We start from the raw sequence: 60,948 nt of genomic DNA, 5'->3' as shown, positions 1-60,948 counted from the left end.
ACAGACACCTTCCAAATGAGGTCTTTCAGAGACGACTTTGGGATACATTTGACAGACAGACTAGTTGAGGAATCCGTGGTGCACTGTGACACCAGCACATCAGCTTCTTCCCTGTCTTTGAACCGGGCCGCCTGCGCAAGGAATGCGAATGCGGTAATGCTTTTCGTGGAAGGATCAGAAGGGGGTAACTACACTCTCAAACAGAATGGCATATGATCAGAACCAGGTTGGAGAAAAACTTTACAATGCTTTTGCACAGTAATTAAACGGAGCGGCATTGCATTGCACTACGAGCGACGATTTATTCGAGCAAACTCGAAGGCAGGTTTGCACATGGGAAAGCAAGCAAGAAAGCTCCGTTCTTGTCGATGTCAAAGGCAGCAGTTGAAGAGCAAAGCAGTTTCTGCCCAGTTTCGAACTGGGGACCTTTCGCGTGTAAGGCGAACGTGATGACCACTACACTACAGAAACAAGCCTCGGTCGTCCCCGCTGCAGCTCAGTGGCATCCAGCACTGAAAGTTGAAGCCATTCGACCTTTCACCTTTCTGTTTCCGTTAGCTCGTTGTTTAATGGGACTTGTTTAATTTTGGCTATGTGGTGAGCATGGACGAGATACACCGAAGTATCTGTTTCCACGCGGTGTACCCCAATAACGTTGTGTCGCTTACACCTGCTTTAAAGAATTACGTTTTTGCGGAGCTTACCGTCGCAGTCTGTGGCAAAATCTTTTCGTCTGTTCGACTGCTCACGGGAAAGGTAGCATTGTGAAACACTGCAGAAACGAACGACTTCCTTACTTTTGCTCCGACTGACCATACTCCGTGAAAATTTCCCAGATTCTCAGTTGAGGATTTTTGCAGCTGGAAGTTACCTCAGAAACCCTGTTAATTCGTAATGTATTGAGCGAATCGCAAAACAGAAAGCATTTAACACGGAACACAAACAAAACGGGAAAACCAAATGCATTTTCAGACACAGCGAGCATGAATGCTAAATGTGAGACAGTCAGGGGGCATGAGCCATAACGTAATCACACAACTAACAACAGGGCAATTCCAAACTACTCTTTCAAACATACTGGAGCCTGAGTGCACCACCACTTCCCAGAAAATGCTGCAAAGAGACAAAAAAAGAACATAATAAGAATGGGCCATAAAAAGTGAATTTCACCAATCACAGTCTCGATTAGATTACCTTTCCCTTCCGATGACTCCAGGACTGAAATGAAGGAAGTGGGAGAAATTCAATAACATATGACATCGAAATACATTGGAACGATTTTCTCATTGGCCAGAAAACCAAATAACGACGAGTCGAGTCACCGTAGGACTCTGTTTCGCAACAACGATGAAATAGCAGTCTCTATTCGGTTCCAGTAAAAGCTCAACTTGCCTGGAACAGAAAGCAACAGGAGAGCCGCTGGCGATTTTCCACGCGGGAGGCGAACACGATCATGACAGCACAGACACTTTGGAAAATTCGGCACTTTGCAACACCACAATCAATTCCCCGGGAAGCAAACTCATTTTGCTTCTGTTTTAAACAGAAATGCCGCAGGGGATCGAAACAGCATTTAAACTAGCTGCTCCGCAGAAATGGCAGCGGTGGGATTCGAACTCACGCCTCTGCCGAGGCTGGAGCCTTAATCCAGCGCCTTAGACCGCTCGGCCACACTACCAACACGCCCACCTCTCCATTTTCTTGCACTTCCAATTGTGTTCCTGCATAACAACAGATCCCTCTCCGACTCGCACAGCTGCTGGGATGTGCCCGTCTACAATATCAATTTCTCAGCAGTTAACGATAGCCCATCAATCCAGACAAAAATCACTGGTAAACTGAGTCTATCTTCTCAGACTCGATTCAGCTACAGATATATCTGTGAGTGCGTGAGAATATATGATCGGTTATGATTGGGTCAAATTACCATGAGCTACTTGACATTACTGCAATTTCGATTCTTGCTTTGCTCAATGATTTCACCCATTGCTCGAAACAGGACAACTTTCACGTTTACACGGAACATGAAACACACCGGACTACAGGGGAAATGCACAAAGCTGAGCAGGCCGTGTCCCAAATCATACCGTGCAGCATAGTTTCAGTCACTGTGTCTGTTTTGCAGAATAAGGTTCCCAAAGAATGTTCCACCCTAAAACCGGAGGTAGCATTACAATCCGAGAAGGACAGATTACATTGTGAGGAAGGTCTGACCTCGGGGCCGGTTCGAGATGCCACTTTCCTTGCCTTTTACCTAACCGTGCAATTTGCTGCAGATTGCACCTGGACATGAGCCTCATGGATACCAACTGAGTTGGAAACCTGTGTGGGAATCGATGAGAAAAAGCGACTCAATAAAGTTTCACAAGTTCCATGGTGCTTTTTAGAAATGCAGTTTCTCTTCACCTCAATCCAAAAGGCAGTTTCCGAACATAGTAACAGAAGTCAAAAGGTAATTACCTCACCCCACCCCCACTCCGGAAGAGGTGCTAACTGCCCTTGATTGCTTTTTGTTCACGATGTGAAGAGCTCTCACGCCTGAGTCACCGTCACGTCTCTGGTTGCTGAGTGAATCACAACGAAGGACTTTCTCCAGAGCTGCAACTGCCTCACTTCCCCACTCGCCCTCCCCGTTTACATTTTCCTGCTCGTCAGTGATTTAATGAAAACCAAATGGATGCGATGTCATTCTGTAGCCTCTCTGTCGATTCCTCCGTTTCCGTTCCAACCTGGCTTAGATCTCGGGGCGCACCTTAATACTAGCGACGCTATGAAAGCAAAGGTTCAGTGGTTCCTCTGAGAGTGGAATTTCTTTCATTGCTGTTGCTGATTGAATGAGCCACTAAGGTGCGAACTGCTCCAAAACATGATTCAGGACCTCTGGTGCCAATTCTCACACGTTGAATAACAACAGACACCTTCCAAATGAGGTCTTTCAGAGACGACTTTGGGATACATTTGACAGACAGACTAGTTGAGGAATCCGTGGTGCACTGTGACACCAGCACATCAGCTTCTTCCCTGTCTTTGAACCGGGCCGCCTGCGCAAGGAATGCGAATGCGGTAATGCTTTTCGTGGAAGGATCAGAAGGGGGTAACTACACTCTCAAACAGAATGGCATATGATCAGAACCAGGTTGGAGAAAAACTTTACAATGCTTTTGCACAGTAATTAAACGGAGCGGCATTGCATTGCACTACGAGCGACGATTTATTCGAGCAAACTCGAAGGCAGGTTTGCACATGGGAAAGCAAGCAAGAAAGCTCCGTTCTTGTCGATGTCAAAGGCTGCAGTTGAAGAGCAAATCAGTTTCTGCCCAGTTTCGAACTGGGGACCTTTCGCGTGTAAGGCGAACGTGATGACCACTACACTACAGAAACAAGCCTCGGTCGTCCCCGCTGCAGCTCAGTGGCATCCAGCACTGAAAGTTGAAGCCATTCGACCTTTCACCTTTCTGTTTCCGTTAGCTCGTTGTTTAATGGGACTTGTTTAATTTTGGCTATGTGGTGAGCATGGACGAGATACACCGAAGTATCTGTTTCCACGCGGTGTACCCCAATAACGTTGTGTCGCTTACACCTGCTTTAAAGAATTACGTTTTTGCGGAGCTTACCGTCGCAGTCTGTGGCAAAATCTTTTCGTCTGTTCGACTGCTCACGGGAAAGGTAGCATTGTGAAACACTGCAGAAACGAACGACTTCCTTACTTTTGCTCCGACTGACCATACTCCGTGAAAATTTCCCAGATTCTCAGTTGAGGATTTTTGCAGCTGGAAGTTACCTCAGAAACCCTGTTAATTCGTAATGTATTGAGCGAATCGCAAAACAGAAAGCATTTAACACGGAACACAAACAAAACGGGAAAACCAAATGCATTTTCAGACACAGCGAGCATGAATGCTAAATGTGAGACAGTCAGGGGGCATGAGCCATAACGTAATCACACAACTAACAACAGGGCAATTCCAAACTACTCTTTCAAACATACTGGAGCCTGAGTGCACCACCACTTCCCAGAAAATGCTGCAAAGAGACAAAAAAAGAACATAATAAGAATGGGCCATAAAAAGTGAATTTCACCAATCACAGTCTCGATTAGATTACCTTTCCCTTCCGATGACTCCAGGACTGAAATGAAGGAAGTGGGAGAAATTCAATAACATATGACATCGAAATACATTGGAACGATTTTCTCATTGGCCAGAAAACCAAATAACGACGAGTCGAGTCACCGTAGGACTCTGTTTCGCAACAACGATGAAATAGCAGTCTCTATTCGGTTCCAGTAAAAGCTCAACTTGCCTGGAACAGAAAGCAACAGGAGAGCCGCTGGCGATTTTCCACGCGGGAGGCGAACACGATCATGACAGCACAGACACTTTGGAAAATTCGGCACTTTGCAACACCACAATCAATTCCCCGGGAAGCAAACTCATTTTGCTTCTGTTTTAAACAGAAATGCCGCAGGGGATCGAAACAGCATTTAAACTAGCTGCTCCGCAGAAATGGCAGCGGTGGGATTCGAACTCACGCCTCTGCCGAGGCTGGAGCCTTAATCCAGCGCCTTAGACCGCTCGGCCACACTACCAACACGCCCACCTCTCCATTTTCTTGCACTTCCAATTGTGTTCCTGCATAACAACAGATCCCTCTCCGACTCGCACAGCTGCTGGGATGTGCCCGTCTACAATATCAATTTCTCAGCAGTTAACGATAGCCCATCAATCCAGACAAAAATCACTGGTAAACTGAGTCTATCTTCTCAGACTCGATTCAGCTACAGATATATCTGTGAGTGCGTGAGAATATATGATCGGTTATGATTGGGTCAAATTACCATGAGCTACTTGACATTACTGCAATTTCGATTCTTGCTTTGCTCAATGATTTCACCCATTGCTCGAAACAGGACAACTTTCACGTTTACACGGAACATGAAACACACCGGACTACAGGGGAAATGCACAAAGCTGAGCAGGCCGTGTCCCAAATCATACCGTGCAGCATAGTTTCAGTCACTGTGTCTGTTTTGCAGAATAAGGTTCCCAAAGAATGTTCCACCCTAAAACCGGAGGTAGCATTACAATCCGAGAAGGACAGATTACATTGTGAGGAAGGTCTGACCTCGGGGCCGGTTCGAGATGCCACTTTCCTTGCCTTTTACCTAACCGTGCAATTTGCTGCAGATTGCACCTGGACATGAGCCTCATGGATACCAACTGAGTTGGAAACCTGTGTGGGAATCGATGAGAAAAAGCGACTCAATAAAGTTTCACAAGTTCCATGGTGCTTTTTAGAAATGCAGTTTCTCTTCACCTCAATCCAAAAGGCAGTTTCCGAACATAGTAACAGAAGTCAAAAGGTAATTACCTCACCCCACCCCCACTCCGGAAGAGGTGCTAACTGCCCTTGATTGCTTTTTGTTCACGATGTGAAGAGCTCTCACGCCTGAGTCACCGTCACGTCTCTGGTTGCTGAGTGAATCACAACGAAGGACTTTCTCCAGAGCTGCAACTGCCTCACTTCCCCACTCGCCCTCCCCGTTTACATTTTCCTGCTCGTCAGTGATTTAATGAAAACCAAATGGATGCGATGTCATTCTGTAGCCTCTCTGTCGATTCCTCCGTTTCCGTTCCAACCTGGCTTAGATCTCGGGGCGCACCTTAATACTAGCGACGCTATGAAAGCAAAGGTTCAGTGGTTCCTCTGAGAGTGGAATTTCTTTCATTGCTGTTGCTGATTGAATGAGCCACTAAGGTGCGAACTGCTCCAAAACATGATTCAGGACCTCTGGTGCCAATTCTCACACGTTGAATAACAACAGACACCTTCCAAATGAGGTCTTTCAGAGACGACTTTGGGATACATTTGACAGACAGACTAGTTGAGGAATCCGTGGTGCACTGTGACACCAGCACATCAGCTTCTTCCCTGTCTTTGAACCGGGCCGCCTGCGCAAGGAATGCGAATGCGGTAATGCTTTTCGTGGAAGGATCAGAAGGGGGTAACTACACTCTCAAACAGAATGGCATATGATCAGAACCAGGTTGGAGAAAAACTTTACAATGCTTTTGCACAGTAATTAAACGGAGCGGCATTGCATTGCACTACGAGCGACGATTTATTCGAGCAAACTCGAAGGCAGGTTTGCACATGGGAAAGCAAGCAAGAAAGCTCCGTTCTTGTCGATGTCAAAGGCTGCAGTTGAAGAGCAAATCAGTTTCTGCCCAGTTTCGAACTGGGGACCTTTCGCGTGTAAGGCGAACGTGATGACCACTACACTACAGAAACAAGCCTCGGTCGTCCCCGCTGCAGCTCAGTGGCATCCAGCACTGAAAGTTGAAGCCATTCGACCTTTCACCTTTCTGTTTCCGTTAGCTCGTTGTTTAATGGGACTTGTTTAATTTTGGCTATGTGGTGAGCATGGACGAGATACACCGAAGTATCTGTTTCCACGCGGTGTACCCCAATAACGTTGTGTCGCTTACACCTGCTTTAAAGAATTACGTTTTTGCGGAGCTTACCGTCGCAGTCTGTGGCAAAATCTTTTCGTCTGTTCGACTGCTCACGGGAAAGGTAGCATTGTGAAACACTGCAGAAACGAACGACTTCCTTACTTTTGCTCCGACTGACCATACTCCGTGAAAATTTCCCAGATTCTCAGTTGAGGATTTTTGCAGCTGGAAGTTACCTCAGAAACCCTGTTAATTCGTAATGTATTGAGCGAATCGCAAAACAGAAAGCATTTAACACGGAACACAAACAAAACGGGAAAACCAAATGCATTTTCAGACACAGCGAGCATGAATGCTAAATGTGAGACAGTCAGGGGGCATGAGCCATAACGTAATCACACAACTAACAACAGGGCAATTCCAAACTACTCTTTCAAACATACTGGAGCCTGAGTGCACCACCACTTCCCAGACAATGCTGCAAAGAGACAAAAAAAGAACATAATAAGAATGGGCCATAAAAAGTGAATTTCACCAATCACAGTCTCGATTAGATTACCTTTCCCTTCCGATGACTCCAGGACTGAAATGAAGGAAGTGGGAGAAATTCAATAACATATGACATCGAAATACATTGGAACGATTTTCTCATTGGCCAGAAAACCAAATAACGACGAGTCGAGTCACCGTAGGACTCTGTTTCGCAACAACGATGAAATAGCAGTCTCCATTCGGTTCCAATAAAAGCTCAACTTGCCTGGAACAGAAAGCAACAGGAGAGCCGCTGGCGATTTTCCACGCGGGAGGCGAACACGATCATGACAGCACAGACACTTTGGAAAATTCGGCACTTTCCAACACCACAATCAATTCCCCGGGAAGCAAACTCATTTTGCTTCTGTTTTAAACAGAAATGCCGCAGGGGATCGAAACAGCATTTAAACTAGCTGCTCCGCAGAAATGGCAGCGGTGGGATTCGAACTCAGGCTTCTGCCGAGGCTGGAGCCTTAATCCAGCGCCTTAGACCGCTCGGCCACACTACCAACACGCCCACATCTCCATTTTCTTGCACTTCCAATTGTGTTCCTGCATAACAACAGATCCCTCTCCGACTCGCACAGCTGCTGGGATGTGCCCGTCGACAATATCAATTTCTCAGCAGTTAACGATAGCCCATCAATCCAGACAAAAATCACTGGTAAACTGAGTCTATCTTCTCAGACTCGATTCAGCTACAGATGTATCTGTGAGTGCGTGAGAATATATGATCGGTTATGATTGGGTCAAATTACCATGAGCTACTTGACATTACTGCAATTTCGATTCTTGCTTTGCTCAATGATTTCACCCATTGCTCGAAACAGGACAACTTTCACGTTTACACGGAACATGAAACACACCGGACTACAGGGGAAATGCACAAAGCTGAGCAGGCCGTGTCCCAAATCATACCGTGCAGCATAGTTTCAGTCACTGTGTCTGTTTTGCAGAATAAGGTTCCCAAAGAATGTTCCACCCTAAAACCGGAGGTAGCATTACAATCCGAGAAGGACAGATTACATTGTGAGGAAGGTCTGACCTCGGGGCCGGTTCGAGATGCCACTTTCCTTGCCTTTTACCTAACCGTGCAATTTGCTGCAGATTGCACCTGGACATGAGCCTCATGGATACCAACTGAGTTGGAAACCTGTGTGGGAATCGATGAGAAAAAGCGACTCAATAAAGTTTCACAAGTTCCATGGTGCTTTTTAGAAATGCAGTTTCTCTTCACCTCAATCCAAAAGGCAGTTTCCGAACATAGTAACAGAAGTCAAAAGGTAATTACCTCACCCCACCCCCACTCCGGAAGAGGTGCTAACTGCCCTTGATTGCTTTTTGTTCACGATGTGAAGAGCTCTCACGCCTGAGTCACCGTCACGTCTCTGGTTGCTGAGTGAATCACAACGAAGGACTTTCTCCAGAGCTGCAACTGCCTCACTTCCCCACTCGCCCTCCCCGTTTACATTTTCCTGCTCGTCAGTGATTTAATGAAAACCAAATGGATGCGATGTCATTCTGTAGCCTCTCTGTCGATTCCTCCGTTTCCGTTCCAACCTGGCTTAGATCTCGGGGCGCACCTTAATACTAGCGACGCTATGAAAGCAAAGGTTCAGTGGTTCCTCTGAGAGTGGAATTTCTTTCATTGCTGTTGCTGATTGAATGAGCCACTAACGTGCGAACTGCTCCAAAACATGATTCAGGACCTCTGGTGCCAATTCTCACACGTTGAATAACGACAGACACCTTCCAAATGAGGTCTTTCAGAGACGACTTTGGGATACATTTGACAGACAGACTAGTTGAGGAATCCGTGGTGCACTGTGACACCAGCACATCAGCTTCTTCCCTGTCTTTGAACCGGGCCGCCTGCGCAAGGAATGCGAATGCGGTAATGCTTTTCGTGGAAGGATCAGAAGGGGGTAACTACACTCTCAAACAGAATGGCATATGATCAGAACCAGGTTGGAGAAAAACTTTACAATGCTTTTGCACAGTAATTAAACGGAGCGGCATTGCATTGCACTACGAGCGACGATTTATTCGAGCAAACTCGAAGGCAGGTTTGCACATGGGAAAGCAAGCAAGAAAGCTCCGTTCTTGTCGATGTCAAAGGCTGCAGTTGAAGAGCAAATCAGTTTCTGCCCAGTTTCGAACTGGGGATCTTTCGCGTGTAAGGCGAACGTGATGACCACTACACTACAGAAACAAGCCTCGGTCGTCCCCGCTGCAGCTCAGTGGCATCCAGCACTGAAAGTTGAAGCCATTCGATCTTTCACCTTTCTGTTTCCGTTAGCTCGTTGTTTAATGGGACTTGTTTAATTTTGGCTATGTGGTGAGCATGGACGAGATACACCGAAGTATCTGTTTCCACGCGGTGTACCCCAATAACGTTGTGTCGCTTACACCTGCTTTAAAGAATTACGTTTTTGCGGAGCTTACCGTCGCAGTCTGTGGCAAAATCTTTTCGTCTGTTCGACTGCTCACGGGAAAGGTAGCATTGTGAAACACTGCAGAAACGAACGACTTCCTTACTTTTGCTCCGACTGACCATACTCCGTGAAAATTTCCCAGATTCTCAGTTGAGGATTTTTGCAGCTGGAAGTTACCTCAGAAACCCTGTTAATTCGTAATGTATTGAGCGAATCGCAAAACAGAAAGCATTTAACACGGAACACAAACAAAACGGGAAAACCAAATGCATTTTCAGACACAGCGAGCATGAATGCTAAATGTGAGACAGTCAGGGGGCATGAGCCATAACGTAATCACACAACTAACAACAGGGCAATTCCAAACTACTCTTTCAAACATACTGGAGCCTGAGTGCACCACCACTTCCCAGACAATGCTGCAAAGAGACAAAAAAAGAACATAATAAGAATGGGCCATAAAAAGTGAATTTCACCAATCACAGTCTCGATTAGATTACCTTTCCCTTCCGATGACTCCAGGACTGAAATGAAGGAAGTGGGAGAAATTCAATAACATATGACATCGAAATACATTGGAACGATTTTCTCATTGGCCAGAAAACCAAATAACGACGAGTCGAGTCACCGTAGGACTCTGTTTCGCAACAACGATGAAATAGCAGTCTCCATTCGGTTCCAGTAAAAGCTCAACTTGCCTGGAACAGAAAGCAACAGGAGAGCCGCTGGCGATTTTCCACGCGGGAGGCGAACACGATCATGACAGCACAGACACTTTGGAAAATTCGGCACTTTCCAACACCACAATCAATTCCCCGGGAAGCAAACTCATTTTGCTTCTGTTTTAAACAGAAATGCCGCAGGGGATCGAAACAGCATTTAAACTAGCTGCTCCGCAGAAATGGCAGCGGTGGGATTCGAACTCACGCCTCTGCCGAGGCTGGAAGCCTTAATCCAGCGCCTTAGACCGCCCGGCCACTCTACCAACACGCCCACATCTCCATTTTCTTGCACTTCCAATTGTGTTCCTGCATAACAACAGATGTAAACTCACGTGAAAAGGGTTCCATGATCCCTCTCCGACTCGCACAGCTGCTGGGATGTGCCCGTCTACTCTATCAATTTCTCAGCAGTTAACGATAGCCCATCAATCCAGACAAAAATCACTGGTAAACTGAGTCTATCTTCTCAGACTCGATTCAGCTACAGATGTATCTGTGAGTGCGTGAGAATATATGATCGGATAAGATTGGGTCAAATTACCATGAGCTACTTGACATTACTGCAATTTCGATTCTTGCTTTGCTCAATGATTTCACCCATTGCTCGAAACAGGACAACTTTCACGTTTACACGGAACATGAAACACACCGGACTACAGGGGAAATGCACAAAGCTGAGCAGGCCGTGTCCCAAATCATACCGTGCAGCATAGTTTCAGTCACTGTGTCTGTTTTGCAGAATAAGGTTCCCAAAGAATGTTCCACCCTAAAACCGGAGGTAGCATTACAATCCGAGAAGGACAGATTACATTGTGAGGAAGGTCTGACCTCGGGGCCGGTTCGAGATGCCACTTTCCTTGCCTTTTACCTAACCGTGCAATTTGCTGCAGATTGCACCTGGACATGAGCCTCATGGATACCAACTGAGTTGGAAACCTGTGTGGGAATCGATGAGAAAAAGCGACTCAATAAAGTTTCACAAGTTCCATGGTGCTTTTTAGAAATGCAGTTTCTCTTCACCTCAATCCAAAAGGCAGTTTCCGAACATAGTAACAGAAGTCAAAAGGTAATTACCTCACCCCACCCCCACTCCGGAAGAGGTGCTAACTGCCCTTGATTGCTTTTTGTTCACGATGTGAAGAGCTCTCACGCCTGAGTCACCGTCACGTCTCTGGTTGCTGAGTGAATCACAACGAAGGACTTTCTCCAGAGCTGCAACTGCCTCACTTCCCCACTCGCCCTCCCCGTTTACATTTTCCTGCTCGTCAGTGATTTAATGAAAACCAAATGGATGCGATGTCATTCTGTAGCCTCTCTGTCGATTCCTCCGTTTCCGTTCCAACCTGGCTTAGATCTCGGGGCGCACCTTAATACTAGCGACGCTATGAAAGCAAAGGTTCAGTGGTTCCTCTGAGAGTGGAATTTCTTTCATTGCTGTTGCTGATTGAATGAGCCACTAACGTGCGAACTGCTCCAAAACATGATTCAGGACCTCTGGTGCCAATTCTCACACGTTGAATAACGACAGACACCTTCCAAATGAGGTCTTTCAGAGACGACTTTGGGATACATTTGACAGACAGACTAGTTGAGGAATCCGTGGTGCACTGTGACACCAGCACATCAGCTTCTTCCCTGTCTTTGAACCGGGCCGCCTGCGCAAGGAATGCGAATGCGGTAATGCTTTTCGTGGAAGGATCAGAAGGGGGTAACTACACTCTCAAACAGAATGGCATATGATCAGAACCAGGTTGGAGAAAAACTTTACAATGCTTTTGCACAGTAATTAAACGGAGCGGCATTGCATTGCACTACGAGCGACGATTTATTCGAGCAAACTCGAAGGCAGGTTTGCACATGGGAAAGCAAGCAAGAAAGCTCCGTTCTTGTCGATGTCAAAGGCTGCAGTTGAAGAGCAAAGCAGTTTCTGCCCAGTTTCGAACTGGGGACCTTTCGCGTGTAAGGCGAACGTGATGACCACTACACTACAGAAACAAGCCTCGGTCGTCCCCGCTGCAGCTCAGTGGCATCCAGCACTGAAAGTTGAAGCCATTCGACCTTTCACCTTTCTGTTTCCGTTAGCTCGTTGTTTAATGGGACTTGTTTAATTTTGGCTATGTGGTGAGCATGGACGAGATACACCGAAGTATCTGTTTCCACGCGGTGTACCCCAATAACGTTGTGTCGCTTACACCTGCTTTAAAGAATTACGTTTTTGCGGAGCTTACCGTCGCAGTCTGTGGCAAAATCTTTTCGTCTGTTCGACTGCTCACGGGAAAGGTAGCATTGTGAAACACTGCAGAAACGAACGACTTCCTTACTTTTGCTCCGACTGACCATACTCCGTGAAAATTTCCCAGATTCTCAGTTGAGGATTTTTGCAGCTGGAAGTTACCTCAGAAACCCTGTTAATTCGTAATGTATTGAGCGAATCGCAAAACAGAAAGCATTTAACACGGAACACAAACAAAACGGGAAAACCAAATGCATTTTCAGACACAGCGAGCATGAATGCTAAATGTGAGACAGTCAGGGGGCATGAGCCATAACGTAATCACACAACTAACAACAGGGCAATTCCAAACTACTCTTTCAAACATACTGGAGCCTGAGTGCACCACCACTTCCCAGACAATGCTGCAAAGAGACAAAAAAAGAACATAATAAGAATGGGCCATAAAAAGTGAATTTCACCAATCACAGTCTCGATTAGATTACCTTTCCCTTCCGATGACTCCAGGACTGAAATGAAGGAAGTGGGAGAAATTCAATAACATATGACATCGAAATACATTGGAACGATTTTCTCATTGGCCAGAAAACCAAATAACGACGAGTCGAGTCACCGTAGGACTCTGTTTCGCAACAACGATGAAATAGCAGTCTCCATTCGGTTCCAGTAAAAGCTCAACTTGCCTGGAACAGAAAGCAACAGGAGAGCCGCTGGCGATTTTCCACGCGGGAGGCGAACACGATCATGACAGCACAGACACTTTGGAAAATTCGGCACTTTCCAACACCACAATCAATTCCCCGGGAAGCAAACTCATTTTGCTTCTGTTTTAAACAGAAATGCCGCAGGGGATCGAAACAGCATTTAAACTAGCTGCTCCGCAGAAATGGCAGCGGTGGGATTCGAACTCACGCCTCTGCCGAGGCTGGAAGCCTTAATCCAGCGCCTTAGACCGCCCGGCCACTCTACCAACACGCCCACATCTCCATTTTCTTGCACTTCCAATTGTGTTCCTGCATAACAACAGATGTAAACTCACGTGAAAAGGGTTCCATGATCCCTCTCCGACTCGCACAGCTGCTGGGATGTGCCCGTCTACTCTATCAATTTCTCAGCAGTTAACGATAGCCCATCAATCCAGACAAAAATCACTGGTAAACTGAGTCTATCTTCTCAGACTCGATTCAGCTACAGATGTATCTGTGAGTGCGTGAGAATATATGATCGGATAAGATTGGGTCAAATTACCATGAGCTACTTGACATTACTGCAATTTCGATTCTTGCTTTGCTCAATGATTTCACCCATTGCTCGAAACAGGACAACTTTCACGTTTACACGGAACATGAAACACACCGGACTACAGGGGAAATGCACAAAGCTGAGCAGGCCGTGTCCCAAATCATACCGTGCAGCATAGTTTCAGTCACTGTGTCTGTTTTGCAGAATAAGGTTCCCAAAGAATGTTCCACCCTAAAACCGGAGGTAGCATTACAATCCGAGAAGGACAGATTACATTGTGAGGAAGGTCTGACCTCGGGGCCGGTTCGAGATGCCACTTTCCTTGCCTTTTACCTAACCGTGCAATTTGCTGCAGATTGCACCTGGACATGAGCCTCATGGATACCAACTGAGTTGGAAACCTGTGTGGGAATCGATGAGAAAAAGCGACTCAATAAAGTTTCACAAGTTCCATGGTGCTTTTTAGAAATGCAGTTTCTCTTCACCTCAATCCAAAAGGCAGTTTCCGAACATAGTAACAGAAGTCAAAAGGTAATTACCTCACCCCACCCCCACTCCGGAAGAGGTGCTAACTGCCCTTGATTGCTTTTTGTTCACGATGTGAAGAGCTCTCACGCCTGAGTCACCGTCACGTCTCTGGTTGCTGAGTGAATCACAACGAAGGACTTTCTCCAGAGCTGCAACTGCCTCACTTCCCCACTCGCCCTCCCCGTTTACATTTTCCTGCTCGTCAGTGATTTAATGAAAACCAAATGGATGCGATGTCATTCTGTAGCCTCTCTGTCGATTCCTCCGTTTCCGTTCCAACCTGGCTTAGATCTCGGGGCGCACCTTAATACTAGCGACGCTATGAAAGCAAAGGTTCAGTGGTTCCTCTGAGAGTGGAATTTCTTTCATTGCTGTTGCTGATTGAATGAGCCACTAAGGTGCGAACTGCTCCAAAACATGATTCAGGACCTCTGGTGCCAATTCTCACACGTTGAATAACGACAGACACCTTCCAAATGAGGTCTTTCAGAGACGACTTTGGGATACATTTGACAGACAGACTAGTTGAGGAATCCGTGGTGCACTGTGACACCAGCACATCAGCTTCTTCCCTGTCTTTGAACCGGGCCGCCTGCGCAAGGAATGCGAATGCGGTAATGCTTTTCGTGGAAGGATCAGAAGGGGGTAACTACACTCTCAAACAGAATGGCATATGATCAGAACCAGGTTGGAGAAAAACTTTACAATGCTTTTGCACAGTAATTAAACGGAGCGGCATTGCATTGCACTACGAGCGACGATTTATTCGAGCAAACTCGAAGGCAGGTTTGCACATGGGAAAGCAAGCAAGAAAGCTCCGTTCTTGTCGATGTCAAAGGCTGCAGTTGAAGAGCAAAGCAGTTTCTGCCCAGTTTCGAACTGGGGACCTTTCGCGTGTAAGGCGAACGTGATGACCACTACACTACAGAAACAAGCCTCGGTCGGCCCCGCTGCAGCTCAGTGGCATCCAGCACTGAAAGTTGAAGCCATTCGACCTTTCACCTTTCTGTTTCCGTTAGCTCGTTGTTTAATGGGACTTGTTTAATTTTGGCTATGTGGTGAGCATGGACGAGATACACCGAAGTATCTGTTTCCACGCGGTGTACCCCAATAACGTTGTGTCGCTTACACCTGCTTTAAAGAATTACGTTTTTGCGGAGCTTACCGTCGCAGTCTGTGGCAAAATCTTTTCGTCTGTTCGACTGCTCACGGGAAAGGTAGCATTGTGAAACACTGCAGAAACGAACGACTTCCTTACTTTTGCTCCGACTGACCATACTCCGTGAAAATTTCCCAGATTCTCAGTTGAGGATTTTTGCAGCTGGAAGTTACCTCAGAAACCCTGTTAATTCGTAATGTATTGAGCGAATCGCAAAACAGAAAGCATTTAACACGGAACACAAACAAAACGGGAAAACCAAATGCATTTTCAGACACAGCGAGCATGAATGCTAAATGTGAGACAGTCAGGGGGCATGAGCCATAACGTAATCACACAACTAACAACAGGGCAATTCCAAACTACTCTTTCAAACATACTGGAGCCTGAGTGCACCACCACTTCCCAGACAATGCTGCAAAGAGACAAAAAAAGAACATAATAAGAATGGGCCATAAAAAGTGAATTTCACCAATCACAGTCTCGATTAGATTACCTTTCCCTTCCGATGACTCCAGGACTGAAATGAAGGAAGTGGGAGAAATTCAATAACATATGACATCGAAATACATTGGAACGATTTTCTCATTGGCCAGAAAACCAAATAACGACGAGTCGAGTCACCGTAGGACTCTGTTTCGCAACAACGATGAAATAGCAGTCTCCATTCGGTTCCAGTAAAAGCTCAACTTGCCTGGAACAGAAAGCAACAGGAGAGCCGCTGGCGATTTTCCACGCGGGAGGCGAACACGATCATGACAGCACAGACACTTTGGAAAATTCGGCACTTTCCAACACCACAATCAATTCCCCGGGAAGCAAACTCATTTTGCTTCTGTTTTAAACAGAAATGCCGCAGGGGATCGAAACAGCATTTAAACTAGCTGCTCCGCAGAAATGGCAGCGGTGGGATTCGAACTCACGCCTCTGCCGAGGCTGGAAGCCTTAATCCAGCGCCTTAGACCGCCCGGCCACTCTACCAACACGCCCACATCTCCATTTTCTTGCACTTCCAATTGTGTTCCTGCATAACAACAGATGTAAACTCACGTGAAAAGGGTTCCATGATCCCTCTCCGACTCGCACAGCTGCTGGGATGTGCCCGTCTACTCTATCAATTTCTCAGCAGTTAACGATAGCCCATCAATCCAGACAAAAATCACTGGTAAACTGAGTCTATCTTCTCAGACTCGATTCAGCTACAGATGTATCTGTGAGTGCGTGAGAATATATGATCGGATAAGATTGGGTCAAATTACCATGAGCTACTTGACATTACTGCAATTTCGATTCTTGCTTTGCTCAATGATTTCACCCATTGCTCGAAACAGGACAACTTTCACGTTTACACGGAACATGAAACACACCGGACTACAGGGGAAATGCACAAAGCTGAGCAGGCCGTGTCCCAAATCATACCGTGCAGCATAGTTTCAGTCACTGTGTCTGTTTTGCAGAATAAGGTTCCCAAAGAATGTTCCACCCTAAAACCGGAGGTAGCATTACAATCCGAGAAGGACAGATTACATTGTGAGGAAGGTCTGACCTCGGGGCCGGTTCGAGATGCCACTTTCCTTGCCTTTTACCTAACCGTGCAATTTGCTGCAGATTGCACCTGGACATGAGCCTCATGGATACCAACTGAGTTGGAAACCTGTGTGGGAATCGATGAGAAAAAGCGACTCAATAAAGTTTCACAAGTTCCATGGTGCTTTTTAGAAATGCAGTTTCTCTTCACCTCAATCCAAAAGGCAGTTTCCGAACATAGTAACAGAAGTCAAAAGGTAATTACCTCACCCCACCCCCACTCCGGAAGAGGTGCTAACTGCCCTTGATTGCTTTTTGTTCACGATGTGAAGAGCTCTCACGCCTGAGTCACCGTCACGTCTCTGGTTGCTGAGTGAATCACAACGAAGGACTTTCTCCAGAGCTGCAACTGCCTCACTTCCCCACTCGCCCTCCCCGTTTACATTTTCCTGCTCGTCAGTGATTTAATGAAAACCAAATGGATGCGATGTCATTCTGTAGCCTCTCTGTCGATTCCTCCGTTTCCGTTCCAACCTGGCTTAGATCTCGGGGCGCACCTTAATACTAGCGACGCTATGAAAGCAAAGGTTCAGTGGTTCCTCTGAGAGTGGAATTTCTTTCATTGCTGTTGCTGATTGAATGAGCCACTAACGTGCGAACTGCTCCAAAACATGATTCAGGACCTCTGGTGCCAATTCTCACACGTTGAATAACGACAGACACCTTCCAAATGAGGTCTTTCAGAGACGACTTTGGGATACATTTGACAGACAGACTAGTTGAGGAATCCGTGGTGCACTGTGACACCAGCACATCAGCTTCTTCCCTGTCTTTGAACCGGGCCGCCTGCGCAAGGAATGCGAATGCGGTAATGCTTTTCGTGGAAGGATCAGAAGGGGGTAACTACACTCTCAAACAGAATGGCATATGATCAGAACCAGGTTGGAGAAAAACTTTACAATGCTTTTGCACAGTAATTAAACGGAGCGGCATTGCATTGCACTACGAGCGACGATTTATTCGAGCAAACTCGAAGGCAGGTTTGCACATGGGAAAGCAAGCAAGAAAGCTCCGTTCTTGTCGATGTCAAAGGCAGCAGTTGAAGAGCAAAGCAGTTTCTGCCCAGTTTCGAACTGGGGACCTTTCGCGTGTAAGGCGAACGTGATGACCACTACACTACAGAAACAAGCCTCGGTCGTCCCCGCTGCAGCTCAGTGGCATCCAGCACTGAAAGTTGAAGCCATTCGACCTTTCACCTTTCTGTTTCCGTTAGCTCGTTGTTTAATGGGACTTGTTTAATTTTGGCTATGTGGTGAGCATGGACGAGATACACCGAAGTATCTGTTTCCACGCGGTGTACCCCAATAACGTTGTGTCGCTTACACCTGCTTTAAAGAATTACGTTTTTGCGGAGCTTACCGTCGCAGTCTGTGGCAAAATCTTTTCGTCTGTTCGACTGCTCACGGGAAAGGTAGCATTGTGAAACACTGCAGAAACGAACGACTTCCTTACTTTTGCTCCGACTGACCATACTCCGTGAAAATTTCCCAGATTCTCAGTTGAGGATTTTTGCAGCTGGAAGTTACCTCAGAAACCCTGTTAATTCGTAATGTATTGAGCGAATCGCAAAACAGAAAGCATTTAACACGGAACACAAACAAAACGGGAAAACCAAATGCATTTTCAGACACAGCGAGCATGAATGCTAAATGTGAGACAGTCAGGGGGCATGAGCCATAACGTAATCACACAACTAACAACAGGGCAATTCCAAACTACTCTTTCAAACATACTGGAGCCTGAGTGCACCACCACTTCCCAGACAATGCTGCAAAGAGACAAAAAAAGAACATAATAAGAATGGGCCATAAAAAGTGAATTTCACCAATCACAGTCTCGATTAGATTACCTTTCCCTTCCGATGACTCCAGGACTGAAATGAAGGAAGTGGGAGAAATTCAATAACATATGACATCGAAATACATTGGAACGATTTTCTCATTGGCCAGAAAACCAAATAACGACGAGTCGAGTCACCGTAGGACTCTGTTTCGCAACAACGATGAAATAGCAGTCTCCATTCGGTTCCAGTAAAAGCTCAACTTGCCTGGAACAGAAAGCAACAGGAGAGCCGCTGGCGATTTTCCACGCGGGAGGCGAACACGATCATGACAGCACAGACACTTTGGAAAATTCGGCACTTTCCAACACCACAATCAATTCCCCGGGAAGCAAACTCATTTTGCTTCTGTTTTAAACAGAAATGCCGCAGGGGATCGAAACAGCATTTAAACTAGCTGCTCCGCAGAAATGGCAGCGGTGGGATTCGAACTCACGCCTCTGCCGAGGCTGGAAGCCTTAATCCAGCGCCTTAGACCGCCCGGCCACTCTACCAACACGCCCACATCTCCATTTTCTTGCACTTCCAATTGTGTTCCTGCATAACAACAGATGTAAACTCACGTGAAAAGGGTTCCATGATCCCTCTCCGACTCGCACAGCTGCTGGGATGTGCCCGTCTACTCTATCAATTTCTCAGCAGTTAACGATAGCCCATCAATCCAGACAAAAATCACTGGTAAACTGAGTCTATCTTCTCAGACTCGATTCAGCTACAGATGTATCTGTGAGTGCGTGAGAATATATGATCGGATAAGATTGGGTCAAATTACCATGAGCTACTTGACATTACTGCAATTTCGATTCTTGCTTTGCTCAATGATTTCACCCATTGCTCGAAACAGGACAACTTTCACGTTTACACGGAACATGAAACACACCGGACTACAGGGGAAATGCACAAAGCTGAGCAGGCCGTGTCCCAAATCATACCGTGCAGCATAGTTTCAGTCACTGTGTCTGTTTTGCAGAATAAGGTTCCCAAAGAATGTTCCACCCTAAAACCGGAGGTAGCATTACAATCCGAGAAGGACAGATTACATTGTGAGGAAGGTCTGACCTCGGGGCCGGTTCGAGATGCCACTTTCCTTGCCTTTTACCTAACCGTGCAATTTGCTGCAGATTGCACCTGGACATGAGCCTCATGGATACCAACTGAGTTGGAAACCTGTGTGGGAATCGATGAGAAAAAGCGACTCAATAAAGTTTCACAAGTTCCATGGTGCTTTTTAGAAATGCAGTTTCTCTTCACCTCAATCCAAAAGGCAGTTTCCGAACATAGTAACAGAAGTCAAAAGGTAATTACCTCACCCCACCCCCACTCCGGAAGAGGTGCTAACTGCCCTTGATTGCTTTTTGTTCACGATGTGAAGAGCTCTCACGCCTGAGTCACCGTCACGTCTCTGGTTGCTGAGTGAATCACAACGAAGGACTTTCTCCAGAGCTGCAACTGCCTCACTTCCCCACTCGCCCTCCCCGTTTACATTTTCCTGCTCGTCAGTGATTTAATGAAAACCAAATGGATGCGATGTCATTCTGTAGCCTCTCTGTCGATTCCTCCGTTTCCGTTCCAACCTGGCTTAGATCTCGGGGCGCACCTTAATACTAGCGACGCTATGAAAGCAAAGGTTCAGTGGTTCCTCTGAGAGTGGAATTTCTTTCATTGCTGTTGCTGATTGAATGAGCCACTAACGTGCGAACTGCTCCAAAACATGATTCAGGACCTCTGGTGCCAATTCTCACACGTTGAATAACGACAGACACCTTCCAAATGAGGTCTTTCAGAGACGACTTTGGGATACATTTGACAGACAGACTAGTTGAGGAATCCGTGGTGCACTGTGACACCAGCACATCAGCTTCTTCCCTGTCTTTGAACCGGGCCGCCTGCGCAAGGAATGCGAATGCGGTAATGCTTTTCGTGGAAGGATCAGAAGGGGGTAACTACACTCTCAAACAGAATGGCATATGATCAGAACCAGGTTGGAGAAAAACTTTACAATGCTTTTGCACAGTAATTAAACGGAGCGGCATTGCATTGCACTACGAGCGACGATTTATTCGAGCAAACTCGAAGGCAGGTTTGCACATGGGAAAGCAAGCAAGAAAGCTCCGTTCTTGTCGATGTCAAAGGCTGCAGTTGAAGAGCAAAGCAGTTTCTGCCCAGTTTCGAACTGGGGACCTTTCGCGTGTAAGGCGAACGTGATGACCACTACACTACAGAAACAAGCCTCGGTCGTCCCCGCTGCAGCTCAGTGGCATCCAGCACTGAAAGTTGAAGCCATTCGACCTTTCACCTTTCTGTTTCCGTTAGCTCGTTGTTTAATGGGACTTGTTTAATTTTGGCTATGTGGTGAGCATGGACGAGATACACCGAAGTATCTGTTTCCACGCGGTGTACCCCAATAACGTTGTGTCGCTTACACCTGCTTTAAAGAATTACGTTTTTGCGGAGCTTACCGTCGCAGTCTGTGGCAAAATCTTTTCGTCTGTTCGACTGCTCACGGGAAAGGTAGCATTGTGAAACACTGCAGAAACGAACGACTTCCTTACTTTTGCTCCGACTGACCATACTCCGTGAAAATTTCCCAGATTCTCAGTTGAGGATTTTTGCAGCTGGAAGTTACCTCAGAAACCCTGTTAATTCGTAATGTATTGAGCGAATCGCAAAACAGAAAGCATTTAACACGGAACACAAACAAAACGGGAAAACCAAATGCATTTTCAGACACAGCGAGCATGAATGCTAAATGTGAGACAGTCAGGGGGCATGAGCCATAACGTAATCACACAACTAACAACAGGGCAATTCCAAACTACTCTTTCAAACATACTGGAGCCTGAGTGCACCACCACTTCCCAGAAAATGCTGCAAAGAGACAAAAAAAGAACATAATAAGAATGGGCCATAAAAAGTGAATTTCACCAATCACAGTCTCGATTAGATTACCTTTCCCTTCCGATGACTCCAGGACTGAAATGAAGGAAGTGGGAGAAATTCAATAACATATGACATCGAAATACATTGGAACGATTTTCTCATTGGCCAGAAAACCAAATAACGACGAGTCGAGTCACCGTAGGACTCTGTTTCGCAACAACGATGAAATAGCAGTCTCTATTCGGTTCCAGTAAAAGCTCAACTTGCCTGGAACAGAAAGCAACAGGAGAGCCGCTGGCGATTTTCCACGCGGGAGGCGAACACGATCATGACAGCACAGACACTTTGGAAAATTCGGCACTTTGCAACACCACAATCAATTCCCCGGGAAGCAAACTCATTTTGCTTCTGTTTTAAACAGAAATGCCGCAGGGGATCGAAACAGCATTTAAACTAGCTGCTCCGCAGAAATGGCAGCGGTGGGATTCGAACTCACGCCTCTGCCGAGGCTGGAGCCTTAATCCAGCGCCTTAGACCGCTCGGCCACACTACCAACACGCCCACCTCTCCATTTTCTTGCACTTCCAATTGTGTTCCTGCATAACAACAGATCCCTCTCCGACTCGCACAGCTGCTGGGATGTGCCCGTCTACAATATCAATTTCTCAGCAGTTAACGATAGCCCATCAATCCAGACAAAAATCACTGGTAAACTGAGTCTATCTTCTCAGACTCGATTCAGCTACAGATATATCTGTGAGTGCGTGAGAATATATGATCGGTTATGATTGGGTCAAATTACCATGAGCTACTTGACATTACTGCAATTTCGATTCTTGCTTTGCTCAATGATTTCACCCATTGCTCGAAACAGGACAACTTTCACGTTTACACGGAACATGAAACACACCGGACTACAGGGGAAATGCACAAAGCTGAGCAGGCCGTGTCCCAAATCATACCGTGCAGCATAGTTTCAGTCACTGTGTCTGTTTTGCAGAATAAGGTTCCCAAAGAATGTTCCACCCTAAAACCGGAGGTAGCATTACAATCCGAGAAGGACAGATTACATTGTGAGGAAGGTCTGACCTCGGGGCCGGTTCGAGATGCCACTTTCCTTGCCTTTTACCTAACCGTGCAATTTGCTGCAGATTGCACCTGGACATGAGCCTCATGGATACCAACTGAGTTGGAAACCTGTGTGGGAATCGATGAGAAAAAGCGACTCAATAAAGTTTCACAAGTTCCATGGTGCTTTTTAGAAATGCAGTTTCTCTTCACCTCAATCCAAAAGGCAGTTTCCGAACATAGTAACAGAAGTCAAAAGGTAATTACCTCACCCCACCCCCACTCCGGAAGAGGTGCTAACTGCCCTTGATTGCTTTTTGTTCACGATGTGAAGAGCTCTCACGCCTGAGTCACCGTCACGTCTCTGGTTGCTGAGTGAATCACAACGAAGGACTTTCTCCAGAGCTGCAACTGCCTCACTTCCCCACTCGCCCTCCCCGTTTACATTTTCCTGCTCGTCAGTGATTTAATGAAAACCAAATGGATGCGATGTCATTCTGTAGCCTCTCTGTCGATTCCTCCGTTTCCGTTCCAACCTGGCTTAGATCTCGGGGCGCACCTTAATACTAGCGACGCTATGAAAGCAAAGGTTCAGTGGTTCCTCTGAGAGTGGAATTTCTTTCATTGCTGTTGCTGATTGAATGAGCCACTAAGGTGCGAACTGCTCCAAAACATGATTCAGGACCTCTGGTGCCAATTCTCACACGTTGAATAACAACAGACACCTTCCAAATGAGGTCTTTCAGAGACGACTTTGGGATACATTTGACAGACAGACTAGTTGAGGAATCCGTGGTGCACTGTGACACCAGCACATCAGCTTCTTCCCTGTCTTTGAACCGGGCCGCCTGCGCAAGGAATGCGAATGCGGTAATGCTTTTCGTGGAAGGATCAGAAGGGGGTAACTACACTCTCAAACAGAATGGCATATGATCAGAACCAGGTTGGAGAAAAACTTTACAATGCTTTTGCACAGTAATTAAACGGAGCGGCATTGCATTGCACTACGAGCGACGATTTATTCGAGCAAACTCGAAGGCAGGTTTGCACATGGGAAAGCAAGCAAGAAAGCTCCGTTCTTGTCGATGTCAAAGGCTGCAGTTGAAGAGCAAATCAGTTTCTGCCCAGTTTCGAACTGGGGACCTTTCGCGTGTAAGGCGAACGTGATGACCACTACACTACAGAAACAAGCCTCGGTCGTCCCCGCTGCAGCTCAGTGGCATCCAGCACTGAAAGTTGAAGCCATTCGACCTTTCACCTTTCTGTTTCCGTTAGCTCGTTGTTTAATGGGACTTGTTTAATTTTGGCTATGTGGTGAGCATGGACGAGATACACCGAAGTATCTGTTTCCACGCGGTGTACCCCAATAACGTTGTGTCGCTTACACCTGCTTTAAAGAATTACGTTTTTGCGGAGCTTACCGTCGCAGTCTGTGGCAAAATCTTTTCGTCTGTTCGACTGCTCACGGGAAAGGTAGCATTGTGAAACACTGCAGAAACGAACGACTTCCTTACTTTTGCTCCGACTGACCATACTCCGTGAAAATTTCCCAGATTCTCAGTTGAGGATTTTTGCAGCTGGAAGTTACCTCAGAAACCCTGTTAATTCGTAATGTATTGAGCGAATCGCAAAACAGAAAGCATTTAACACGGAACACAAACAAAACGGGAAAACCAAATGCATTTTCAGACACAGCGAGCATGAATGCTAAATGTGAGACAGTCAGGGGGCATGAGCCATAACGTAATCACACAACTAACAACAGGGCAATTCCAAACTACTCTTTCAAACATACTGGAGCCTGAGTGCACCACCACTTCCCAGACAATGCTGCAAAGAGACAAAAAAAGAACATAATAAGAATGGGCCATAAAAAGTGAATTTCACCAATCACAGTCTCGATTAGATTACCTTTCCCTTCCGATGACTCCAGGACTGAAATGAAGGAAGTGGGAGAAATTCAATAACATATGACATCGAAATACATTGGAACGATTTTCTCATTGGCCAGAAAACCAAATAACGACGAGTCGAGTCACCGTAGGACTCTGTTTCGCAACAACGATGAAATAGCAGTCTCCATTCGGTTCCAATAAAAGCTCAACTTGCCTGGAACAGAAAGCAACAGGAGAGCCGCTGGCGATTTTCCACGCGGGAGGCGAACACGATCATGACAGCACAGACACTTTGGAAAATTCGGCACTTTCCAACACCACAATCAATTCCCCGGGAAGCAAACTCATTTTGCTTCTGTTTTAAACAGAAATGCCGCAGGGGATCGAAACAGCATTTAAACTAGCTGCTCCGCAGAAATGGCAGCGGTGGGATTCGAACTCAGGCTTCTGCCGAGGCTGGAGCCTTAATCCAGCGCCTTAGACCGCTCGGCCACACTACCAACACGCCCACATCTCCATTTTCTTGCACTTCCAATTGTGTTCCTGCATAACAACAGATCCCTCTCCGACTCGCACAGCTGCTGGGATGTGCCCGTCGACAATATCAATTTCTCAGCAGTTAACGATAGCCCATCAATCCAGACAAAAATCACTGGTAAACTGAGTCTATCTTCTCAGACTCGATTCAGCTACAGATGTATCTGTGAGTGCGTGAGAATATATGATCGGTTATGATTGGGTCAAATTACCATGAGCTACTTGACATTACTGCAATTTCGATTCTTGCTTTGCTCAATGATTTCACCCATTGCTCGAAACAGGACAACTTTCACGTTTACACGGAACATGAAACACACCGGACTACAGGGGAAATGCACAAAGCTGAGCAGGCCGTGTCCCAAATCATACCGTGCAGCATAGTTTCAGTCACTGTGTCTGTTTTGCAGAATAAGGTTCCCAAAGAATGTTCCACCCTAAAACCGGAGGTAGCATTACAATCCGAGAAGGACAGATTACATTGTGAGGAAGGTCTGACCTCGGGGCCGGTTCGAGATGCCACTTTCCTTGCCTTTTACCTAACCGTGCAATTTGCTGCAGATTGCACCTGGACATGAGCCTCATGGATACCAACTGAGTTGGAAACCTGTGTGGGAATCGATGAGAAAAAGCGACTCAATAAAGTTTAACAAGTTCCATGGTGCTTTTTAGAAATGCAGTTTCTCTTCACCTCAATCCAAAAGGCAGTTTCCGAACATAGTAACAGAAGTCAAAAGGTAATTACCTCACCCCACCCCCACTCCGGAAGAGGTGCTAACTGCCCTTGATTGCTTTTTGTTCACGATGTGAAGAGCTCTCACGCCTGAGTCACCGTCACGTCTCTGGTTGCTGAGTGAATCACAACGAAGGACTTTCTCCAGAGCTGCAACTGCCTCACTTCCCCACTCGCCCTCCCCGTTTACATTTTCCTGCTCGTCAGTGATTTAATGAAAACCAAATGGATGCGATGTCATTCTGTAGCCTCTCTGTCGATTCCTCCGTTTCCGTTCCAACCTGGCTTAGATCTCGGGGCGCACCTTAATACTAGCGACGCTATGAAAGCACAGGTCCAGAGGTTCCTCTGAGAGTGGAATTTCTTTCATTGCTGTTGCTGATTGAATGAGCCACTAACGTGCGAACTGCTCCAAAACATGATTCCGGACCTCTGGTGTCTATTCTCGCACGTTGAATAACGACAGACACCTTCCAAATGAGGTCTTTCAGAAACGACTTTGGGATACATTTGACAGACAGACTAGTTGAGGAATCTGTGGTGCACTGTGACACCAGCACATCAGCTTCTTCCCTGTCTTTGAACCGGGCCGCCTGCGCAAGGAATGCAAATGCGGTAATTCTTCGTGGAAGCATCAGAAGGGTGTAACTACACTCTCAAACTTAAGGCATATCATCATTTACAATTCTTTCCACAGTATTTAAATGGGATTGTATTGCAGTTAACTTCGAGAGCAGATTTGTTCAAGCAAATTCGACGGCAGGTTTGCAAATGGGAAAGCAAGCAAGAAAACTCGGTTTTTGACGATGTCAAAGGCTGCAGTTGTAGTACAAAGCAGTTTGTGCCCACTTTCGAGCTGGGGACGTTTCGCGCATCAGGCGAACGTGATGACTGCTACACTACAGAAACAAGCAACATTCACCCCTCCTGCAGCTCCGTGGCATTCAGCACTGAAAGTTGAAGCCATTGTACCTTTCACCTTTCTGTTTCCAACAGCGCGTTGCTGTAATTGACATCTTGAAAAGGTTAAAAAAAGACACTCTTCCAACTCAGTTCCAACACGTTTCCAAATCAGTTATTATCATTGTGGCTCGTGTCAAGGCGTGAATGTCCCTGCAGCAAATTGCACGGTTCACGTAAAGTGCAGAAAAACATGCGCACCAACCTGCACCAATACCTGTCTCCTGTTGTTAAACTGTTATAGACAGAAACACCAGCACACAACCTTCCACCACTACCCTGTCTCCTGCCAATAAGCAGATATATGTAGAAACACACACAACCCTCCATCATCACACTGTCTCCTTCCATTAAGTAGATATACACAGAAACACACACAACTCTCCACCAAAACCCTGTTTCTTGCCACTAATCAGATATACACTAAAACACAAAACACAAGCCTCCACCGCCACGTTGTCTCATGCTATCAAGCAGATATATACTGAAGCACATACACACACAACCCTTCACCAACACCTTGCCTCCGATCAATAAGCAGATATACACAGAAACACACACAAATCTCTAAAACACCTTCCTGTCTCCTGCCATTAAACAAATATAACAGAAACACACACCCACACAACTATTCACTACCACATTGTTTTCTGCCATTAAACAAATATACCCAGAAACACACACACAATCATTCACGACCACACTGTCTCCTGCCATTACACAGATCTACACAGAAACACACGCACACACTCTCACACACACAATGGTCTACCATCACACACTCACCGGCAATTAAACAGGTATAAAAAGAAACACACACACATCTCGACACCATCCCCCAGTCTCTTGCCATTAAATAGACATACACAAAAACACACACACACAACCCTTCACCACCACGCTGTCTCCTGCAATTAAACTGATATACACAGAAACACACACAAACCCCTTCAACACCACATTGTTTTCTGCCATTAAACAGATATACACAAGAACACACACACACGCACACACAATCCTTGACACCCAATTTGTGTCCTGTCATTGAGCAGGTATACACAGAAACACACACGCAACCCTCCACCTGTCTCCTGTAATTAAACAGATATGTACAGAAATACACACACAAAACTCCAGCACCACACTGTCTCCGGCTATTAAACAGTTATACACAGAAACACACACACAATCCTCCAACACCACCTTGTTCTCCTATTATTAAGCAGAGATATACAGAAATACACACACAACCCTCCACCACCACCCTGTCACCAGTCCTTAAACAGATATACACAGAAACACACACACATACACAAACCTCCATGACACCCCATCTCCTACCCATAAACAGATATATACAGTAACGCATATACAAATCCCTCCACCACCACCCTGTCTCCTGAAATTAAGCATATATACACAGAAACAACACACATACCATCCTCCTCCAACACCCTGTCTCCTGCAAATAAACAGATGTACACAGAAACATACACGCATATCTTCAGCACCACCCTGTCTCCTGCCATTAAACAGATATACACAGAAACACACATGCACACAACCGTCCAGGAACACCACTCTGTCTCCTGTAATTAAGCAGATATATTCAGAAAACGCACACAACCCTGCACCACCACCTTATCAACGACAATTAAAGAGACTGGCACAAAAACAAACGCACAGACAACCCTACACCAACACTCTGTCTCCTGGCATTAAACAGATATACACAGAAACACACACACACACACACACACACACACACATATACACACACACACACACACAACCCTCCAACACCACACTGTTCTCGTGCCATTGAGCAGATATACACAGAAATACACACACACAACCCTCAACCATCACCCTGTCTCCTGCCCGAAAACAGATGTACACAGAAGCACACACACAACCCTCCATTGCCAGCCTGTCTCCTGCAATTCAATTTATATATATATACAGAAACACACAAATCCCCACTACCTCCCTGTCAGCAGCCATTAAATACATATATGCAGAAACACACACAGAGTCCTCCACCACAACCTTATTTCCTGCCACTAAGTGGATATACACACAAACACGCACTCTACAATTGAACCACAACCATTTCTCCTGCCACTAAACAGATATGCATAGAAAAGCACACACACACACAATCCTCGACCGCCACCCTGTCTGCTGACATTAAACTGATATACACACAAACACACACACGTCTGTTCACCACCACCCTGTTCTGCTGCCATTTTGCAGATATATACAAAAGCACACACACACAACCCTTGACCACCATCATGTCTCCTGCCCTGAAACAGATATACACAGAAACACACACATATACAGAACCCTCCACCACCACCCCGTTTGCTGCCGTTAATCAGATATACACATAAACACACACAGACACAACCCTCCACCATCACACTCTCTCTGGCGATTAAACCGATACAAACAGAAACACAAACTAATCTCGACACCATCACCCTGTCTCCTGCCATTAAACATACATTCACAGAAACACACACAACCCTCCACCACAACCCTGTCCCCTGCGATTAAACAGATATACGTAGAAATGCACAAACACACAATTGTTAACCACCACATTGTTTTATGCCATTAAACAGATGTACACAGAAACACCCACACACAAACACACACAAAACCCCCGACCAACATCTTGTTGCCTGCCATAAGCAGATATGCACAGAAACGCACGCACAACCCTCAAGCACCACCACGTCGCCTGCAATTAAACATATATACACAGAAACACACACACACCAACCTCGACCACCACCCTGTCACCTGCCATTAAACAGATATACATAGAAACACACATACAACCTTCTACGAACACCCTGTCTATTGACCTTAAACAGGTATACACAGAAACATACACAATCCTCCACCACCCTGCCACCTGCCACTAAGCACACAGACACAGAAACACAGACACTCTACCCTTCAACACCACTGTCTCCTGACATTGAATAGAGATACGCAGAAACACACACAACCCTCCATGACCATCCTGTCACCTGCCATTGAGCAGGTATACAGAGAAACACTCACACAGAATCATGTCACCTGCCATTTAGCATATATACGCAGAAGCACACACACAACCCTCCACACCAACATGCCACCTGCCATTAAACAGTTATACACAGAAACACACACACAGCACACTCCACTCCCACCCTGTCTATAGCCCTTAAATAGATATACACATTGGCACACATGCACACAACCCAATATGACCATCCTGCCTCCTGACATTAAACAGGTAGACACTGAACCCAATGCACAACCCTCCACCACCACCCTGTTTCCTGCCTTTAAGCAGACATACACACAAACACACACACATCCCTCAACCACCACCCTGTTTCCTGCCATGAAAAAGATATATGCAGAAACTCACACACACATACAGACACGCACACACACACACACACACACACACACACACGCGCACACACGCACACAAGTACACACAAAACTCCATGAACACGCTGCCTCCTGCCATTGGACAGATATACACAAAAACACACACACCAAACTGTCTCGTGCCAGTAAGCACATATATACGGAAACACACAGTCACTCACTCAAATCTCCTCGACCACCCTGTCTCCTGTCATCAAACAGTTATACACGGAAATACACACACACACAACTTCCACGAAATTTACAGCTGAGGGAACGGCAGTTACGATGCGATTAGGCAAGATTTAGGAAGTATAGGATGGGGAAGGAACCTGCAGGGAATGGGCACATTAGAAATGTGGAGCTTATTCAAGGAAACGCTCCTGAGAGTCCTAGATAAATATGTACCTGTCAGGCAGGGAGGAAGCTGTAGAGCGCAGGAGCCGTGGTTTACGAAGGAAATGGAATCTCTGGTCAAGAGGAAGAGGTAGGCTTACGGTCGGATGAGATGTGAATACTCAGTTAGGGCACTTGAGGGTTCCAAGGTAGCCAGGAAGGACCTAAGGAAAGAGCTCAGAAGAGCCAGAAGGAGACATGAGAAGTTGTTGGCCGATAGGATCAGGGTAAACCATAAAGCTTTCTATAGGTATTTAAGGAATAAAAGAATGACAAGAGTAAAATTAGGGGCAATCAAGAATATTAATGGGAAGTTGTGTGAAGAGTCGGAGGAGCTGGAGAAAGCAGTAAATGAATATTTTTCGACAGTATTCACTCTAGAAAACGACAATGTTGTCGAGAAGAATACTGAGATACGGGCTATTAGACTAGGTGGGATTGAGGTTCACAATGAAGAGGTATTAGAAATCCTGCAGAGTGTCAAAATAAATAAGTCCACTGGGCCGGATGGGATTTAGCCTGGGATCCTCTGGGAAGCAAGGGAGGAGGTTGCCGAGCCTTTGGCATTGATCTTTAAATCGTAATTGTCTACAGGAATACGGCTAGAAGACTGGAGGATAGCAAATGTGGTTCCCCTGTTCAAGCAGGGGAGTAGAGACAACCCTGGTAATTATAGACCAGTGAGCCTTACTTCAGTTATTGGTAAAGTGTTGGAAAAGGTTATAACAGATAGGATTTACAATCATCTAGAAAAGAATAATTTGATAATGGAGAGTCAGCACGGTTTTGTGAAGGTTATGTCGTGCCTCACAAACCGTATTGAGTTCTTTGAGAAAGTGACCAAACAGGTAGATTAGAGTAAACTGGATGATGTGGTGTAAATAGATATCAGCAACGCATTTGATAAGATTCTCCACAGTAGGCTATCGTTCAAAATGCGGAGGAATGGGATTGTAGGAGATATAGCAGGTTGGATCAGTACTTGGCTGGCTGAAAGAAGACAGAGGGTGCTGGTTGATGGGAAATGTTCATCTGGAGTTCAGTTACTAGTGATGTGCCGCAAGTGTCGGTGTTGGGTCCACTGCTGTCCATCATTTTTATAAACGACCTGGATAAGAGAGTAGAAGGGTGGGTTAGTAAATTTGCAGACAACACTAACGTCGGTGGAGTTGTGGATAGTGACGAAAGAGGTTACAGAGAGACATAGATAAGCTGCAGAGCTGGGCTGAGAGGTTGCAAATGGAGTTTAATGTGGACAAGTGAGAGGTGATGCACTTTGTCAGAGGAACAGCAATTCAAAGTTCTGGGCTTATGTTAAGATTCTTGGTAGTGTAGATGAGCAGAGAGATCTCGGTGTCCAGGTACACAGATCCTTGAAAGTTGCCACCCAGGTTGACTGTGTTGTTAGAAGGCATTAATATAGGGATCGAGTTCTGAAACCATGAGGTTATGCTACATCTGTACAAAACTCTGGTGCGGCCGCACTTGGAGTATTGTGTACAGTTCTGGTCACCGCAATATAAGAAGTATAAGAAGTATGCTTTGAAAAGAGTGCAGAAGAGATTTACTAGGATGTTGCCTGGTATGCAGAGAAGGTCGTCTGAGGAAAATCTGAGGGACTTGAGGCTGTTTTCGTTGGAGAGAGGTTTGAGACGTGACTCAATAGAGACATATAAGATAATCAGAGAATTAGATAGGGTGGACAGGGAGAGCATTTTTCCAAGTATGGTGACGGCAAGCACGAGGGGCATAGCTTTAAATTGAGAGGTGACAGATATAGGACAGATGTCAGAGGTAGTTTCTTTACTCAGAGAGTAGTAAGGGTATAGAATGCTTTGCCTGCAATGGTAGTGGATTCGCCAACTTTAAGTAAATTTAAGTCGTCATTGGACAAGCATGTGAACGTACATGGAATAGTGTAGGTTAGATAGGCTTCAGATTGGAATGACAGGTCGGCGCAACATTGAGGGCCGAAGGGCCTGTACTGTGCCATAATGATCTATATTCTATGTTCTATGAACACCCTGCTTACTGACCTTAAACGGATATACGCAAAAACGCACATGCATACACAACCGTCCACCACCACCCTGTCTCCTGCCGTCAGCACATAGATACAGGAATACAGACACAATACTCTCCACTACCACCTGTCTCCTGCCTTTAAGCAGGTATATACACAAACACACAACCACAAACACATACACATCTCTTGACCACCACCCCGTTTCCTGTCGTTCATCAGATATACACAGAAACACACACGCACACCCCTCCACCACCACACTCTCTCCAGCCCATAAAACAGATATACACAGAAACACGCACACATCCCTCTACTATCACCCTGTCTCCTGCCCTTAAACAGATATACACAGAAATACATATACATACAGAACGCTCCACCGCCACACTGTTTCCTGCAATTAATCAGATACACAAAGAAACAGACACACACAACCCTCCACCACCACCAGTCTGTCTCCCGTCATTAAGCAGATACTTACAGAAAAACATACACATCCCTGCACCACCACCCTAACACCAGCATTAAACAGACAGACACAGAAAAACAAACAAACAAACAGACAACCCTCCACCAACACTCTGTCTCCTGGTATTAAATAGATATACACAGAAACACACACATACCCCTCCACCACCACCACCCTGTCTCCTGCCATTTTACAGATATGCACAGAAACACAAACACACAAACCTCCACCACCAACGTGTCTCCTACCAATAAGCACTTAGACACGGAAACACAGGCATCTACAATCCAACACCACCCTGTCTCCTGCCATTATAAAGGATATACGCAGAAACACCCACATGCACAACACTCCATGAACACCCTGCCTCCTGCCATTGCACAGATATACACAATAACATACACACACCAAATTGTCTCGTGCCATTAAGCACATATGCACAGAAACACACATGCACACTCAGTAAAACCTCCTTGACCACCATGTCTCCTCTCATCAAACACAGTTATACACAGAAATATACACACACAAACTTCTACGACCACCCTGCCTACTGCCCTTAAACATATATACACAAAAATGCACATGCAAACACAATCCTCCACCACCACCCTATATCCTGCAATTAAATACATACACGCAGAAACACACACATACAAGCACAACATTCCATGAACAACGTGCCTCCTGCCATTGAGCAGGTCTATGCAGGATCACACACACAACCCTTTATGACCACCTTGTCTCCTGCCACTGAACAGGTATACACAGAAACATACACACCACCACCCTGTCTCCAGCCCCCTTAAATAGACATACACAGAATCACAGGCACACCCCTCCAGGACAACACTATCTCGTGCCATTAAACAGATATACACAGAAACACACACACACAACCCTCCACCACTGCCCTGTTATCCTTCCATTGAGCAGATATGCACATAAATACACACACACAGCATTCGACCACCACCAGTCTGTCTCATGTCATTAAGCAGATATATACAGAAAAACACACACAACCCTGCACCACCCCCTATCACCGACCATTAATCAGACATAAACAGACAACCCTCCATCAACACTCTGTTTCCAGGCATTAAACAGATATACACAGAATTGGCTGGCTGACAGAAGGCAGAGAGTGGCTGTAGATAGAAAGTATTCTGCCTAGACGACAGTGTTGAGTGGGGTCTCCCAGGGTTCTGTACTTGGGCCTCTGCTTTTTGTAGTTTTTTTAAATGACTTGGATGAGTAGGTTGAGGGGAGGGTTAGTAAATTTGCAGATGACATAAAGTTTGGAGGTGTCAGCGATAGTATAAATGGCTACTGTAGGCTGCAGCGCGACATAGACAGAATGCAGAGCTGGGCTGAGAAATGGCAGATTGTGTTCAACCTGGATAAATGCGAAATGATGCATGTTCGAAGGTGGAGCTCGAATGCTGAATATAGGACTAAAGATAGGATTTAAGGCAGTGTGGAGGAACAGAGGAATTTGGATGTGCAAGTACATAAATCCCTCAAAGTTGTAATACAAGTGGATACGGTTGTTAAGAAAGCATATGGAGTGTTGGCTTTCATCAACGGGGGGATAGAGTTTAAGAGCCGTGAGGTTTTGCTGCAGCTCTACAAGTCCCTGGTGAAGCAATACTTGAAATATTGTGTCCAGTTCTGGTGGCCCTACTGTAAGAAAGATACAGAGGCTTGGGAGAGGGTGCAAAGAAGGTTTACCAGGATTCTGCTTGAACTGGGGGGCTTGGCTTATGAAAAAATGTTGAATAGGCTCGGATATCTCTCTGGAGAGAAGGAGGAAGAGAGGAGACCTGATAGAGGTGTACAAAATAATGAGAGGAATAGATAGAGTCAATAGCTAGAGTATTTTCTCCAGGACAAGATTGACTGGTATGAGAACTCATAGTTTGAAGATATTAGGAGGAAGGTATAAAGGAGATGTCAGAAGTTGTTTTTGTTTTAACACAGAGAGCTGTGAATGCATGGAATACGTTACCAGTGGTAGTGGTGGAAGCAGAGATATTGGGGACATTTAAGCAACTTCTAGACTTGCCCATGGATAGCAGTGAATTGAAGGGTGTGTAGGTTGTTATTATAGTTTACATTAGTTTTAAATCTCGGCAGAACATCGTGGATGAAAGGGCCTGTTTTGTGCTGTAGTTTCTATGTTCTATGTACTCTGACAAGTGTGAGTCGACCTCTGACCACCTAATGCCAACTGCAAAAGATGTTTAAAGACTTCAGTGAGTTGCAAAGGTGTCAGCATTATAATTATGTTTTGGTCATTGTTGATTTGCTTTTCCTTGATGGGTTGAAGTTTATTCCCACTTCCAACACTGCTGCTAAAACTGTTGTAAATATTTTACTCAATGAGATTATAACCTGCTTTGGTATTTGATATTGTCTACATTCTGACAATGCCCATCCCCTCACCCCCATTTTATTGGACATATTAATGAAGAATTATACTTTCATTTTGGGATCCACCACCAACTTCATTGTGCTTATTGCCCACAGGCTGCAGGGCTCGTGGAGCATGCTGACCAGAGTCTGAAAAGTAAACTTGCCACATGGACTTCTGAGACTGTTCTTTCCTCGGTTAGGGTAGTGCCACTGGTATTGTTCCACCTACAATAAACTCCTGTGGGGAAATCTCGCTTGGCCTTTTCGAGCACTCTCACTCTGTATGATCTAAATGATAAAGTGCATTGTATCTGATCCGCAGGACACACTGCAGAAATTATCCCATTCCAGCGGACTGAGCAGCTCCATTGACAGAGCTGTCTCTATTGGTAGAGTATCATACAGTAACAGCAAATATCTTTTGATGTCATCCTCGAAGGTACTTGCTACAAAAACGATGAAGACTGCGGGAAACTGTTGTGATCAGCGCTAGCGTGGAGGCCCAGCGGGAGCCTGGTCGGCCCTAAACCAGAAATCAATCGATAAAAAGATTCTTATTTTTAGAAGAATCACATTCAGACCATCATCTTAACACTTCCTGGGGAGAAAATTGATGTGGAAGAGCGGACAGTCTCAACTGGTTCCTGCAATTATAACCTTGTCGGTGTGACAACAAAAGCAGAAACCTGGAATTGTTTATCTTGTTTCTGAAAAACAGGTGAGAAAATTTTGAATATCATAGATATTTCTTCCTGGTGTTCATGAAATGATCTAGAGCAGAGTACGGTTCCCTGAGTATAGTCTGACTTCTGGGTTATGGACTGTGATATTCCGCTCACATGTTCTGAACACATACAAAGAAATGACTCAGTGACAAGATCTGCTGAATCGGATTCTGTGAAGAACAGAAGCTGATGGAATGAAAAGAGCCATAAGAGCGGGAATGCAGCAAATTATTTTCCAGACTCGAGGAAAGTTCATAGTGCTGTTTTCAGGGGTCAATATCTGTACAAGTAGACTGAAACAGCGTTGGGTGTTATTGTACTGCATCTTTTGTATAATGGTGCAAAAGCACGAAACTTTTGTACAGAGAGGATAACTTCAAAATCCTCAATGAGGCAAAACACACAAATGAGGTAAACAACAAAGTAACCACACAATTTGGTATTATGTCATGGCGTAAACGTCCCTGCTCAAATTTTGCTCAAAATCGCTCTCTGTCTAATTCCTAAGACTGATATTCGAACAGTGAATGGTCTATGTCAATAAAAAACTGCTCTGGTCTCACAACTTCAGCATTTCATACACCCCCTTATGTATGTCTGGCAATAGTAATTGATCCCTCACTGTGCAACTTCAGCACACATAGAGAAGAAATATCTATAAGAATAACAGTCAAGTATATGACTGCGATTTGACCCGATTCTGTTGCAGCTGTAATTGAAATTGCTTCCACCTTTCCTGTTTCGGTAATAAGATTGCACAGCTTAGTGGTGAGTTTTCATGCATTGAATTAGACCCAGCATCCTTTCTCAGGTTGAAATTTGCAGGGATATAATGACATGAATAATGACACGGGCACCGTTTACTGAAATACAAAGACGTTAGGAATGAAATGCCCATGATACCATGTCGTTCGAAATGAAGGAAATGAGGTTTACTGGGAGATAAAGCCACCAGAAAAGAAAAGGGGCAGTTTAATGGAATGATGGCCTAGATAAAGAATAATGCGGGAGAAATCAGGAAACACTTGTTGTGTCCGAATAGAAGTTATCCAGCTGATGTGCAGATCTTAAGAGTAAATATGAGGGAAATTTCCTCGTTTCAGTGAGTGGAAACTAGACGTTAGAACTTCAAACCCAGCAGGGCACGATAAATAATTTTGGTTAGGCATTTTATATTCTGAGAGTTATTGCATTCGGAGATGAATTCTCAGAAATAAAAACATTTTAGGAGCTGATTCCAGAATATTCGAAAAGCGTGTGCAGGCACACAAGGAGTGAATTAAACAGCGACAGTGATTCTGGGCTGCCTGGAATGGGGTCCAAAAGGGAAATACTCTGGAAGTGGTTAACATTCATAGGAAAGAAATTGCATAACACCTGCAATTGAAAATGTTAAGTGTAAGAAGAGCTAATGGAGTTGGAAGGTGCAGCAGCTCATTCTACATGAAATGTTATATAATTCAAGTGCACCGATCTGTTTGGTTTAGCTCTGCATTGAATTGGAGTCGGTTAGCTCAGTTCGCTGACTAACTGGTTTGTGAGAAAAGTGAGACCAACAGCGTGGGATTAATTCTCTCACTGTCTACCCGCCGTTTGATATGATCATGGCTGACCAAACACGTCAATGTCTTTGCCCAGTTCATTCACAACAACCTGTCGTACAATGGGATAAAGACATTTAAGCAATCGAAAATTTCTGTTCATACAGGTAACATGAAATATATTGCAATCGTCAATAATCTTCACCATTCAGACATCCAAGAACACGTTGCACATTGGGTTTCTGCACGAAATTTGCAGGTTTTGCGGATGAGCATCTGATTCTGGTCTGATCATGTTTCAAACGATATGATTCTGTAAAAACTCACAACCAAGAAGGTAATGAATTTCCTCTGGTCAGTAGCAGGGACAAGAACACCAGACGACAGGAATTGGCGATGAATCAGCACAACACTCAATGATTCAGCTGAAAACTGAACTGAACACCAATTCTAGTGCGGTTCAAACCCACAAACATTGAATTGCAAAGTTACCAAATTTGTAGAAATCTAACACGCTTTTCATTGCGCCACAGAGCTGCACTCGCCACAATTTTACTGCACCCAAAGTTGCCGTTGTTGTAGAGAAAATGTCGACAATCACCAGGTGATACGGAGTTTTTCAAGGAGTAGATCTTTTATTTGCAAACAAAAACAGTGACATTTAGAAAACAAATTTTTGGACTCGCACAAACCTCAGGGTCCATGGCATAGAGTCATAGAGTCATTGAGATGTGCAGCATCAAAACAGACACTGCTGTCCAACTTGTCCATGCCGACCAGATATCACAAACCAGTCTAGTCCCACCTGCAATCACCCGTACCATATCCCTCCAAAACCTTCCTATACACATGCCTCTCAAATGTTGCAATTGTACAAGCCTCCACCACATCTTCTGACAGCTCATTCCATTCACGTACCACACACTGTGTGAAACGTTTGCCCCTTAGGTCTCTTTCATATCTTAACCCTCTCACACTAAACCTATGCCCTCTAGGTCTGGACTGCCCGAACCCCAGGGAAAATATTTTGTCTATTTATCCTTTCCATGCACCTCATAATTTTGTAAATCTCTATGAGGTTACCCCTCAGCTTCCGAAGCTCCAGGGAAAACAGCCCCAGCCTGTTCAGCCTCTCACTATAGCTCAAATCCTCCAACCCTTACAACATCCTTGTGAATCTTTTCTGAACCCTTACAAGTTTCACAGCATCTTTCCGATCGGAAGGACACCAGAATTGCACGCAATATTGCAACAGTGGCCGAACCAATGTCCTGTACAGCCGCAACATGACCTCCCAACTCCTGTACTCAACACTCTGACCAAAAAAGGAAAGCATACCAGATGCCTTCTTAACTATCTTATCTACCTGCGACTCCACTTTCAAGGAGCTATGAACCTCCACTCCAAGGTCTCTTTGTTCAGCAACACTCCCTAGGGTCTTACCATTAAGTGTCTATGTCCTGCTAAGATTTGCATTCCCAAAATTCAGCACCTTACATTATCTGAATTAAACTCCATCACTTTATACCTTTTTTCTTTAATCATGTCTTGTTAGCTTATCAGAATGCCAACTGTGTTAGTCAGAATTACCTCACTCCAACTATACAATAAACCAATGGTGCTAATTCCCATTATCGTTCTACTTCTGCCACTATAGTTTTTCCTAATTTATTCTACTGTAACTATTAAGTGTTCTACTGCCACCTGTGCTACAATGAACCTCCATCTCAGACTAACCTGTCATGATTAGATATTTAGCTACCTCATCGATCACAGTGTTTTCCTGTCCCAAGCTGACTCTACTAACTACTAATTAGATATTTAATGTCATATCCTGCTAAAAGTGTCTCAAGCAGACTGACTCTATTATCAATTAATTATTTAAAGTCATGTCCTAAGTCTGTACTGTCACGACGTTTCCCAAACTGCCATGATGATATTTAGTAGGCGAGGCTGACTTTACTAATTGTTATTATCTCAGCCTGCCATAGTAACCTTTCAGACTCAGTCTGACTCTGCTAATTGGTGTCGGGGCATTCCACTATTCTTATCCCATCCTGCCACAGCGGCCCCAACCTGCCCCAGTGACCTTTTGACGAATGTAACATTCCGGAGACCCCTCGTCACAGATTGCCAGTAGTTTCCATGCCTTTAACCTTCCCATGCTTTCATTCTCAGCATTTTCTGTGCAGTGTTGCGATCTTTCATCAGACATCTTCACCCCACTTGCCAGTAACTGGTCCTTATCCAAGTGTGCTCTCGCTTCTCAAGTATTCGTCTAAATACTCCTGAAATGTTTTGATGACTCATAGCTTTACCATACGTTCAAACAGTGAGTTCCAATTATACAATACTCTCAAGAGTGAAAACGTTCTTCCTATATCTACTCTGAACATCCTCTCCCTTGCGTTTAACGGAGAACCATGGATGTTAACTCTTCCCATAAGAAGTTCATTCCTATCACACATACCGATCCCCTTAATGTGCACCTTAATCACTTCCTCACTCAGCCTTCTCCGCTCCCAGACAAAGAGCCTGAACTGAGCTCGTCTATCTTCGCCATGGCGATAGTGTCATGCTGGAAAAGTACAGCAGGTCAGGCAGCATCCATGTAGCGGGAGAATCTACGTTTCTGGCATACATCTTTCATCAGGAATGAGGCTTGAGGGTGGGGACTGAGAGATAATTGGGAGGGTGTTGGGGTTGGGTGCAAGGTAGCTGTGAAAGCGAATGTTGGATGGAGGCGGGGAGAAGGTGATAAGACAGTGGGGGAGAGATGAATAGGTCCTGAGGGTTGTGCTGAGTTGGATGTTTCAGACTGTGATAATGTGAGTGGAGTGGAAATGAGGAAGCCGCTGAAATCCACATTTATCCCGTGTGGTTGCAGGGTCCCAAGGCAGAATATGAGGCGTTCATCTTCCCGGCGTCAGGTGGGAACGGTTTGATGGTGGTTTATGCCCGAAATGTCGATTGTCCTGCTCTGCAAATTACATGGCAGGAGAGATGTGAAAACAAAGGACTGAAAAAAAGGAGAAAAATGTATAGGTTCAGAGATAATGGAATTCGACACAGTGCAGACAGAAACCATGTGGCCAGTTGAATCTGCACTGTGCCGTGGAAGAGATTCATACTCCCCCACTCTATCTTTCTAAACGCACACTTGTGATACACCAACAAAAATAGAAATTTCTCCAAAAGTTCAGCGAGACAGGCAGCATCAGTGGAGAGAAATCAGAGTTAACATTGCGAATTTAAAACAGTTCCGAAGAAGGGTCTGTTGATCCGAAATGGTCATTCTGTTTTCCCCGAGCTGGAATTCTGACTTTTGTCTCTTATTTACGACACTTCCACTCCATTCAGATTTTGTTTGCCATTTACCTGAATTGCACACCTTTGCACTCTGGGGAGCAATCGGAGCAGACAGAGGAAACATATACGGGAGAGAGAGCGCAGGAGTGTGCAAATTCCACACAGTCAGTAACACAAGACTTGAATCGAAGGCGGGTTTATGACGCTGAATGGTGCAGTTTCACTCACTGAGCCCTCTCAATATGCAAGCGCAAGTCCAGGAAACGAATTGAACCCGACCTCACGCAGTGACAGGCGGTGGTACTACCCAGGAATTCTATGCAAAAAGAAGCCTATTTGTTAATACTGGTAATTAATATACGCTTAACTATCCGAACTCTTTTTTCAAATTACTTGGCCTATCGACTTGTATGTCTTGGCAAAACAAATTCACATCTGAATAATTCTGAAAGTTATGGGGATTTCTGCCTCTGCCACCTTTGCATGCACTGAGTTTCAGATTTTATTCAATTGCTGTTTCAAAACATTTGTCTGCTCATTCACTCAAATCTTCCCTCTTGTATTCTTTAATCTATGCCACCCTACCCCACCCCAGTGATCGATCTCACCATCAAAGAGAAACCTTTATTTCTGTCTATGCCATCTATATTCCTGATTATTTTGTACATCTCAATCATGTTTCCTCTCAATATCTTCTGCTCTAAGAAAAACGCCCCCAGTCTATCCAATTTCTCTTCATAACTGAAACTCTTCCACCCAGACAATATTCTGGTAAATCTCTGCTGCATCATTTCCAATGCTATCATATCCGTGCTATCATGTGAATTGCAGAACTGCACACAATAGACAAGATAGAGCTAAATGAGCAAGTGAAATAAATGATGCAGAAGTCCACAGAAAGAGGTATTTTCGAATAAATTTACTTTTTCTCAGTGTTGCCCTGTATCCTTTTCCAGAGCCTGATGCTCCAATAATCTCTGGTCTATGTGGTAAAAGCTGCTACATGTGAATTGATGTCACAACCATTGTATCAAAATCGATTGATTGTTTGAAGGTGAGCACGTGTTTCTTCTATTATGGCGCAGAGGCGCAAGAAATGCCAAAGCTGGGAGTGCTCCTGGTCAAAGGTGGGGAGAGTGATCATATTTGTCTCCGTTTATTAGATTATTAAGATGCAACAGTAGCATTACCCGCACTGCAGACTACCTCAGCTGAAGCGTGCTGGGGACCCTGAAGCGAGAGGTCGATTAAATGAAAACATTCACTGAAAATTTTCTTAACAATGCGCTGTTTTGTTACTTTGACAGTAAGACCCATTTTTGATCACATCTTCTCCACATCAGCCTCTTGCTCCCAGTAAACACTCAGCGTACATCACTTTCATTCCGACACTGCCACATGTCATATTCTCATTCCCTCTGTGATAATTGGAATTGACAATGTCATTCTCTGAGATGCAGCAATGTCGCATGAAGTTGGCAGAGTAGTAACAAAGAAGAACAAAGAACAAAGAAAATTTACAGCCCATGAATAGGCACTTTGGACATCGAAGCCTGAGCTGATCCAAATCCACTGTCTAAATCTCTCACCCAGTTGCGAAACGTCTGTATCCTTCTGCACCCCACCTACTCATGCATCTGTCCAGGTGCACCTGAAATGAATCTACTGTGAGTGCCTCTACGACCTCTGCTGACAATACGATCCAGGCACCTACCACCCTCGGTGTTAAATACATCCAACGACTATCTCTCTTAAACTTTTCACCTTTCACCTTGAATGTGTCACCTCTCATTATTGAATCCCTCACCTTGGGAAAAAGCTTATCCCTATCCACCCTGGCTATACCCTTCATGATTTTGCAGACATCAATCGAGTCGCCCTCAATCTCGTTTTTTCTGATGTAAACAAATGTAACCTACTTAACCTCTCTTCAGAGCTAGCATCTTCCATACCAGGCAACATCCTCATAAACCTTCTCTGCACCGTCTCCTAAACGTCCACATCATTTTGGTAATTTGGCAACCAGAACTGTACACAACATTCTAAATGCAGTTGAACCAAAATCTTGCACAATTTTAGCATGACCTGTCAGCTCTTATACTGAATGCCCGGTCCAGTGAAAGTAAGCATGCCATATTATTTCTTGTCCACTCGATCCACCTGTGCAGCCAACTTCAGGGTACAAAGGACCTGAACTCCCAGATCTCTCTGCTCATCAACATTACCCAAGGCACTTCCGTTTACAGTATTCGTGGCTCTAGAATTGGACTTCCCAAAATGCATCACCTCACATATGCCTGTATTTACCTCTATTTGGCTCTTCTCCGCTCAACTCTCCTGTATATCTATATTCTCCTTCATTCTGTGACAGTCCCCTAAGCTTTCTGCTACTCCACCAATCTTCGTGTCATCTGCAAGTGTAATGGCGATATTTGGGCCATTGGAGCAACCCTTGGAGCCTGGACCATTGCAGCTGCTGGTAATTAGATTCCATGAATAAAATCTGGAATATAAACCCGCTCACAGGAAGAATGACAAAAAGTTTTACTTTGCTGAAAACCCATTCATTCATGTCCCTTCAAATTGAAAATCTGTCATCCTTAACGAGACCTGCCAACATATAACTCCAGACCCACAATAGTGCGGTTCACCCATAAATTCCCTCTTACTCAGTTCAAGGAGAGGTAAGGATGATCAACAAATGTTGTTTAGACTATGATGGCCACACTCCGGGGGAAAGCAAGGAAGGATAAAAAAGATACATGGATGATGGAAAAAATTGGGAGTCGTCTCAGCGTGGATTCAAATTCAATTGATTATCCAAATTAAATAGCCAAAATGATACTCACGCCGCCATGTAGTCAGGTCCATGGGGGAGGGGTCTGTAGGAAGGGATTCAATTACCAACTGACATGTAAACTCACTTGCTCAGTCACAATGTGGACAGGTTATTCACCACTCCCATATGTGAGAAGAAATCAGTCAGTAGACCAACCTGCAGAGTTGCCATCAGGTTTACAAATGATAGTCAAGGTCCGATTCTGCTGTTATTGCAGGTGTTCATCCCATCCAGCAATGAACAATGCTTGGAGCCTGTTTCCGGTGGAGTCCACTGTTTCCTGATGTAGATCAATAATTCAAACTTAGTTGGAGGAGTCATGTTTAGAAGTTTACAGACGATGCAACAATTAGTCATGCAGTTAACTGTGATGAATAATATCAGGGACTGCAGAGTTGTATCAATCAGGTGGAAGGTAAAAACGGCGAATGGAATTGAATCCAGACAAATAAGTGGTAATGAATTTGTGGAGTTGAAACAATAACAGTGAGGGTTCTGAGTGGTGTACAGGAAAAAAAGAGGTCTTGGGGTGAACGTTCAGAGATATCTGAAGATTGTTGGACCGGGAGATCAGATGTTTGTGAGGCTTTTTGGATATCTTATATTGTTGACCAAAGGCTCAGGATGATATTCGATCTTGAGCAACCGCCAGTTTAGGAAACAACTAAATGAATGAGCACAAGTCTGGTCCATGCGATAATCAACATTTTCAAATATTGTTCAATAAGATGTTGAGGGCTGAAGTATAACTCTTTGCCCATTAAGGCCGCTTCACCACTCAATGAATTTGCCACTGATTCCTTTCCAAGTCATGCTGGTATGTGCCTTGGAGGGTAATTTGTAAATGGTGACGTTTCAGTGCAGCTTCAACCTTGTCGTTATAGTCGGTACAGTCTTTGAGCTTTGACAGTTCTGTCAACAAAACCTGGATGACTTACTTTCCGGAATCTTCTAGGATGTGCTATCTGCTGCAATTGTGCGTTAGTAGTTCAGGGAATAAATATCCAGGTGTTGAACAATGTACACTTATGTGACTGCATTGTCGAGGAGTGTTTCCAGTTCCTTCATTGGTATTGAAGCGGCACCCACCTAGGCAAATGGAGAGGGTTCTGTTAAACATCGAATTTCTGCGTTGCAGACGATGTGGCCTTCACGGAGACAAGAGTTAATAATCAAACAAAGTCGACCGACGGACATTATTTTGTAGTCAACTTCTTTATATGGGCGATCAGGTTTCATTTCTCCTAAATACTAGCTCCCAGGACGATTACACGGACGAATTCAGTTACAATGAAGACACTGAATGTCAATTGAATATGATTAGATTCACATTTGTCAGAGTAATCATTGCTGTATTGGTCATTCTGTGGATCAATCCGATTCCAATCGCTTTCTGATTTCAAGTTCCAATTCCCATCTGCGCCTGAAATTTCAACCCGTCTCCTCGCTGCAGATTCTCCAGCTGTCTTAATAATAAGAAAGGACGCTGCAGGGGACAGCAGAGATTTACAAGGATGTTGCCAACTCTGTATAAAATGGAGCTTCGTGAAATGATTGGTTAAACTGGGATTATTCTCCTCGAAACAAAGGAGGTGGAGGGGAGAATTATTAACGTTCAATATTCGTGGAATCTTAATAGGGGAGAAATGGGCAGGTGGTTTGCCCCATGCTGTGAGGACAGCACCGGAGGACATAACCTCAGAACTAGACATTGCCCATTTAATTCCGAAATGAGGAGTAATTTCTTTGCTCAGGGGCCAAAAAAATCTGTGGCATTTTTCAGCAACCGCTGTTGAGACTGTGTTGTTGGACATTTTCAAACTGTGCCAGATAGTTAATCAGAAAGATGATAAAACTTTTTCGAGGTAAGTGAGCACAAAGGAGTTAAAGATTATCAGATCAACCATGATTTCTTTGAATGGTGGGGCAAACTCTATGAGCTGAATGGCGTAATTCCACTTGCTTAACATTTGGTCTAACGCCTTATTTTATTCATAAATTTAGAATTGTGGGGGGATGGGATGAAGTGTTAGAAAAGTTTTAATAAACTGATCGGACAGATCAGGAAAAAGGCTCATAAACTCAGGAAGAAGAAATGTGCCGTGACCTGGGGGCAAGAAATAACACTGGGCGCAGCGCAGCTGGCTGTGTACTGAAGCTGTGATTGCTGAAGAAAGTTGGTAGATCTTATACAGTTGATGAAAATGTGTTGCTGCAAAAGCGCAGCAGGTCAGGCAGCATCCAAGAAACAGGAGAATCAACGTTTCGGCCATAAGCCCTTCTTCAGGAAGAAGATCTTAGACAGTTGGCAAGTCAGTGATCACGCTGGATTATGGATCATTGTATGATTCACACACAGCAGAAATTTGTGAAAGAATGAAAGGTTCGTCTCATTGGAGAGGTTTTCTACGGTTCCAATTCCGAGTGACTGTTTGAATTAGTGATCAGATCACTGTATGAAGTGTGAGGTTAAAATACTCATGTACAACCCCACTCGATAAACTTGTGCTCCCGATCTCTTGTTATTTGTTTCTCTTTCTTTCGATGGAAATTCATAGAAAGACAAGATGGAATGTGGGGCAGAAAGAAAATTGCGTTCCTTCTCATTACACCAATTTAATCGAAAATTGAATAGAATGACTGCTCTCACTCTTCATTTCGACTTTAATGTGATGTCGATTATTCATGAATCTCCCGTGCAGTGAAAGCCGAGAACAAGGTCCTCGAACTAGTGTATACCAGAGATGCAAAGAAAATCTGCTGGAGCGGTTTATGGTTAGCAACCAGAGTGTGACTCTAATCCGTGAATGTGGAGCACAGCGGTATAATAACCCACCACCATAATCGCTCAGTCTCCTCAGCACGATTTGTAGAGGTGTGACTTGTAACCTCATCAGGTTACATGTGGTGAAAGTCATGGAAATTTCCAGAGTGAAATCGAATCCACACCATGGTGTTTCTGCTTTTACCAGAATTATAATAACAACAAATACCAATAAATACCCATGTTCGCAGAATGAATAGCTGTCATTGATACATTCTGAGTCAGAACTGTGTCAGAGTGAAACATAGAACAAGAATTTTCCGTCATATTCACACCTACTTTTGACTCGTAATTTCTTCAGTCACTTTCTCTCACACGTGAAGAAGCAGCCATGGAGAGGGAAATAAAGGCGATGTTGTGGTTCAATGGCCTTTCTCATATGGCTGAACCTGAATTGGATTAAATCTCAAGAAACGCTGTTCTGTTCGTTTCATTTTAATTTTGCTGCAACCTCACAATGTTCATTGTAATAATCGGAAATGAATTAGATTTATCTCATTGGAATGATAAATTATGTATTCAAATTTGCCTGACTTTATTTCAGCTTAAGGAAAATACTGCTTAGAAAAACAGACGGGTAAATTGCTGAAGAAACCCCACCAGTTTTGTTGTTCGTTGCTTTGGCAAATTTAACCGAGTATTAAATAGACCAAACATCATGGTGTTTGACCTCACATCCTTCACACATTTGATTAAAGCAGGAAGTAGATCTCCAAGCAACTAATCACTTCCTTTTCATTATGTAATATTTTCCCTTCACAATAAGAAAAATCCACTCTGTTCCATTTACAATGGTTTAGGTGGAATATTATGCCAAATCTTTCAAAATCCAGGGTTTTTGGAACCGAATCTTATTCAGCCGCACGCGTTCAGGAAATGTCTTCACAGTTAAAGTCAACCAACTTAGGCATTGTTTCCCCACAACTTCTGACCGACTACATCCCACCCCAAAACATTTAACTAGCCACACACTGTCTCTCTCCTTGTGAAATTTATTTCTTGTATGTCACCAAATGTGTCTTTCCAAATATTTTGAAAAACAGATTATCGGAGTGACAGCGATTCTGTTCTCATCATTTCTTTGTCCTTCAAAGGTTTTATCAAAGGCGTTGTATGCCTGACGTTGAGATGTTTACTTACTTGAAAGAGGGAATTTTCCACCTACCTATTCTGTCCAAACATTTCATAACCTGAAAAAGCCCCATTAAGTCTTCCTTAGTAGAGGGATAACTGTTGTAAATTTTCCAAGGCAACAAGTGAATAAACTCTCATCTTCAGTACACGCCGTCAGGATCGTCATTCATGGCTTTACACCCGATTAAACACCATCATTACCCTCGCCGATAGAATCACAGATTCCTACCGTGCAGAAAGGGCATTTCAGTCAATCGATCCGGTGTCGAAATTCTGAAGAGCATCTCACCAATCCTAGTTCTCCTCCCTATTCCCGTATATTTCACCTGAAGAAGGGGCAGCCGTCTCCCTTACGATTTCAAATAAACCTGTTGGACTATAACCTGTCATTCTGTGACTTCTGACCTTGTCCCCGCGTAACCCATGGTTAATTCACTCTTAACATGCTTCATCCAGTCCCTGGACACAAGAGGGCAATTTAATTTTCCCAATCAATCTAACCCTCCTACCGAATTGCAGTGCGAATTACTGAGTCATTGCTCCATCAGAGTGAGCAAATGCTGTATCATTTTTTTAATGGCTTTATAACCTGGTAATTCAGCCTCATCAATGCAAATCAACCCAAATTCTATGTATCGAAACATTACCCTCTACTTTACAATGTCATTCGTGCTTCGGGAACTGTTTCTGCACTCATATTTTAATGCTTTTACCCTGTTTCTTCCTCACCTTCGTGCTTCCAGTAAACACTTCAATCTGGAACAAGTCTGTCAAATGATTTTCTTTCCAACACAGTCACAAAATGCAGCTTACAGAAGTCACATGTTTGCACCCTCACTGACACTCTGCCTCCCTGAGAGTTGCAGCCCTTCCCCACCTTGAATCAGGCAGCAGTGTCCTTCCTGTGACATGCCCCATCGAGAATGGAAGGACAGGTATCAGTACCCGCACTTGGGAATTTAGCGACAGTTTTAAAACGGTGACACTGTCCCCAGCGGAGAATTGAGCCCTGTGACAGGCGGGGACACGAACCACGATACTACTGAGGACAAGAGTGTCAAAGGAGGCCCTTCAGTTAATTGTGGCCACACTTGTCAAAAACAACTGCTTATTGAACTGAATCCCATTTCACTATGTTTATCCAACAGCCTTATATGTTTTGGCATCACAAATTCACATGTGAATATTTATTCAGGTCATAAGGGTTTCTGCCTGACTGAACAATACAGACAACGTATTCCAAATTACAACCCCTCACTGGCTGATAAAGCTTTCCACACATCTTCTCAAATTATTCAGCCTTTCTCCTCAAATCTCTTGATCGATCCCTCCATCAATGGGAAACTCGTTCAGTCAACCTTTTCCAGACCCTAACTCAATCATATCTTGTCTACATCTCCTTTGCACTGCGACAAACACTCCACACTGTCGTGTCTTCCTTCTTAACTGAAACCCCTCAGCCCAAACAATATCCCGGTAAATATCACCTGCCATTTTCGCAGTGTGATCACATCCCTGCTATAATGTGACTTGAAAAACTGCAAACAACACTCTTGCGTGAGCCTAATGAACATTTGTTTTAAAATTTCTGAATTAGTATGAGGGCGATTCTGGCTAAGTAGAATTTATGACCCATTCCTAATTGCCCAGAAGGCAGTTGAGACTCAACCATATTGCTGAGTCTCAAGTCACATGCAGCCCAGACCAAGTCAGGATAGCAAATACCATCCTGAAATGACATCAGTGAAACTGATTTATTTTCAACAATTGTCAATGGATCTATAGTAGTCATTAGATTCTTCATTGCAGATATTCATTGAATCCAAATTTGACGATCATGGCATGGTGGGATTCAAGCCCGAGTACCCAGACTATTACCTCGGTCTCTGGGTTATCAGTGCTATGAAGTTACCACAATACCAACGTAGAAAGCCACAAAGCTGATCTTTTCCAATAAAAAACCTTTTCACCCAAACTGCCCTGGGTATTTTCCATGAGCCTGACGTTCCAATTGTCTCTGTCCTAAGTCAGTAAAAGCTGCTACATGGGGATTAATTTCACAACCGCGGTATCGAAATGGATCGACTTGGTTGAAGGTCCCGATGTTGGGATTGGGGCAAGTTCACCCAACAACAGTCAACGTAGCAGCAGCACAGACAGATCAGTATGAATGTGAAAGAGAGTGATAGTTTGGGCATTGCCTCAGAGAAATGGGGGGACGGACGGAAAGGAGGTTTAATTATGGTGGGTAGAAGGGAAATCTCCGACAACGGATGTGTTCGAATCCTGAAATATGAAACGCAGAAATGTGAGAGAGTGGAATTTGAAGGTAAAACAGTTAATTTCTGAGCATGTGTCACAAAAAAAGAGAACGGAGAGAACACTTAGTGCCGTGATTTGGTTTCAAATCGAGGTTGCTGTGGTCACAATGCAAAATACCGACAACCACGATCACAGTAACCACAGAACAGGATGCTTTCAAGCAGCAATAAGTATACTAGCAGAGAAAATGTTCGGAAGAAAAGCAAATGTACAATATCAGTACTCAGCGAACAGTGACAGACATGTGGGAACTGTCAATAAGCTGAATCTTTCCGTTCGATGTCCTCAGAGGCTGTGGAGATACCTTGGATGAGAATGTTGAAAACTGAGATTGAGAGATTTTGACAAATCATCAAAGACTCAGGGGACAGTACAGTATATTATTGAAACGTATGCTTCAATAGCATTTTAGCATAACATCGGCGACTTCACCAGCTTCCTAAAGTTGTAATCAATATTGCAGATAATCACACATAAAACCAGTTCCCAGCCTCTGAATCAGAGAAACTGCGGCACAACCACCCAGATCCAAACGGAAATGGGGATGGGAATGAGTCGCGGAGTTACTCTCTGGCTCCAGTGATGCAACAGGTGAGCGTGCAGTCCTTTTATGATGGTATAGAGACTCAAGAAATTCCTAGGTTGAGTTTGCTCCTGATCAAGGGAATGGTTGTCCCCGTTTATACTCTCATAGCGATCTACAGTGCATCTTGCTAAGACAGCTGAGTGGAACAACTGGAGCGTGTTGAGCCCTTATATTTTGCAGTGTTGGTTTAAAAGATGATTTTGCTGTTTGGATCTGTGTTTCCGACACTGGCCGTGACAGCTGCAACTGCTTGCATCAGATCAGTATCAGTTTCTTCCACACAGTCAAGACTTCAACCTGGAGAAGGTGGTGTTGGGCTGATATTTTAAACCTGTCATCTTTGGCGAATGGGACACAGAAACGGTGATGTTTAAGTTCGACGAATAAAACCAGAAATGCTAGCCTGACCTCAGGAACAGAGATAATAACTTTAATTTCCTGCAATCTCATTCATTCATGTCCCTTATGCAGGGGATTCTACCATGTTCACCCTGCCTACGAGAGACTCCAGGACCAGAAAAACATGAGCTGACCCTTAATTCACGAATCCCCATCGTGTGGGGAAGCAGGCTTGTTAGCCCTTCCAGTCCACACTGTACATCAGAAGCGCATCCCAAGAGACCCCACAGAATTCCCTGTCCCATAAGCCTGCATTTCCCATTGTTGATCCCTGTAACTGGCATTTCTTTGGTCTGAGGGAGAAATGAAAACGCAATCACACAGAGAATGTTCAGACTGCCCACAGACAGACACCCGAGGCTGGGATAGCACCAGGGTTTGTGGTGTAGCGAGACATCAACGAACGAGGGGCGAAGAATAAATGTTGTCCTGACCTGTCATACTCACACCCTGTGGGTGAATGAGAAAGAATGAAAACACATTAACAACATGGAAAACGGAATTCGTATCTGTGTGGACACAATTTGTAAGGATCGTTCACCGTCGGTAGAAAAAAGGACACTGATATCAGAGAGAAAGCAGGGCAATGTGGGAACTGCTGGATGGAATTCAATTAACCACAGAAATAGAATATCATTTAATCAGTAACACTGGGGAGAGACCGTTCTCCAGTCCCGTGTGTGGGAAGGGATCACTGACCAAAACAACCTCCGGAGACTCCAGCAGGATTACATATCCCATCAGGTGTTCGATTATGCTGTCAGTGCTGCTGTTAAAACCAACCAGCTATTTGTCCAATAGCGTCAATCGTAGAGTCATACAGCATGAAAACAGGCCTGTCAGTCCAACCAATCCATGCTGAACATACTGCCAAACTAATCTCGTCCCATCTGCCTCCTACTGTACCCGCTGAGTGGTTATAATGCCCTTGTAGTTTTATTACTGCATTGCTAATCCAAAAAAACCCAGGTAATATCTTGGGGACCAGCGGTTCAGGTCCTGGCATGACAGATGGTGGAGTTTGAATTCAATAAGCACCTGGAATTTAAGAGTCTCTTGATGACCTGAATCAAATGTGTGGAAAATCCCATCTGATTTCGGGAAGCAATCTGTCATATTCATCTGCTCTGTCCCACATGAGACTCGAGATGGATAATATCGTGGTTGACTCTTAACTGTCCTCTGGGAAATAAGTGATGAACTAGGCATGAGTAATTTTATTTTAAAAATCCCACTTTCCATTCATGTTTGGATCCAATTGTTCTTGAAATGTTGTAAATGTACCCTCATCCATCACTTCCTCAGCAAGTTAATTACACATGTAAAACACCTTCTCTAGAAAAATGCCTCATGTCTTTTAAAACAAAATCTTTCTTTTCATCTTGAAATTACCCTCCTGGGAAAAGGTAGCTATGGTTAACTCTAACTTACCTCTCATAAACTTCTGTCAGGTCGCCGCTCAAACCCCTAACCTAGAGTGAAAACAGTCTCAACGAGGAGAAAGTGAAAACTGCAGATGAGAGATCAGAGTCGACAGTGTTGTGCCTGGAAAGCACAGCAGGTCAGGCAGCATTTGAGGAGCAGGAGAATCGACGTTTCAGGCAATAGTCTGATGAACGACACTTGCGTGAAAAGATGATTCGCCTGCTCCTCGCATGCTGCCTTACCTGTTGTGATTATCAAGCATCCAATTTCGAATCTGAAAATAGTCTCAGCCTATTCAGCCTTTCATTATAACTCAAAGATTCCACGCACAGCATCATGTGTGTATAACTTTTCTGAACCTGCTCCAGCTGAATAATATCATTCCTACAACTGGGCGACCAGAACTGCACATAATATTCCAGAAGAGGCCTCATCAATGTTCTGAAAAACTTAAACTTAACGTCCCATCTGGTATACACAAAGGACTAAGCAATAAAGGGAAGTATGTCAAATCCCTTTTAGCCATTCTGTCTGTATGTGATGCAAACTACAAGGAATTATATGCCTGCAACCCTACCTTCCGTATTCTCCAACACGACACAAAGCCCTACTCTTCTTGCTGCACCAAAAGGAAATACCTTCCACTTCTCCAGATTGAACTCCATGTTACATTTTTCAGTCCAACGACTCATTGGATTAAGCTCCTTTCGAATCTTAGATAATCTTCCTCACTGTCTACAATTCTGATGTCGCCTTCAAACGTACGAAGCATGCCTGCTGCGAGTTCCACTGCTTTCTCATATAGATCAGTGATTCATATTTACTTGTGGTGGCCATGATTTCGCAGTGTGCAGATCGTATAACACTTCATCATGCAAAAACGCCGCAGACTACCGAAAGATATCAAACAATTGGAAATAAAAATGGTGAAAGCAATTCATTCCAGGGAAGTGGGTGATAGTGAAGCAAAATTAAACTTCAAACCAGCCGCCCACGTTCCAGTAGTGGCACTCAGTTATCTCAGCAAGATGCACTGTCGATTGCTATATTATGATAAACGGGAACGAATTTTCCCTTCTGCCCCAGGAGAATTTTCCCTTTGACCAGGAGCAGTCCCAACCTCGGAATTGCTTACGCCTCTAAACAGTCATAGAAATACCGTGCAATCTCCGGTTGTATCACTTGAGCCATTGAGTATCTCTGCGACCTCATTCCCATCCCGATTTCAATTTGGATCTTCGCGGCTGCGCCACTCAGTTCCTCTGAATCAGGGGCTGGGAATTGGGACTCTGTGGCAGCAGTGGTTACTGCCTTCTGTGGAAAAATTGGTGAATTAGCCGAAGTTAAACTGCATTGCTATTGCAGCATCCATTTCAACAAAAGCTGCACTGTCCCCGTCGTCTTTGATGTTTTGGAGAAATCTATTTATCTCAGCCTTCAGCATATTAATGATGGAATCACCACAGCCACTGGGGGCACCGCTGTTAAACGGTCAGCCCATTCTGAGTTCCCACTTATCTGCCACTGTTCGCTAAGCACTGATATTGTGCATTTGTTGCTCTGCCTAACATTTCTTATGATACTGTACTTATTGCTTCGAGTTAGTGTGCTCATCTGAGTGATCCCGTGACCGCATAGTGGTTAGATCTCTGCGTTATGGCCGCAGCAACCTCGGTTCTAATCTGAGTCGCGGCAGTAATCGCTCTGTTTGTCCCAGGCTTTTGTGAAACACAATGGAATCAGTTGTTTTAACATGGTAATTTTCTCCAAAGTAATGACTTTTTTCCTTCAAGTTCTGCTCGCTCACATCTCTGTGTTTCAGAATTCCAATCCACCCGTTTTCAGAGATTTCTTCCCTCCTACGATCACTAACTGAACTTTCCATCCAATTTCATTCATTTGGAGATGCCCCTGTTGTACTATGGAGTGCAAAGTTAAAAATCACCCGACACCAGGTTATGATCTTACAGGTTTAATTGAAGCACTAGCTTTCGGAGCGCAGCTCTTTCATCATATGTTTGTGGAGTCATTTCCTATTTCATTCAGGCACTGCAGAATCAAACACTGACTCTCACATTGATACCGATCAGTCTGTGTGGCTGCAGCCACTGTTGCTGGGTGAACGTGCCGCAACCCCACCATCGGCACCTGCAGACCAGTTGATCCATTTGGTTACCACTGTTGAGAGATGAATACTCATGTAGCAGCTTTTACTGACATGGAACATAGATTACTGGGGGGGAGGGTCAAGCTCAGGTAAATGGCACAGGATAGTATCGGGGAAAAGCGACTTCATTGGATAAGATCATTTTCACTGCTTTTCTGCAATGGCCAAGCGCTATTACCACTGAACACTGGACTGTTTATTCAGACACCAGGGACCCGCGTTTGACTCCGACCATGCGAGGTGGTAGAGTTGGGATTCAATAAATATATGGAATTACGATTCTAATAACTCCTATTAAGCCATGGCCAATTTTTGAAAAAAAAAACAAAACTATCTGGCGTCCTTTAAGGAATGAAACTGCCATTCTTACATGTTCGGGCCTCCATGTGACTCCAGACTCACTAGTGTATGGTTGAGTCTCAACTACTCGCTGTGCAGTTAGGGATCGCAATCAATACTGCCGAGCCAGCGACGCCCTCATACTGTAACAGAATCTTTAAAAAAATGTTCATTCGGTTGTAGCTAGATGACTGTGCAGTTCTGCAATTCACAGAAGAGCATGGATGTGATCACACTGGGAATATTGCAGGAGAGATTCACTGGGATGTTGTCTGGGCTGAAGAGTTTCAGTTATGAAAACAGATTGGATAGACTGGGGTTGTTTGTCGCCGAGCAGAGGAGATTGGAGAAGACATGATTGAGATGTACAAAATAATGAGGGATATGGATAGGATAGTCTGAAAGAAGCGTTTTCTATTGATGTAGGGATCGTTCACTGGGGCCAAGAGATTTCAGGAAAAGACAGAAAGGTTTGAGTAGATGTTTAGAAAGGGTCAGAGAGACGGAAACCCTTTTAACCTGAAAAAAAATTCAGATGTGAATTTGTGATGACAAGACATAGAAGAATATGGGCTAAACGATGGAAAACTTGATTCAGGTCGTTCAACAGTTGTGTTGGACAAAGTGCAGCCATAACAGGCTGAACGGCCTCCTTCGATGTTGTTGTTCTCCACAGTATCGTGGCTAGTGTCCCCGCCTGTCACTGGGCTCAATTCTCCGCTGGGGGCATCATAAAGGTTCTAAACTAGTGGCTCTGTTCCCCAGTGAAGGCTATTCATGTTTGGCCTTCTATTCTCGATGGGATATGTCACAGGAAGGACAGTGCTGTCTGAATCAGCTGGGGAAGGACTGCAGCTCCTGGGCAGAGAGAGTGTCAGTGAAAGTGCAAACATGTAACTTCTGCAAACTACGCATTGTGTTTGTGTTGGAACGAAAACCATTTTATAGAGTTGTTCCTGACTGATGTGTTTATTTAAAGCAGGAATCTGAGGAAGAAAACAGAGTAAACCCATTCAGATCTGAGTGCAGAAACATTTCCAACAGAACTAATGAAGTTGTACAGCGTAGAACCGCGTTTGGATGCATTGAATTCTGATAAATGGGAGCAGCTTGCTTTCACGAGGATGAGTTACCAGTGTGTAAACCATTACACATGATACAGATAGCTTTCAATGCGATGTTACGTTTGCTCAGTGGTTCGCACTGCTCTTAAGTTTGTAGTTTAGGTGGATTGGCCGTGTTAAATTGCTCTTATGTGTCCAGGGATTGACTTCAGTAAGTTAAGTGAATTTTCCATGGGTAACGCAGTGATAAGGTCAGCAGTCAGACGATGCCAGCTCTTATCCTAGCAGGATTATTTGATGTCACAAGCCAGAGGCCTGCAGGGATAGAGACGGGAGCTAGATCTGGTTGAGTTGCTGTTCAGAGGGTCCCTACAGACTCGATTGGCTGAATTGTACTTTCTGCATTGTAGGGAAACTGTGATTCTATCAGAGAGGACACAGCCAGTGTTTACTGGGCTGCTAAGACATTAGAGACTATGCTGACGGCGTTTAGTGGGGATGGAATTTCATTTATTTGTGTTTTGGAAAACTTGAAACTAAACCAAGGAAAACCGAATGGAAGTTTCCCAGAGTGTTTGAGGTTTGGAGAGAGTAAATAGGTGGTAAATTCACTCTTTCAATTTCGTAAATTTCTGAATGTCAAGATTTCAAAACCATCGATGTAGGACAAATAATTCATGGGTGCAGAAATTCTGTCACTCAGAGAATCTATTTCCAAAATATTTGGAAAGGCACATTTAGAGACACACAAGCAGTGAGTTTCACCAGGAGAGAGACAGCCTGTCGCCAGGTAAAAGTGGAAAAGTGGGGTGTGGGGGGTGGAAGGTGCGAGGAAACAATGTCTAATTTGGACGACTTTAGATGTAAAGAAATATTGGAAACGTATGCAGCTGAATAAGATTCAGCAAAAAAACTCAGAATTTTGAAAGATTTATATTAATGTTCCACATGAAGCATTATAAATGGAACGGAGCAGATTGTGTATATTGTCAAGGAAAGATATTCCAGAATGAATAGGAAGTGACCCGTCTCTCGGAGATCGATTTCCTGCTTTAATCCCATGCCTTAAAGATGGGAGGACCATCGCCATGATGTTGGGTTCATTTGACACCCACTCAAATCTGCCAAAGTAACCGAGCATCAAAACTGACATCTTGTTTTGTAGTTTAGCCTTCTGTTTTTCTCATCTGTATTTTCTTTAAGCTGAAATAAATTCGGATCAAAATTGAATACAACATTAAACGTTCCAATCATATAAAGCCAATTCACTTCCGATCATTGGAATGAACAGTGTGAAGTTGCAGCAAAAGTAATAAAAAGAAACGAACAAAACTGCATTTTCGGGAATTTTACCCAGTTCAGGTTCAGCCATATGAGAAAGACCATCGAGCTAAAGCATCACCTTCACTTCTCTCTCCATATATACTTCTGCACGTGAGAGAGAAACTGTCTGAAGAAATTATGCGCCAAGACTAAATGTGCGTGTGAATGTGACGGGATTTTCATGTTTACCGATTCATTCTGAGACAGTTCCGACTCGGAATGAATCAAGGGGAAGGTATTCCTTCCAAGGATAAGGTCAATTCCTTGGATTTTGCTGGCATTATTATTCCGCTGAAAACTGAAACATAATGGTGTGGATTAGATTCCGCTCAGGGAATTTCTTCTCCCCTTGGTGCGCCATATGTAATCGTGATGTGGTAACATGTGAGCCTCTTTGTAATGGGCTGAAGTGGCTCGGAGGTTAAGGCGACGGCTTGGTCTTTTATTGTGCATGTGTGGATTTGAATCCTACTCTGGCTGTTACTTCTATCAAACGCAGCTGTGGTTTTCCTTTGTTCTTCGCCTCTTCTGCATACACTGGATGGAGAATCTTGCTCTTGCCCTTCATTGCATCGGACATTTATGATAAATTAATACCTCATCAAAGTCGAAATAAAGCAATTTGTTTCTGTTGTAAGTTAAATTGGGATAATGAAAAACAAGGGCAATGTTTCTTTCCTCCTTTCTTGATTTTATATGAATTTACAACGAATGAAAGTGAAAGAAATACGGAGAGATCGGGTGCAATCGTTTATCCATACGAAGTTCTGATCAGTATTTTAAACAATCAATTGAATTGGAACGGCAGAAAACGTTGAAAAGAACCTTTCATTCTTTCATAAACTATTGCTGTGTGAATCATACCACGATCCATCATCCAGCGTGATCACCAATTTGGCAACAAAATAAGATTCACCAATTTTCTTTAGCAATCACAACTTCTGCACAAACACATCTGCGATGTGCCCAGTGCTATATGTTGTCTCCGTGCCACAGCACATTTCTTGTTCATGAACTTATGAGCCAAGTTCCTGATCTGTCTGATCAGTTTGAGAAACCTTTTCTATCCCTTCATCCCAGCCCATTGGAACTCTAAATTTATCAATAAAATAAGCTGTTAGACCAAATAATGTAGGATTAGAAGTCGGCCAATCAGTATATCGAATCTGCTCCACCATTCAAAGTTCTCATGGCTGATCTGATAACCCTCAACTCCATTCTTCTGCATTGCCTCGACAAAGCTTCATCGTCTTTCTGATTAAACATCTGTCTGGCACAGTTTGAAAATACACAACTCAGCCTCAACAACAGTTTCGGTAAGGAGTTCCACCGAGTCACTGGCTCTTGAGCAACGAAATTATTCCTCATTTCTGATTTAAATAGGTAATATCTAATTCTGAGTTAATGTCCTCTGGTGCTCTCTTCATACCAAAGAGTAAACCAACTGCCCATAACTACCCTGTCAAGATCCCATGCATATTGAACGTTTATAAATGTTATTATGTGATTATACAGGTCCCCTCCGCCTCCTTTGTTTGAAGGAGAATAATCCCAGCCTAACCAATCAGTCCACAAAGCTCCATTTTCTCCAGTGTAAACAACATGTTCGTAAATCTCTGCTGTCCCCTGCCGCGTCCTTACATACTCTTAAGGCAGGTGAAGAAATTTATGTGAAGAAACGGTTGAAATTTGAAGCTCAGACCGGAATTGGAACTTGAAATCAGATAGTGAGTTGGTCCACACAAGGACGAAACACAGGAATGATAATTCTGACAATTGAGAATATAATTATATCCCACTGACATTCAATGACTTTACTGTAACCAAATTACCTCGTTTATTTAGGAAAATAAACGGATAGAAACTGGATATATATACAATTTGACAACAAAAACATGTCCTTTGGTAGACATTTTTTGATTATCAACGCAACTCGTGTCTCCGTAAATCCTACATCGTTTGCAAGGCATAAATGGGACGTGGAACATAACTCTCAGCATTTGATTAGATGGGTGTAACTTCAATAACACTTATGGAACTGGACACCGTCCACGACAATGCAGTCACTTGATTGTACCCTCTGCAATACATGCAATATTCATTCCCCTCACCGCTAAGGCACAATTGCAGCAGAGTGCACCAACTACAGGATGCACTAGAGTAAGTCATCTGGGCATTTTTGAAAGAACCTTCCAAGATCAACTGCTGTACTGACTACAAGGACAGGTTTGGATGATGCAACGAAACGCCACCATTTGCAAGTTTCCTCCAAGGCCCATAGCACTCTGACTTGGAAAGGAAATCAGTGATAAACTCATTGGTGAAACGGTCTTGATGGGCCAGGTTGCATATTTCAGCTTCCCATCTTTTATCTTGCAATTAAAAAAAAAAGTAGATTTATGCGGTGACGTGACTTGTGCTCAGTCCTTTAGCTGTTCACTAAACTGGTGGATGCTAAAGCTCTACTATCATATACAGCCTGTGGTCAACAATAGAAAATATTGGAAAACGCTCTCAATCAATTGATTCCCCGCAAGATTAGAGTTGTGTTGGAGAAGCACAGCATCTCAGGAGCCGGAAAAATGAACGTTTCAGTCAAAAGCTCTTGATCTGGAATGAGACTGTCCGCATATGGAATGGAGAGATAAATTGGAGGGGGCGAGGCCGGGGAGAATGTAGCTGAGAGTGCTGTCGGTGAATGTAGAAGGGGGGTGAATATGATATGTCAGACAAGAAGTTGTAGTGGATAGATGGGAATGAAGATGCACTGGTTAGGAGGACAGTGTTGAGCTGGAAGTTGGGAATTGCGGTCAGGTAGAGGCGGGGAAATGAGGAAACTGGTGAGGTCCAACTTTATGCCATGGGGTTGAAGGGTCCCGAGGCGGAAGATGAGGCTTTCTTCCTCCAGGCATTGGGTGGTGAGGCAGTGATGATGGAGGAGGCCCAGGACCTGCATGTCCTCGGGAGAGTGGGGGGGGGGGGGGGAGTTGAAATATTTGGTCATGGGAACACTGGCGCTGATTCTTGCGGGTGTCCTGGAGATATTCTCTGAAGTTCTCTGTGAGAAGGCACCCGGTCTCCCCAATTTAGAGTAGGCCGCATCAGAAGCAACGAATACAAGATGTGACATGTGTGGAAGTGCAGGTGAAAATTTGATGGATATGGAACCCTCCATTAGAGCATTGGATGGAGGTTGGGGGGTAGATGCGGGTGCAGATGTTGCAATTCCTGTAGTGACAGAGGAAGGTGCCGGGAGACAAGGGTGGGATATTGGGAGGCATGGACTTGTCTAGGTAGTCACAGAGCGAATGGGCTTGGCGGAAAGTGGATAGGGGTGAGGAGGAGAACATATCCCTGGTTGTGGGATCCGTTAAGAGATGGCGAAACTGTCAGCGG

General features: G+C 44.4%; 9 non-coding genes across 9 annotated transcripts; all 9 read right to left on the bottom strand.

Moving 5' to 3' along the window:
- Nucleotides 1-398: 398 nt before the first annotated feature.
- On the bottom strand, nt 399-471 carry trnav-uac (transfer RNA valine (anticodon UAC)). Its single transcript has one exon. It is a non-coding gene; the product is annotated as a tRNA-Val (tRNA).
- A 2,837-nt stretch (nt 472-3,308) lies between these two features.
- Nucleotides 3,309-3,381, bottom strand: trnav-uac (transfer RNA valine (anticodon UAC)). Its single transcript has one exon. It is a non-coding gene; the product is annotated as a tRNA-Val (tRNA).
- A 2,837-nt stretch (nt 3,382-6,218) lies between these two features.
- trnav-uac (transfer RNA valine (anticodon UAC)) lies at nt 6,219-6,291 on the bottom strand. Its single transcript has one exon. It is a non-coding gene; the product is annotated as a tRNA-Val (tRNA).
- Nucleotides 6,292-9,128: 2,837 nt separating this feature from the next.
- trnav-uac (transfer RNA valine (anticodon UAC)) lies at nt 9,129-9,201 on the bottom strand. The gene has a single exon. It is a non-coding gene; the product is annotated as a tRNA-Val (tRNA).
- A 2,867-nt stretch (nt 9,202-12,068) lies between these two features.
- On the bottom strand, nt 12,069-12,141 carry trnav-uac (transfer RNA valine (anticodon UAC)). Its single transcript has one exon. It is a non-coding gene; the product is annotated as a tRNA-Val (tRNA).
- Nucleotides 12,142-15,008: 2,867 nt separating this feature from the next.
- On the bottom strand, nt 15,009-15,081 carry trnav-uac (transfer RNA valine (anticodon UAC)). The gene has a single exon. It is a non-coding gene; the product is annotated as a tRNA-Val (tRNA).
- Nucleotides 15,082-17,948: 2,867 nt separating this feature from the next.
- trnav-uac (transfer RNA valine (anticodon UAC)) lies at nt 17,949-18,021 on the bottom strand. The gene has a single exon. It is a non-coding gene; the product is annotated as a tRNA-Val (tRNA).
- Nucleotides 18,022-20,888: 2,867 nt separating this feature from the next.
- trnav-uac (transfer RNA valine (anticodon UAC)) lies at nt 20,889-20,961 on the bottom strand. The gene has a single exon. It is a non-coding gene; the product is annotated as a tRNA-Val (tRNA).
- A 2,837-nt stretch (nt 20,962-23,798) lies between these two features.
- Nucleotides 23,799-23,871, bottom strand: trnav-uac (transfer RNA valine (anticodon UAC)). Its single transcript has one exon. It is a non-coding gene; the product is annotated as a tRNA-Val (tRNA).
- Between the last annotated feature and the right edge of the window lie 37,077 nt (nt 23,872-60,948).

This window comes from Chiloscyllium punctatum, chromosome 18 (assembly GCF_047496795.1).
Source record: "Chiloscyllium punctatum isolate Juve2018m chromosome 18, sChiPun1.3, whole genome shotgun sequence".
Classification (NCBI taxonomy): domain Eukaryota; kingdom Metazoa; phylum Chordata; class Chondrichthyes; order Orectolobiformes; family Hemiscylliidae; genus Chiloscyllium; species Chiloscyllium punctatum.
The sequence above is the reverse complement of the archived record's forward strand: the minus strand, read 5'-3'. Positions and strand labels throughout refer to the sequence as shown.